The sequence below is a fragment of the Urocitellus parryii genome, chromosome 7, assembly GCF_045843805.1.
Source record: "Urocitellus parryii isolate mUroPar1 chromosome 7, mUroPar1.hap1, whole genome shotgun sequence".
Classification (NCBI taxonomy): Eukaryota; Metazoa; Chordata; class Mammalia; order Rodentia; family Sciuridae; genus Urocitellus; species Urocitellus parryii.
In genome coordinates, this window is record NC_135537.1 from 105,722 (window position 1) to 166,669 (window position 60,948).

Sequence of the window (60,948 nt, forward strand, 5' to 3'; positions counted from 1 at the left end):
TTTAGATGTTATATTTTGGACATTATATTAGCAATAAAAGTGAAGGAGCAGATATTATATTAGTTTTATGTATAGTACTATTATATTACATTAATATTGGTAATCACATGGCAGGTATTTATTAATTTTAGGTGCCATAAGATAGATATTCTATTAGTATTAAAAGCCACATGGCAGCTATTATATTAATATTAGATGGTACAATATGGATATCATAATAGTATTAAAGGTCATAGGACATATAGTAGTTATATGTGTTATAGTATAGATATTACATTAATTTTAAAATACACAGGGCACATTTTTTTTATTAGTTTTAGATGTTGTAGTATGGATGTCACAATAACATTAAAGTCCACTGGGTGGCTATTCTATTTAATTTGGATGCTGTATTATGAGTATCATATTAGTATTAACTGTCCCAGGGCAAGTATTTTATTAGTTTTAGATGCTATAGTTTTGAGATCTCATTAGTATTACAGGCCACATGGCACCTATTTATTTAAGAGATTATGCTATGGATATTATAATAGTTTTAAAGACCACAGTGCAGCTATTGTATTAGTTTTAGATGCTATATGTGAACATCATATTAGCATGAAAACTGAGATTAAAGCAATTACATTGGTTCTTAAAGCCACACTATGGATATTATATTAATTGTTAAAGCCCACAGGATAGGTATTTTATTAGTTTTACAGGCCACAGTATGGATATTATTTTAATAATAACAGGGCAGTTTTTATTAATTTTTGTCGTTATAATATCTATATCATATTAATATTAAAGGTCATAGGACATCAGTATTAGATGCTATACTAAAGATGTTATATCAGTGTAAAAGCCACAGGGCATTAATATATCAGGTTTTTTTGCTATTTTGTTAGTATTAAATGCTATAGGGCAGCTATTATATTTGTTTTAGATGCTGTAGTATGGATAGTATATTAAAATTAAAGGCCTCAAAGCCCTATCATATTAGTTATAAATTGTATAGTATGGATATTATAGTAGTGTTTAAGGATACAGGGCACAAATTTATTAATTTTAAAATCTATAATATGGGTAATATATTAATTATAATCACCAGAGTACAGCTATTATATTAACTTTAGACACTATATTATGAATGTCATATTAGTACTAAGGGCACAGAGCAACTATTATATTAGTTTTAGATGCTATAATGCAGATATTAGTTATAAAGGCCACTAGGCAGCTTTTTTGTTTTGTTTTGTTTTAGAGACTACAGTATTGATATGAATACTAGATACCATAGGGCAGCTATTATATCAGTTTCAGATGCTCTAGTATGAATATCAGATTAGTATGCAAGGTCATAGAGTACCTATTAGTTTTAGATGCAGAAGTGTTACTAGTAAAGGTCACAGGGCTGCTATTGTGTTAATTTTAGATGCTATAGAATGGCTACTATATTATTAATGAAGTCCACAGGCAGATATTAGTTTCAGATGCAATAATATGGATATTTCATTAGTATTCAGGGAAACAGGATTATATGCGTATTAGAACTTCACTGTAGATATTATGTTAGTATTAAAGACCACAGGGAAGTTATTAGTTTTAGATACTAATCTACGGATTATGGGTATTAAAGACACAGAACATCTCTTATATTAGTATTAGATACTACAGTATGGGATTCATATTAGTATTAAAGGCCAGACTGTAGCTATTTATCAGGAGCTGCCATGTAGGAACCAAGTGCCCCTTAACCTTGAGTGATGAGAATGTGGAGATGAGGCAAGCCAGCCACGGGCTGTGTGTGTGTGTGAACTATGAGCATCGAGCGCACAAAGTGGACTAACCAACATTGCCCCTCTGTCTGGGTGGGCCTCATTCTGGTCTTTTCACTCGCTCTACCTATGATTTCCACACAGCTCATGAGAAGAGCATGGTCTTCCTAGTCAATCTGCTGACAGCAGACATCATGAAGTTAGACTCAACCCCTGAAATCTGACCCCTTTGCCCTTTGGGGGATAGAATGTTCCATGGAACCTCCCCCTTGTGTGTTCCCTATATAAGAATAAAAAATTCCAGTGGCTTTCTCTCTCTTTCCAAGGACACAGAGCCATCTCTGGATTACTGAAAAGGTATTTCTGTGTGGTTGTGTGCTTTCTTTGTCATTTTCTTGAGTTATTGGAATAGTCAGATTTTGTGAACACAGCATTAGGTCATCAGCTAGAATAGATGGTGACAGCAAATTGTATTAGTTTCACATGTTATAATATGGATATTATGTTTGGGTTGAAAGGAAGCTTTATACTAGTGTTAGACACTATAGTATAGTTTAACACTAAAGGCTACAGGGCAGTTACTGTATTAATATAAGATGTTATGTATATTACATCAGTAATGAAGGCCAAGGTGCAGCTATTATTTTAGTTTTAGAAGCTATAGTATGATATACTATTAAAGTATGTATAATTACATACTTTAATTAAAAGCCATAGGACAGCTATTGTATTAGTATTAGATGCTATGCTAAGAATATAATATTAATATTAAAAGCCACAGGGAATTAATATGTCCATTTTCAATGCTATCATATGTATATCATGTTAGTTAAATGTCACAGGTCAACTATTATACTAATGTTAGGTGCAATAATATGGTATTGTGTTAAAAGCAAAGGCCACAGGGCAGATATTTCATTAGTTTTAGAATCTTCTTTTTTTGTACCAGAGATTGAACCCAGAGGTATCTAACCACTGAGTGACATCCCCAGCTCTTCTTTATATTTTACTTAGAGATGGGGTCTTGTTGAATTGCTAAGTGCCTCACCAAATTGCTGAGGCTGGCTTTGAACTCATGATTCCTCTGTCTCAGTCTCCTGAGTCACTAGGATTTTAGATATGTGCCACTGCACCTGGCTAAAATCTGTATTACTGATATTATATCAATTATAAATGCCACAGGGAAACCATTAGTATTGGATGCTGTAATATGGATATGTTAGTATTGGATGCTCTAATAGGGATATCATGTTAGTATTAAAAGTCACAGGGCACCTATTATATTAGTTTGATGCTATAATTTGGCTATTACTATAAATGGCCACAGGGCAGTTATTCTTTTAATTTTAGATGCTATTGAATGGATATTATATTAGTAATAAAGGATATAAGGAAACTATTATACTAGTTTCAGAGTATATAGTAGGGATATCATATTAATATTAAAGACCATAGAACAATATTATATTAGTTATAAATGGATATCATATTAGTATGAAATACCTCGGTACAGCTCTGATACCAGTTTTCAGTTCTATAGTCTAGAAATCATATTAATATTAAAGGCCACAGCTATTATCACATTTTAATGCTTTATCATGGATATCATATCAGTAATAAAGACCACAGGGGCCACTTTTATATTTTAGAGGTCACAGTATGGATGTTATAAGCTACCATATTAGGATTTGAGGCCAGAGTATGGATATTATATTAATATCAAAGGCCACAGGGAAGCGATTTCATTAATTTTAGGTGTTATAACATGTATATCTGATTAGTATTAAAATCCAGAAAGGGCTGGAGTTATGGCTCAGTGGTAGAGCACTTGCCTAGCATGTGTGAGGCACTGGGTTTGATCCTCAGCACCACAAAAAAATAAATAAATAAAATAAAGGTATTGTGTCCATCTAAAATTAAAAAAAAAAACAACTAAGAACAGCTATTATATTAGTTTGAGATGTTTGAGTATCAATTTTACATTAATAATAAAGATCACAAGGCAATTATCACATTATTTCTAGATGCTATAATGTGAATATTGTAATAATATTAAAGGCCACAGGGCAGCAATTATATTAACTTTAGATTGCTTATCATGAATATCTTATTAGTATTAGAGATCATAAGCCAAATATTATTTTATTTTTAGATGCTATTATTTGGATATCATAGTAGAATTAAACAGCCCCAGGGCCACTGTTATTTCAGTTTTGAAGGCCACAATATTGATATTATATTAATATTTAAGGATATAGAGCAATTGTTATAATAACTGTACATGCTACACTACAGATATCATAGAGTGTTAAGGCCAGGGACTTGTATTCCCAGCTGCCAACCCATGTAGCTGGCCCACTGATCCCTGTTGAGAAGCAGCAGCCAAGCAGCAGAGCAGAGAAGAGGAGCAAAAACCTGGACAAGCTGGAGCACAGGCGCCAAGCATGGGCCAGATCCTCAAAGAGCCTGCCACACTGGCATGGGCCAGAGGCATGAGGGGCCTGAAGTGGGGTAGATGCACCAAGCAAGCCATGGTGCATTGACCTGGCATCCCAAGATGATACTGACCTGCCTTTACTGACCTGCCATTCCAGAGGAACAGGGAGGTAAAGGAAGTAGGGCAAACCTGAATGGGATTCAGGGCTAAAGAATAGTGTCAGTGATTTTTCAATCCCCAATTAGCGTAATTGTGGACCAATGGCATTGGTACTTTTTTCAAATGCTGATTAGCAAAAGTTTGGACCAATAGTGTTGACCCAATTGCTATATAAACCTAGACTGGCACACTCAGATAGCAACACTGGTTGGGGCTCCTCTTGCACTACTTGCTCTGTGAGAGTACTGTTTCTATGCCCACGTGAATAAATCCTGCTCTCACACTCATGCATCCTGGCCTGTGGATTTCATTCTTCAAATTCACAAGACAAGAATCCAGAAAGAAGAAGAAACTGACAGTGAGCTGCTGGGGTCTGCTATGGCACTGGAGGGCATGGCCACCATTGAAAGCTGCAACCCTTCTCCGCTGTAGAGGCTGCAGCTTGTGCAGATCCCTCTGCCAGTAGAGGAAGAAACTCCAGTTTCTTTTCTTTTTTTTTTTTTTTCCTTTTTTTTTTTTTTGAGAGAGAGAGAGGAAAAATTTTTAATTTTTTTTTTTTCGGCGGACAAAACATCTTTGTTTGTATGTGGTGCTGAGGATAGAACCCAGGCCGCACGCATGCCGGGTGAGCACGCTACCGCCTGAGCCACATCCCAGCCCCTTTTTTTTTTAATATTTATTTTTTAGTTGTAGTTTAACATAATATCTTTATCTTATTTTTATGTGGTACTGAGGATCAAACCCAGAGCCTCGCACGTGCTGGGGAGTGCTCTACCACTGAGCCACAATCCCAGCCCCAAGAAACTCCAGTTTCAACAGGGCAGTAATTATATTAGTTTTAGTTGTGGATACAATATTAAATGCTGTAGTACAGCTATTATATAAGTTTTAGATGATATTCTATGGATATCATATTAAAATTAAAGTCCTCAGGTCTGGGGTTGTGGCTCAGTGGTAGAGTGCTTGCCTAACATGTGTGAGACATTGGCTTTGATCCTCAGCACCACATAAAAATAAATAAAAGGTATTTTGTCCATCTATAACTAAAAAATATATTTTAAAAAAATTAAAGTACTCATGGAAACTATGGTATTAGTCTTGGATGCTCTCATATGGATTTTACATTAGCGTTAAGGGTCACAAACCAAATACTGGGCTGGGATCATGGCTCAGTGGTAGAATGCTCACCTAGCATGGGCTGGACCCGGGTTCGATCCTCAGCACCACATAAAAATAAAGGCATTGTGTTGTGTCCATCTACACCAAAAAATAAATATTAAAAAATATTGGGCTGGGGATGTGGCTCAAGCGGTAGCACGCTCGCCTGGCATGCGTGTGGCCCGGGTTAGATCCTCAGCACCACATACAAACAAAGATGTTGTGTCCGCCGAAAACTAAAAAATAATAAATATTAAAAAAAATATATATTATGTCACTTTTATATGCTATAGAATGCATATGATATCAGTATTAATGGTATAATAGTACAACCATTACATAAATTTTCGATGCTATGGCATTGATTTCATATTACTATTAAATTTCACAGGTAACATATAAGTTTTAGAGGCTATAATATAGATATCATAACCAGTATCAATTACCACAGGACAGCTATTAGTTTCAGATGCTATAATGTTACTATTACTTAGTGTTAAGGGCCACAGGCACATGTTAATTTTAGATGTTATACTATGGATATTATATTAGTATTAAAGATCACAGGAGAGCTCTTTTATTATTTTTAGATGCTACTGAATAGATGTTATTTGCCATTAAATGTAACAAGGCGCGACTGGGGATGTGGCTCAAGCAGTAGCGCGCTCGCCTGGCATGCGTGGGGCCGGGTTCGATCCTCAGCACCACATACCAACAAAGATGTTGTGTCCGCCGAGAACTAAAAGAATAAATAAATAAATATTTTTTAAAAATTCTCTCTCTCTCTCCCTCTCTCTCTCTCCCTCTCTCTTTTAAAAAAAAAATAAAAATAAATGTGACAAGGCAGCTAATATGTTAATTTTTGATGCTATGATATATATATATCATGCTGTTATTAAAGGTCACAGGGCAGCTATTAGTTTACAGGTCACAGTATAGATAACATTAATATTTTAACTAATATATTAGTTTTATATGACATATATGGAAGTTATATTAGTATTAAAGACTATAAGGAAGCTATTGTGTTAGTTTTACATGTAATAGTATGGCTATCGTATTTTTATGAAAAACAAAAGGACAATTATTATATTAATTTTAGATACTATAGTATGGATATAATGTTAGTTTAAAGACCGCAAAGCAGATATTATACTAGTTTTAGATAATATAGTATGGATAGCGTACAAATATTAATGGCCATAGGGGAGCTATGTTATTAGTTTTATTGGTCATAGTGTGGTTATATTATTAATATTAAATTATACATTTCAGCAACTATATCAGCTTTAGATGCTATAATATGGAGATCATATTAGTTAGAAAGGCCACTGGACAGCTATTATGTCAGTTTTATAAGATACAGTATGGATTCATTAGTATTACTAGACCACATGGCAGCTATTATTTCCATTTCAGAGGCCACATTATTAATATTATACTAACATTAAACACACAAAGCAGCTATTTTATTACTTTCAGAAACTATAGTATTGATATATTAGATTAAATCTAATAGGCCATGGGATGCCTATTAATTTTGTTACACTATGAATATTTTATTACTATGAAAGGCTGTAGGTCATGTATTACATAAGTTTTAGAAGTTTTATGTGGCTATCAGAATGATATTAAAGGCAAGGTGCAATTATTTTGTTTTAGATGTAATATTATGGATATTGTATTATTATTAAAAACCACAGTGCAGGGCTGGGGATGTGGCTCAAGCGGTAGCTCGCTCGCCTGGCATGCGTGCGGCCCGGGTTCGATTCTCAGCACCACATACCAACAAAGATGTTGTATCCGCTGATAACTAAAAAATAAATATTAAAAAAAAAATGTGAACACTCTTGATTAAAAAAAAAAAAACCACAGTGCAGATGTTATATTCATATTGTATATAGAGTATGAATATTACATTAATATTTATGGCCACAGAGTAGGTATTATTTTAGTTTAGATATTATAACATGGCTATTATATTAGTATTAAAAGCCACATGCCAGCTAATAGATTAGTATTAGATGATGCAATATGCATATTAGTAGGACTTGGATGCAGGGAGGACAACAGAGAGGGAGGTCTCTCTGTCTGGGTCCTATTAGTCCCCCCAGAAGGTTTTTAAGACCTAGTTCAGTTGTGCTTGCAGCTGATAACTGGGTGAGTTCTGGGGTGTACGCCCAGGATGGAACTCTTACATTACTAACTGAAGAGGTTCTGTCTGAGTTCTGCAGTTGATCTAAGTTTTGCAGTTTATATTACATTATGGCCACATTGTTTATAGTCTATTATCTAACACACACACTAATTAATATAATAGTCAATAATCCTATAATATTTCTGGTACTCATATCACACTTCCCCCCAAGGATTCTGGGTAACATAGTTAAGTTCTCTGCCCTACTGCTCTCACCAGAGGATCCTTAGAGCTACAGCCCCTGAGAGTTGTGAGTAATGTAGCCTAGTGTTTTGCCCACTCACTGAAGAGGACTTTGGATGCTAAAGTCCCTCTGAGGATTGTGGATAATGCCATCCATTGGCTTGGCCGCTCACCACAGAGTGTTCTGGGAGCTGTAGCCCCTGAGGATTGTGGATAATGTAGTGCAGAGTTCTTGCTCAATTACCACAAAGGATCCTGGGAGCTGTGGACCCTCTGGGTTCTGGATAACATACTCTAATATTTTGCCTCCACAGCCCTGCTTGGGAGGATCACAGGAACTGCAAACTCGACTCCATGTGTTCCCTGGTACCCTGGAAATTCTAAGTAGTGTGCTCTACCAATAAAACCTTCACCTCTGGGAGTTAGGGTTACAGGATGTGCAGGTATCCCCAGGGATTCCAAGCACGGAAGTCTGGTATTCCGCCCTTGCAGCCCTCACCCCAGAGGATCCTGAGGACAGCAGGCACCCAAGGGTAATGGGTAGCATAGTTTGTTGTTTTTGACAGTCACAGTCCTCACTGAAGAGGTTTCTGCAAGCTGTAGATCCACAAGGGTAGTGCAGTCTGTCATTTGGCCCAAGCTGCCCTCACTCCAGAGAGCTCTGCAGGACCTGAAGGATTCTGTGTAGTGCAGGCCATCATCTCCTGGGTGCTGACAGCCGCATTCTCACAAGCCACCCTGAGGGCTCTGAGCAGTATAGTCCAGCATTCTGCCACTCAGCACTCATCATGAAGACCCCTGAAAGCTTTGGCCCATATGCTTGCCCTGGTACACTGAGGATTCTAAGTAGCATATCCTAGCAATTCCCTGCCCAGCCAAGAATTCTCCACAAAGGCTTCTGCTATACTGAGGATTTAGGGTAGAGTGATAGACCCAACCTGATCTTTTCTTAAAATTGAGAGCCATCTCGCCACAAAGCCATGAAAAGATAATTTTGGCTTTACTATAAATTACTGCAAATTCTGAACCTGCTGGGAATGCCTGCCCTTGCCTTGAACTCACCCATGCCTGGCTCTCTGACCAGATAGCAGCCCTCTCTGAAAGTTTCAGGTGGGAGAGGCAGCCGGGCTGGTCGAAATAATAAGCTTGCTTTGATTTGATTTTAATTGGAGTCAGTGGTCTTTTCTTGCGTCCTGGTCTAACATAGAGTATCCCAGGACTGTTTTCCCAAGGGTTCTCCACAAAGGCCTCTGGTAACTGCAGCTCACACAGGTGTCAAGAAGCCCCCATGAATTCCGAGCAGTACTTGTTCTGCCCATGCAATTCTTACCAAGGCTTCTGGAAACTGTGGGCAGTTTCTGAGGATTCTGGGTAGTGTAGTCCAGCATTCTTCCCACACAACCCTCAGTGTATGGCCCCTAGGAGCTGCAGGCCACATGCTAGCTCTGGTACCCCAAGGATTATGGGTACTGCAGCCAAGGAACTGCCCATGCAGCCATCACCACTGTGGGACTTGGCAGAGGGCCCACCCCACTGGGAACATTCTCACCAAGCAAATCTCAGCATCATCAGGGTTCTTCGAAAAAATTGTAGTCAGGCTAGGGTTGTGGCTCAGCGGTAGAACACTCGTCCAGTGCGAGGCTCTGGGTTCGATCCTCAGCACCACATAAAAATAAATAAATAGAATAAGTGTATTGTGTCCAAGTACAAGTAAAAAATAAAATATTTAAGAAAAATTTGTAGTGATGTAATGGAAAGAAGTCTTTAATACAGCTGCAATTGAAAATAATCGTAATTCTTTAATATCAACTACCCAATTAATACACAGATTTCTCCAGCTATTTTAAATAAATTTTAGACACAGACAAATCAGGTTCAAACAGGAGGATGCAGTATATGTGATTAATAAGTCTTAAGTCTTCCTTTACTTGTCACCTACTTATTGACAAAGGTAGTTTATTCATACTGTAGATCTTCACATCTGTTTTGCTTCTTTGTTTCATCTCAAGTACCTAAAATTGAGGCCCTCCACCCCTGATCTATAACCCTACCCACAAGATTTTTCTTGTAACTGACACAAATACAATATTTACACTTAAGGTAACTTTGAATTTTTTTATAGTTTTTTAACCTTTATTTATTTATTTATTTTTATATGGTGCTGAGGATTGAATTCAATGCCTCACACATGCAAGGCAAGCGCTCTACCACTGAGCTACACCCCCAGCCCCAATAACTTTGAATTTTAACACATCAACTTCTCAATATCTCTCAAGTACTTAAACATTATAAGAATAATTAGTCATTGAAACATGAATAAGGAGCTGGGCTATAGCTCAGTAGTGAAGCACTTGCCTCACAACTGTGAAGCACTGGGTTTGATCCTCAACACCACATAAAAATAAATAAAAAAGAAATTGTGTCCATCTACAACTAAAAAATATTAAAAAAAAAAAGCATGAGTAAGAGCAAGCAATGAGGTGAAAAACAGCCCTTCCCCTAAGGCCCTAGTGAGACTTCAGGCACTGGGCCCACCCTGTAACATCTTAAGAGGGCATCTGTGTTTCTCCCTTCTTTTTTCTTGGATTTCTCCCAAAAAATACACTCAAGACACACAAAACACATTGAAATGTTATAATGATGAGCAGCCAAAACCTCAGTAAGGAATACTGTTGTAAAATAAGTCCCTCTAAAATACCACCTGAGAAAGTAAAGAACAAGGCAGAACTTCTTCCTCAGCACACCAGGCAGTGCACAGGAAGCTTCTTCCCCATGTTTTCCTCACATGGACCTCTGTCATCCTGACTCCACAGTGAGTCTCCATGGGTAGGTGCCAAGGAGAAGAAAGCTGTGATCCTCACCATAGACACATCCCCTAGGCATCCCCAGGCCAAGAGGTCTCCCCAGGTGGATACCCAGGATAATGGAAGCTCTGACCCCCATTTTAGACAAGAGCCCTCAGACACCCTCAGGCCATGGTGTCTCTCTAAGTGAGTCCCCAAAATAAGAAAGCTCTGGTCACCATCTTAGGCAGATAGATCTTCAAGGTATCTCCAGGTCATGGTGTTTCCCCAGGTGGAACCCCAGGATAAAGAAGCTCTGCTCCTCAGAGCCCCCAGGCTTCCCCAAGTGTGGCATCTCCCAGGTGGGTCCCCAGGAGAAGGAAGCTTGCAGAGGACACAAAACACAACCCCCCCAAAAGCAGGTGGTCAGAGAAAAATGTGATGAGCACCCCTGCTGGCCACCATGGCCGTGCAGGACGCTAAGTGCTCACTGTTCAAGAGGGCCTCTGCACCCTCTAGGGCTAGTCACAGTGAAGCTCTGAAATTCATCGTTCTGATTACTTCAGGTCACAATTTGAGGAATCAAAAAGAAATAGAGCCAGGGGGACTGGGGTTGTGGCTCAGTGGTAGCATGCTTGCCTAGCACATGTGAGGCACTGGGTTTGATCCTCAACACAACATAAAAAATAAACAAATAAAGGTATTGTGTCCATTAAAAAATTAAGAATAAAGAAATAGAGCCAACCATCCTATGTCTTGATCAGAATAGATGGAGATAGCAAGCAGCAAAGTACGTGGCCCATAGACAAAATCTCATTGAGTTCCTATATGTCAGCAATCATGCAGAGGAAACAGTGGAATGTGTTAGTTGGAATGAGAAAATTTTAAAAGCATTAACATTTAAAATAGCACCCCCCAAAATTGAAGTACCTGCATGTAAGTCTTAAAGTCCAACCATACTTGCAGAAAATCTTGAAACAGTAGAAATAAATCAAATGAAATGCAAATAAATGCAGAGATAATCCTTGTTTAGGTCTCAATATAGTTAAGATGAAATTATCTCAAACCTGATCTGTAAATTTAGTGCATTCCCAGTGAAATTTCTAGCAAGTTGTTTCAAAACATAAACTAGACAGCACCAACTGCAAAAGGACAAACTTCAAAAAGGCACACATCTGGATCCCAGAACCTGTCAAAATACTCCATAGGCCTGCATTTAAAATGTGAAACTGTAAAACTGTAGAAGATGTTCATGACCACATGTTTCATGATGAGGCTTTAAATATAGCCCCTACACAAATCCATGAAAGAAAAAACTGATAATGTGGGTTGTATTAAATTACTCTGTAAAAATTATATTAAGGAAATGAAAAGACAAGTCAAAGGTTGGGCAAAACATTTGGAAAGTATATGTCTAAAATAAACTTGTGCCCAAAGTATAGTAAGACAATAAGACAACCCAATGGGTAAATATCTGAACAGACAACTCTCAAGAAAATTATGATATGGCAAAGTATTGGGGCCAATGGCCAGTGTCTCATTGAAGGGTTCTTCTTCCTGCCCAGGGGAATCTAAGCCACCCCTGTCATATCACATGACTAAACTAATCAGAGTCACTCCAAGTGAATTTGGGGAATAAATAAAGACACAGACACAGAAAGTACCTTTCCTTTGGGTTCAGTTACCACTCCTCAGCTTCAGCTCCCATAAAGGGGGCAAGGCAGGCAACAGCAAGAAAGAGAGCAAAGAGCACATGCTGAATCCTTTTTAAAAAAATACTTTTTAGTTATAGATGGATGCAATATCTTTATTTTGTTTATTCATTTTTCATGTGGTGCTGAGGATTGAACCCAGTGCCTCACATGTGAGGGGTAAGCGCTCTGCCACTGAGCCCCAACTCCAGGCCCTGCTAAACCTTTTTATTGGGGAGAAGCCATTCAAATGAGGCAAGGGGTCAGGTTTCAGGGAGTTGAGTCCAGCATCATGATGTTTTGCTGTCAGCAGGCTGACTGACATCTAGGAAGGCCATGCCCATCTCACCATGAGCTGTGTGGGGATCCTAGAGCAAGTGAAAAGACCAGAGCGAGGCCTGCCCAAACAGAGGAACAACATCGGTTCAGGCCATCCTGTGCACTCAGTGCTTACAGTTCACTCACACAGCCCATGGCTGGCTTGCCGCATCTCCACATTCTCTTCACTCAAGGCTAAGGGACACTCAGTTCCTATGTGGCAGCTCCCGACATACCCCAGAACTTAAAATCTCAAATAATTAGTGAATAACAAAACACAAATACTCAGAAATATATTTACAAAAGGTGAAGACTGTGATAGATCTAGTCCACATGAGTTCTGGAACTAGACAAAGCTCCCATCCTTTATTTAAGGGGGTACATCAAAGTCCACATGAGTTCTGGAACTAGACAAAGCTCTCATCCTTTTTTAAGGGGGTACATCAAAGTCCACATGAGTTCTGGAACTAGACAAAGCTCCCATCCTTTATTTAAGGGGGTACATCAAAGTCCACATGAGTTCTGGAACTAGACAAAGCTCCCATCCTTTATTTAAGGGGGTACATCAAAGTCCACATGAGTTCTGGAACTAGACAAAGCTCCCATCCTTTATTTAAGGGGGTACATCAAAGTCCACATGAGTTCTGGAACTAGACAAAGCTCCCATCCTTTATTTAAGGGGGTACATCAAAGGCAGGATAAGGTTTCAAGGGTGGGGTCTTGCTTCATGAAGTGTTACAGTCAGCAGGTTGACATCTTGGCAGGTCACACCTATCTCAGGTGCTGCGTGGGCCATGGCAGAGCGGGATAGAGATTCACATTGTCCCTGGGAAATTGACCAGATAAAATGTCCACTGGTCATTCCCTGACACCCAGATGTCTCTAGCCACTAGGCTTCCATGTGCAGTGACCCACATGCAACCCATGGATGGCTCCTGATGGCAAAGAGGCATAGAAATTATTCTTTCTTTTTTAATATTGATTTTTTTAGTTTTAGGTGGACTCAATATCTTTTTTAAATATTTATTTTTTAGTTTTCAGCAGACACAACATCTTTGTTTGTATGTGGTGCTGAGGGTCAAACCCGGGCTGCACGCATGCCAGGCAAGCGCACTACCACTTGAGCCACATCCCCAGCCCTGGACACAATATCTTTATTTTACATTTATGTGGTGCTGAGGATCGAATCCAGTGCCTTGTGCATGCTAGGCAAGCACTCAGCCACTGAGCCACAACCCCAGACCCTAGAAATGATTTTTAGTATCACTTATCATGAGAAAAGCACAAAGTAAAACCTTGAGATGCACTGCACACATACTAAGCCGCTAAAGCCTTTCCTTAAGTGCAGAATCCACCGTGAAGATGATGAGCAGCCATGGGCATTCTCATACAGTGCTGGTGAAGTACACAATAGTTCATCACTATCAAAAAGATAACCATTTTTTCCCAAAATTAGACAAGGTGTCACCATATGATCTTAAGAATATAGAGAATTGCCTCAAAAACACATATCTAAATAACAGCAAGCAATTACATATAGTATTTCTATTCACAATGGCCCAGTACCTTAAGGAACCTGGATATGCTTCAATGGTTGAACAAATAGCAGAATTGCCATGCATCCATGCCATGGAGGCCCTGGGGTCTCTGAGCTCCCTTACGTCTCCACACCTGGACCATGTTGTCTGACTTTACCTTTGCACACCTTGCAGAAGGAAAAGTGGGTTCTATATGAAAACACCTGTAAGATGCAGGCTCGGGATGCCTCCTGGACCCAGATGGCCATTTAAGGGAGTGAGTGTAGAACAGGCTGGGGGCTATACCCCTCTTCTCAGAGTGGCCCGAGACAAGGTCAGAAGGGTAAAGGGGAAGGGGGGCTGGCTGTCAGTAAACTGAGGGTGGAGGCCTCTCTCCACAGGGGTTGAGCACAGGTGCTAAGGAAGGGCCTCCTGCCTCTATCCAAAAGGGCCTCTGGCCACTGCACAGATGCCCTTTCCCAGGTGGTCCAATCCCAGTCAAGGGTCAGCTCAAGGGAGTTTAGTCCATTTCCCCCAAAATGGACATGATACAGCTAGATGAGTTTCAGGACTGAGCAGTTTCAGGACTGAGCCCACTGCCTGTCCAGCAAAATGACCTGGAGGTCCTCACCCAGTCTCTGTCTCTGACTGACCACCTCCTCACAGACTGCACCCTACTGAATTCTAGACCCGACTGTCTACAGGTAAGGCCACAGGCTGAGGGCTCTGCATGTTTCCTGGGAGGGCTGACAGTTGCCACACCCTGTAGCAGGCCAAAGCACAGTAGTCACTCCCTCTGCCCTGACTCTGGGGGAGCGTTCCTAGTGGGGGACACAGGGGCCCAGTCCTGGTGTTTGCTGGAAGTCTGTAGTGTTCCTAGTCTTGCAATATTTGGTATTCCTCCAACTCCACACATCCTGCTGAGTTCAGGGAACCTGGGAGGCCAGGACCAATGCCCAGTTTTGAGCTACAAATTCTATTTTTGGAAAAGTCTCAAAAACAGGGCTTCCTGTTGAGAGAGAAGAAAGAGCTTCTGCATGATACGCTGGAGATATCCTGAAGGGCCATCCACATTCTCAGCTCAGGACCCCACAGGAACTAACCCCTTGTAAGGCATAAGCCTGGAAAATCTATTCCTGACTCTGGAGAGAAATCCAGGGTTTGAGGCAGAGCTGAGTCAGGAAGGGGACACCCTGGTTTCCTAGGAAGTGACTGCTCCCTCCCCTCTGCTGCCAGGCTCCTCCCTTGGCCTCTCCTGGGTCCTCTCCTAGTTTCCTCCAAACTCTGCAGCCTCAGAGGTAAAAGCAAGACAGGGATGTGTGTGTGTGTGTGTATGTATGTACATGTGTGCTTCTTTGTGCACATATGTAGTATGCATGCATGCTCATGTGTCATGGGCATGTCATGGGCATGTGGAGGGATGGTTTTGAGGGCGTATGTATGTGTGTGTCTGCACATGTGTGCACACACATTTATGCGTGCATGAGGGATGCCAATCAGGAAAGAAATGCACTGCCTTCCTCCAGGGGAATACAAGATCCTTATCCTCCCTCTGCAGAAAAGACAAAAATGGAAAAACACTTTCTTCTTTTGAAAAGTTCGTGAAAAGAAATAAAGCAGTGACATATTTTTTATTACAATCCACACACTTGGTCAAAACGCAGCCCAGCTCAGGGTCTTCCTCCCCTGTCACTGTATGCTCTGTCCTGAGTTGTTGGAAGGGCTGGAATTAGGGCTCCCCCTGCCCAGCAGAAACAGGATTAAAATGAGCTGATGTTTCCCTCAGAAGAAGGAGTTGAGCAGCAGGAGGACTGGAGAAGAGGGCATTGCCCAGCCACTTGGAGCATGGAGAGCCCAGCCTCTGGTTTGGGTCTGACATTTTTCAAGAGGTTAGAACAGAGATCTCAGTCTGAAGTGTCCCAGGGCACAGTGATGGAGGCTGAGACTCAGAAGCCAGCAAGCTGCTCAACATCAACTTGGCTGTCACCGTGGAGACTGCTGTCCCCACCATCCTGACCTTACCTGAGCCCAGAGGCCCTGCAGTCTTCTAGCTCAACCCGCTTTCCAACCCCAGGCCCACTTTCCTTGATGCCCCCCGCCCATCAAAACCCATACTGCTCCACAATTTCTCTTCAGCTTCAAATTCAGAACAGTCTCAATGCTGGTGTGATTAGCAAGGTAGATCAAATGAAACAAAGGTTATCTTTAGTACAGGGGGAGCCAGTGTGTTTATTTCCCAGGGTTGCCATAATAAAGCACAGAAATGTGTATGACTTAAACCAAAAACTTACTATCTCACAGTTCTGGAGGCCAGAATTCTGAAATCAGGGTGTCAGCAGGATCATTCTTCCTCTGAAAGCTAGTGCAGAGGGTCCTTCCACACCTCTTTAGTTTCTGGTGTTTGCTGGAAGTCTGTAGTGTTCCTTGTCTTGCAATATTAGAGAAAAAACTATCCAATGATACTTATTAAAGCACAGGGAAAGACTTTATTCAGGATTATTGCAAGAAAAACAGAGATCCCAACCCCTATGCTTGACCATGCCAAACACTGTTGTTGCCCAGGGACCAGGTACAGCAGGGGTCACAGTTTACACAGAGCACATGGCATGTGACATAAGTGCCCAAAGACTTGGGTCACAGGCCAGAAACAGGAACCACCATAAAAGCCCCTGGGTAGTATAGTCTAGTGTTTTGCCTGCACAACCCTCATTCTGGGGGACCTTGGGGGTTGCAGGATACATTCACCTGGATAGCCCAGAGGGGATAATGACACTCTGTGAGGTGGCTGTGCAGGTCAGGTGAGCATATCTTCACAATAGTGGAGGTGGAAAGTCATAGCCTTCCCTCCTACTCTACAGTCTCTCCTTAAAGGGCTGCAGAGCATTCTGGTGCATTAGAGGCTCATTGACTTAACTGGTCCCCAGTAGGTCAGTCTGGCTGCTTCTGGTCTCTGGCCCCACGGGCATTTGCCCCAACACTAATGAGCAACTCCTGGAGTCATCTTCTTAAATAAAAGCCCAGCCAAGCGTGTGTGTTCACACCTCAAGTGATGTTCCCTTACTACCTCAAGAGTGGTTTCCACTGAACACCCTGCCTTTGCTGAGGGGGCTTGTGGCTCTACCCTGAAGGAGTCTGATTCCAGACCTACAAATAATCCACACTTATTCAGCTCACTGTTGCGTAATTAGAACTGCAACTTGGCAAGGAGAAAAACGATCCCATGTGCCAGAGCAAGACAACTGGTAGCCAACATCCAGGTGTAGATTTTTTCAGATTTTAAATATAGAAAGCCTCTGCTTTGAGAGAGAGAGAGAGAGAGAGAGAGAGAGAGAGAATTTTTAATATTTATTTTTTAGTTTTCGGTGGACACAACATCTTTATTTTTATGTGCGAACCCAGCACCCCACGCATGCCAGGCAAGGGCGCTACCGCTTGAGCCACATCCCCAGCCCAAGCCTCTGCTTTTTATAAACCACATGATTCTCTACAGGCCACATATTGATACAATGATGGAGCCACACCTTGCACAGCATCTCTTGCTTGCCTCCTCTTCTACAGAGCGCGTCCTCCTGCCCTATCAACATGGAAAGGAGGGAGGACAGAGTGCAGCAAGGTGGGGGTCAGGACCTTCGCCCTTCCTATGACAGCCTCTCAAACTCCTAGGGAGTTGCTCCCATGTTATGAGGAAACTGAGGAAGGGACACTTGACCGTTGGGGTAGTCAGAACTGGAAACCCTCCTGGCCCTGATGAGGACCTTCTATCAAAATTTTGGGAATCCAGAGGCTACACTGGCCCAGCGGTGGCGCTGTGCACTCGCCCCAAGCGGTCTGGGATAGACGTGGTGCCTGGCCTCTGACCACACACCCCCGCCCCCCCACCCCGTTAACCAGCCACGCCCAGACCACGCCCCCGTGGGCCAGGCTTCGCCCCCAGCCCAGGGCCCACACCTACACCTCACGTTTGTACTACTGACCGCAACCTCCACTGGGTATCCCTCCTGGTGGGCATTGCGGTGGAGGTGGAACAGAGACTCAGGGCTACCGACGGTGGGACAGGACGCGGGGGTGGAGGTGGGGGGCCCGGGTGGCCAGTGCCTCTGCCAGTGCCTCGCAGTACCGGGATGAGAGCTGCAGGTCAGGACCAGAGCTCCAGGGCAGCCCCGCGGCTGCTGACCTTACAGCGACATTTGAGCTGCCCCGAGGTAAGGGGCACAGGCCTGGACATCAGAGTTCCTGTCTCCTAGGGAGTCGTATGCTCCCGTGTTATAGATGAGGAGACAGGAAAGGATACTTGACCGTCGGGGTAGTCAGAACTGGAAACCCTCCTGGCCCTGATGAGGGCCTTCTAGCAAAATTTTGCCTGGGCTGTAAGCTCCTAGGGCACCCACGAACCAGAGTTGCAGGAGAGCTCTGGGTTCTGGGAAAACAAAGTCACAGACAGGTTGGAACTGAGGGGCTGGAGGGAAGAAAAGTGGGGGTCTTTAGTGGGTGACAATGGAAGACAGAGCAGCGTTGTTGGCAAACCTGGTACCTCCTCCTGCTACTCAGCAATTCTAGTGACCCTTGCACTGGGCCTGACTTCCAGGCATTTGGGCTGTTTACTCTCATCACAGAGATGTGGACAGACTGGGGCCTGTGTGCAGAGGCCCTCGGGAACTCACCCTGCCCCTCTTGTGATCCAGAGCAGTGGCCAGGAGCCTGAGGACAGCCCGTTGACCATACATGTGCTTGACACTGCCTCTGGGCTCCCCATCCCCAGCCTCTGCCTCCATTTGTCCCAGCTTGAAGACCTCAGCCAGCAGTGGACAGAGCTAAGAAAAAGGTAGGAGGTGGGCCCTGGGGATGGGAGGGAACCTAGAGCACCTGCTCCTCCAGCACCAGCACCAGCCCTTCCTGAGTCCCACCCTGGGACACATCCCAGACAGTCCAGGAGTGAGGGCACTGAGGCCTAGAGGACAGAGATGACTGCTGCTCAACTGCCCCCTCAGCCTGGGGGCCCACAGGTCCACAGCCTGGCCCCTCCCTACTGACTCTCTCAGCTTCACTTTCCTCACTAAACACAAGAGGACAGTGGAAGTAGACGTCTCGCCAGGTGTGAGCATCCTGGGACAATGCCATAGAAGGGGCTGAGCCTGCTGGGGGAGGGCAGTGTGTGTTTCCTTGCCACCATGCCCATGGCCTGAATTAATACCCGAGGTGGAGCTAAAAGGCCTTACTGTCCCCATGGTTAACAGCAGGCTGAACACCCAATTTCTGCTTTTATTCTCCGTAGACCCTCTGGGTAGGAAACAATAGTCACCATTTTACAGATGGGAAAACAGATAGGATGAAATAAAAGCTGGGCTTCCTCAGCCTGGTGTGCTCACAGAGCCCAGGCCTTGGGCCCCTGCTCCCTGCACAGGCTCTGCTGGAGAAAACCCTTGAGTTGGCTCTATGAGTGGGTTTCCCAGACCCTCCATCTTGAAGGAGGCAGGCTCCAAGCTTCAAGAGACTCTCTTTTAGCCTGGGAGTGGGTGGGCAGCGGGAGCAGGTTACAGAAAGGAGGATAGGCCTACAGGTTCAGGGTCAAGGATGGGGCTTGTTTTCTACCTGTTCAGCTTTTCACAAAAGTCAGGGGGTGCCATGCATAAGGATGCACATCTGTAATCCCAGCAATTGGGGAGGCTAACGCAGGAGGATAGCTAGTTCGAGGCCAGTAACAGCAATTTAGTGAAACCCTGCCTCAAAATAAAAATTAAAAGACTGGATATAGCTCAGTGGTAAAGCACCCCTGGGTTCAATCCCAGTAATAAAAAAAGAAATGAAAAGTTTGGGGATGAGGGACAAGATCTCATCTGAGCATTATTTCAAGTCAGCATGGCACTGCGCAGACCTGGAGTCCCACCCACCACAATGTGCACGTGCTTCCTCTGCCCCTCTCACCAGTGAGACACACTTTACAGTCCAGCTGGTCACATGATGTAGGGTTTTGAAGAGGAGACTTAGCCAAACCGCAGGCCTTTAGAACTCTCCATGAGGGATCAGCCCACTCCATGTGGACACTTTGTGCTGTTGGAAATGGGCCACCATATAGATAGGCAGTTATTGACCCAGAAAGCCACACACAACACACTACGTGAAAATACAGCTTATGAAACATGAATAATTTGTTTTGTAAAAATGTTTGTAAATACAGGCTGGGGTTATGGCTCAGGGGTAGAGCTCTCACCTAGCTATGTGTGAGGCACTGGATTCAATCCTCAGCACCACATAAAGATAAATAAAGGTATTGTGTCCATGTACAACTAAAAATATTTTTAAATATGTTTGTAAATAAACATAGTTAAGCTTAGAAAAAAATCTAAGAAAAACATGCCAAATTTGAAGTGATTATTGCTCATAGGTTAAACTGGGAGATTTTTCCCTTTTTGCTTCTTTATTGATTTCTTAAAGAGGCAATGCAACAGTGTCTCTAGAAACTGCCCCACAATCTCTGTTCAGCCATGTCTGCATCAGCCTGTACAGTGTCTGAGGCCAGGGGGTCAGACCCAGGGGGGATGGGGAAGGGTGGCTCCACCTCTGACCTCAGCAGCCCATCCTCTCCCCAGCTACACAGACCCAGATGGCCACTGCCCTGGGCTCCTGAGGACAGGCCAAATGAAGCCAGGCACCTATAAGCTGACCTTTGACACAGAGGGCTACTGGAAGGAGATGGGGCAGGAGAGCTTCTACCCATATGTAGAGGTGAGTGCTATGGCAGGTGGAGAGGGTGGAAGCCCTGACTCACTGACCTGCAGGCCAGGCTTCATGGGCAGACTGGTCCCACTTCTCTCAGGGAGGTGGCAGGCACATGAGCTTTGAGTTCCCACAAGAAAGGGGTCCTGGGACCTGGGGCATCAAGAGACTCCGTGTCAACATGCCCATCCATGAGTCAGGCTTGGGAAAGGCAGACTGGGGGTGATTCATCCCCTCTTCATAGACAGTTTCCATCTACACCAACTCTAGCTCCTGGGCCTTCCCTTACTGCTCCCCCCACCCCCTTCACCTGGCTTTTTCCACATCCAGCATGCCCAGAGGAGGACTCAGCCCTCAGGAAGCTTCTAATCCACCACTGGGTTTCAGCTAACCCTTCCCCACCATCCAGGCCCCTTTCCCAGGGAGTATTGAGGGCAGGTGGCTCCTGTGCTGTGGTCCCTCACTGTCTTCTGGTGCCTTTCTGCTTCTCTCAGATTGTTTTCATCATCATCAATGAAACCCAGAAGCTCCACCTGCCTCTGCTGCTGAGCCCATGGTCCTATACCACCTACAGAGGGAGCTAGAGCTAGAGAGCAGCTATGACTCCGGTGGATAAAGCCAGTGCTGCATCTAGAGACCTACTCCTGATGGGTTGCTGTGATTCAGGACAATAAACTCTGGTTGCATCTGCAGTGCTTGTGTCCCAGCCAGAGTGTGGGTAGGTTACCTTGGATCCTCCCAGCCTTTCCTCAATCATAAATGAGTCCTGTGGAGTTGGCTTCTTGATAGCTCTCAGACCTCTGTTCCTCACCCGTCCCAGCCTGGCCTGCTGTCTGGCCCTGTGTTCCCCATCTGATCTTCATACCAAGACCCCTTCATGGTTTCCATCCAGCCCTACACACTGGGGTTTGGCAGACGCCTTTTGCAATCACCCTCAGCCCTGCATCCCGACAGCTGGGTTTTCCCCAGGCAGCTCAGGGGTTGCTCTCCTCAAAGCCTAGTACGCAGCCTTGGTCAGGATGGTGAGAGTGGGTGGGCAGGTGGTACAGCAAACCCAGCTGGAGTGCTGTAAACAGGGATGAAGAACCTTTACACACAGCTAATCCTTTGGTCCTGGAATTTTTGTGTTGGGCAGAAGGCATTAATGGTCAGCCAAACTGGGTGCTGATGAATCACCTTGGAAAAGCTACCTGTGGTACTTCTCAGAATGAAAACACCTCCACAGATGGTGAGGGACCCTCAAGCCCATGCTGCACATCTGCCTCTCTGCAGCAAGCCTGGCACCAACAACAGAGATGCCTGTGGGTGGAGGCTCAGAGCCTGGGAAATACATTTAGGATCCCAGCAGTGAAGCAAGATGTAAGGCAGAGTTGGGATTGCAGACATTCTTTAAGCCAGGCACAGTGACGCACACCTGTAATCCCAGCAGCTCGGGAGGCTAAGGCAGGAGGATTGTGAGTTCACAGCCAGCCTCAGCAACTTAGCAAGGCCCTAAGTAACTCAGCAAGACCTTGTCTCAAAATATAATATAAAAAGGGGTGGGAGGACCTGGGGTTGTGGCTCAGCGGTAGAATGCTTGCCTAGCACGTGCAAGGCACTAGGCTCAATCCTCAGCACCACATAAAAAATAAAATAAAGGTATTGTACCCAACTATGACTAAAAAACAAACAAAAAGGGTTGGGGATGTGACTCAGTGGTTAGGCACCCCTGGGTTCAATCTCCAGTATCAGAAAATAATTATAACAAAATAAATATTCTTTATTCAGAGGCAGCAGCAGCCCCCAGCCTCCAGCACCACCCCCATTTTGCCCCGAGTCCTTCCATAGACCTTTTTTTTTTTTTTTAATGGAAGCTAGACAAAGAAGTCACATTGTCCACAGGTTACATAAGTGGGTGCAAGTTCACAGACAAACGTCTACAACCTTGAGTACATACACTGAATCAGGGTGCTCATGACCTTGGCTACATACTAAATACATAACCCAATGAAATCTCCACGAGGGAGCCTGACTATAGCCATCTTGGGTCTGCCCTACATGTCCTTGCCCTAGAAGCATCTACCCCTTGATGAGCTGGCCTCCCCTCAATGGGCCTGTCAAAGGCTCAGAACCAGCTGTTTCTAATTCAGGAGCAGCAGCCGTGTCTAGGAGATGACACTGTGTTTGTCTCCAAGGGCTCCAGTACAGCTGCACCTGGTAGGCTGCTGGATGCTAGCCACGGGCCTGGAAGCCACCAGTCAACCCAACTGGTGTCGTCAAAGACCCCTCACCCTGTGTCACCTGTTTCTTCTGTAGCTGCTCCAGACAGGTGAATGGAGCAGAAGGCCTGGCCAAGCACTAGAAGCTTGACAGGCAGGTGTCAGAGGAACCAGGAAGTTCTGTTGGAGGTTCCAGCTTCCTGATTCTTCAGCTGAGAACCTCCTGTCCTCAGCTGGCCCTTGGGGGTCAAGACCTCACCAATTTTGTTTTCTGCTATTCCCACCCATGCCCAGGACAGTCCTAGCAGAACAGTGCCACATGGAGGAGTGGATGTTTTGAGTTCTGCTCAGACCTCACTCCTCAAGAACTCAGGAAGGCAGTAAGGGACAGGTAAGTCCCTGGTACCCACAGTCTACATGTTTCCCATTGTTAACTGTATGCCTACCAAACCAAGCATCCTGGGGCCCCCCAGGCCTGTGTCTAAGTCCATCATCAAGTGACTGAGGGACTTGGGCCCACAGATTCCAAGAGCACCTTTTCTGCTCCCAGGACATCTTTGGGCTCTACTTGGTGACAGGAGCCTGGCATACCACAATGAGCCACTGGAGAACTGGAATTGCAAGGCTGAGAGGTTATGAGGTGCCATGAGGTTAAGGAGGGGTCAGCAAGACCCAAGAGCAACATAAGCAAAACCCCTGAAAGGGAACTGCTAGCACACGCAGGCCTGAGGCGCAGATACCTGCAGCACCTTTGCCCTGCTCTCAGGTTTCAGGAAACCCTCCCCCAGGGGTAACTGAGAGGTCACCTCTGTGCTTAGCTCAGGGGGCAGAACACAGGACCAAAGAGTCTCACCACAGGAGACAAGGCCATGCACTGTGGGTAGGAGGGGGGGCAGCCAGCAGCCCTGCCCCAGGAACCCCTGGGTCTACCTCAAGCTTGCGGGACATGAGCCTCAGTACTGCAGGATCTAGGTTGGAGGTCACCAGTCCCTTGGTGAACCACACCTCCCTCTTCTCCATGGCAGTATTCAGTGCCTGCAGTTGGCGCTCCAGCACCAGGTTCCAGAAGTCTGTCTTCTGCCTCACCTCTTAGATGGCCACTATGAACTTCCAGTAGAGCTCATCCTGCTTCTGCCACATCTGTGCAGACTAGGCTGTGAAGGGCCACAAGTTCCTCACCCAGGATGTCTCCCTGGGGAGAAGCCACTTCCCACCTCTGCCCCTATGTGGGGCACACTGCCTCTATAATGGCACACATTTTCTACTAGTGCCCCAGTCCGTGGCATATGGGTAAGTGTGCTCTTCACACTGCCTGCACTCCACCCTCTGTGCACGGAATTAAAGGTGTATAGCTGTCTGCACAGTGGGAGACAGGAGAAACGTTAACATGAGTGCTCCTTCAGGAAACAATGAGGTGTCCTAGTAGGAGCTGAGCAGCCCCACCCTGAAAGCTGCTCCACAAAAGTGGAAAGGCCAGCCTTGCCTGAGTTAAGGCTGTGGGCTTGGGTGAGATGTACCCCTGATCTCCCCGAAGTGAGAGCCAGGGCATCATACTACCAGCAGGCAATGTTTGCAAGAGGGTCCTCGGAAACTCTACCTGCCTTCAAAATGCCCCACAGGGCAGGTGTAGAGCAAGCCTCACAACAACCAACTGCTGACCAGTAGGACTGTCCCTTCTCACCTTCTACCCTTCTTTTTCTTAATAAGAATTATAAAACATTGAGACTTCATAGTGAAAGTAAACACCTCTCTAACCTCAATTCCTGGAGGCCACCATGTAATCATTCAGTGACCCTTTTCAGAATGTTCCCCACAGAAGTAAAAATATTTATTCTTACTAGGAAGGAAACAGGATTGTGCTGTCGCACTGCAGCTTTCCACACAGAAGTGTTCCTTAGAGCACAGCCTGGGCAGCACATGCATGATCCCATATCCCCAACTACTATACAGAGTCCCACAGACCTGCCCACAAATGCTGAGAGCCATAGCCAGTCGGAATGGCCCCTGGCATTTTGCCAGAAGTAATGGTTGAGAGGCCAGCCATTAAGATGATGATATTAAGTTAAGCTGTCTATAATTGCTGTGACTGGATGATGCTGGATTCAAACAGGCTGTGTATTCAATTGTATATTAGACCTTTACTGTCCACCTCGGGCACCCACTACTTTGGAGTTCCCGTTGAATTCTCGCGGGTTCCGAGAGAGTGCGCCGCAGCCCGGTGGTGTTCCGGGAGAGTGCCCCATGGGAGTTCCAGTTGGTGTGTGGTGTGTTCCTGGAGGAGCCGCGTGGGTGGCGTTCGGGAGAGTTCCCGGGGAGTGTGCTGGTGGAGTTCAGAAATAAAGTTTGTTCCTGCTTGAGTGGCTCGTGATTTGTGCCCAGCCAGACTGCGGCACACAACCAATCCCCTGCTGGCAGATTCAGCTGACAAATCTGAGTTCCATGCTTCATTCACCTTGAACCACTGCTGCAGCTACATACCTTTCAGTCTTTCTTTGGATCTTAAAATGTGATTTCATGTGCTGGAGAACAGAGAGTGGGGGATAGAAAGCATTCAGGATTTACATGCATGCATGTAAAAGCATTCAGGATTTATAGGCTTCTGGGAGACAGCAAGACCAGAAATAATGGCCAGAAGCAACTGGCTTGAAGACTCCAGGAGCTGGGCCCCACCCAGGCCATACAGTGGGATATGTGGAAGAACAAGGCCTCATCTCCCTCAGCACCCACCCACTGTTGAGCCTCAGAATAGTCAAAGGAAAGAGAGATCCAACATCCCCACCTCTCCCTTCCTGCCCTAAGGGCTGAGCCCTACTTACGAGAGATCCTCAGATATGCCTTCTTTCCTGAGCCCAGGAGAGCATGTGTCATGGAGAGAACAAATACATCAGGTCACTCATAATCATGATCTGCCTGTCCCTTTCATAGTTCCCAACCCTCCTCTGCCTTCCTCACTCATCTCCTGCACCTTCTGGAGAGGGTCTGCCATGTGCCTGTTCTGCATGGACACCTCTTCCATCTCCCAATCCAGAGCTCTTCCAATAATTGTTCCCCTGTTCTCAAGTCTGTTCCTCTCAGTACAAGTATAGGTGCAGGAGGGGCTAGTCCCTGACCACAAGCAGGTGCTGCCACCCACACCCATACTGAGGACCTGGGCTTGTTTTACACATATAAATAGTAGTTTGCATAAAATCCATTCCAAATTTGCCAGGAATACACAAACCTGGAGGTTGCATTTTGTTCAGGTCTCCACCAGGGCCATTCTCCATCCAGGAACCCCTGCTACTGCCGGCATCTGAGGAACAATGACAACTGCCCACTGGCCACACTGGCACTTAAGCTTGTGGGACATAAGGCTGCAGGGTCCAGGCTGTCAGGTGTCAGCACCTGGTTGACCTGCACCTCCTTCTGCCACAGCAATGTCTTCCCACCCCAGCCATCCTGTGGCCCCAGAGCAATTCCTTCAGCTCTGTCTGTGTGTTTGCCTGTCAGAGTACCCATTTTGTCATCACCCTTCCCACTCCACAGTTAGGGAAATACCCTATTTTCAATTACAGGATAGACAAGTTACTTCATTTATGGATTTCAACAGAGGGTAGCAGAGGGGCACTGCTCAGTTTTCACAGAAAGGCATGCTGGGAGCTGAGTCTGCAGCCCCACACTTTAGGACAGAGAGAGTATCTCCCAGCCCATCCTATGTCAGCACCTTAAGGGAGCTGGTGAGGCACAGGCTGTTAAGCACAATGTCATAGCAGTTCTCAATTCAGTGATGGCCTCCTCGTGACTTTTCCCTTAGTGTGCTGATCTGCCCAGCCCCTCCTCCACTTAGTTTATTTCAGTCCTTCCTAGAACACACAAGGTTCTGGGTTCCATCCCCAGAACCACACACCACATACACACACACATACACACACACACACATACACACACACACACAGGAATGTGTAAAACAGGGCCCAAGAGCACCCATCATAGTCAGCACAAATAAGCTCTACCAAAAAACAAACAGCAAGTCAAGCTCAGTGGAGTGTTTCTAGCTGATGCTCATGGTGACACTCAACACATGGGCCAGGCAGCCATTGATGGCCATGACAGGCACAACACATCAGCCCTTGCACTGGTGTTGTCCCTGTGAGCACTGACCACACAGATTTCTCAAATCTGAGCCTGCTCAAGCCAGAAGCTGTGGAGAAGACTGTTCTAGAAATGCCACCCCCAATACTGAGTAACTGCTGCCTGCTCTTAGCCACTGATTTTATGTACATATTGTCTACCACGCGGCCTGCGCAGTGGTTTCATTAATGAGGTTCTAGGCATAAAGTTAGTTAGACGAGATCGAAATAAAAACACACAGACTCAGTTACCTTAATTCTATTGCTAGGTCCGAGACGGCTCCCCTCTCTGGTCCGCTCCTCTAGCCGCCCAGCAGGGCAGCAAGGATTACTCAGGGCTAGCAGGAGAGAGAGAGCGAGCACGCCGGGGAGTAGCCTTTTATTAGGGAACCAGAGATTCAGGGGAGAATTCCATCCAATGAAGGTTGAGGGGGGGCTGCACTCCAAGGTCAGGGTCAGCGATTGGGTCCCCGGGGTCAGTGGTCAGGCACACCCCCACACGGATGGGCTCTCTCATCAGGAGAGGGACGGGAAAAACTTCGACATATGCCAAAGTGCCTCAGACCCTCAACGGGAGGCACCCGATCACGTGTGAGAATGGCTCCCAACAATATTGATTTTTTTCTGATGGTGCTAACAATTGAGCCCAAGGTCTTGCACATATAGGGAGGTGCTCTACCACTGAGCTACGTTTCTAGCCTTTTTTTTTTTTTTTTTTTTTGATACTGGGGATTTAACCAAGGGTGCTCTACTTTTGAGCTACACACCAAGCACCTTTTCTATTTTTATCTTGAGACAGGGTCAGCATTTCCCAGATTAGCCTCAAACTTACAGTCCTCCTGCCTCAGCCTCCCAAGCAGCTGGGACCACAGGCATGTGCCATGGTTGCTGGGCCTACAGGCACGTACCACGGCACCCAGCTCACCACTGACTTTAGACAAGAATGCAGAGTGTATGATAATCATGGTCCCCCAGACTAGCATAAGAAGTTGCTCTGGGATTCTGAGTGAGTCCATTGGTCTTAGAAACCCCATGTTTTCTCCCTGGCATGATAGACTGTTTTAATCTGCATTATGTGCTGAGTCAAGAAACACGAGAGGCAGATTACTTTCTGGCGGAGGGGCTCTAACACCTCCTTACACAATGTGCTTGTAAGAAACTGACCTCCAACAAGCCTCTTTTTTTTTTGGGGGGGGGGTTACCAGGGATTGAACTCAGGGGCACTAGGTCATCAAGCCACATCCCAACCCCATTTTGATTTTATTTAGAGACAGGGTCTCACTGAATTGCTTAGTGCCTCGCTTTTTTGCTGAGGCTGTCTTTGAACTCACAATCCTCCTGCCTTAGCCTCTGGGATCAGGAGTGTGCCACCACACCCAGCTCCAATGAGCCTCTTAAAGTCACTCCTTATCCTGGAGATCTTGGTGTGTCTTTGCACAGGTGAGAGTGGGATGTCACTTGACAGCCAGAGGAAGGTCCACTTCCTTTAGGCCAACCCTTTTCCTCTCCCCTGCAAAAGTCTACCAATAAACCCCATGCTGCTGCTGCTGCTTGTTGTGTTCCTCTCACCTCTAAGTTCATAAAGAATACCCAGAATAACAGGGTTCTGTGAACCTCCACATTTTCTATGTCACTCCTTTAGTGAGGTCATCTCTGAGTCTGAGATAATGGACATGAGTAGTAAACACCACTGTTTCCTCAGTGTCAGCTTTCAGTTGCTATGACAAAATACCTGAAGTAAATATACTTAAATGAGGATATGGAGATTATATATATATATATATATATATATATATATATGTGTGTGTGTGTGTGTGTATAAAAACAGCACACAGGTTCTTATCGCTGTATGACTCTGACACTATCGTTCTGTGCTTCTCAGGAAAGACCAGATGTTCTGGAAGCCCAAGAGCTCAGCACCCTCATGGTTGGCTGCAACCTGCTATGGCAGTTTTGTACAATATATTAATGCTAAACCACATCCAGGAATGAGGCAAATGTGTTGGAAAGTCTTCTCAACCCAGCATCCAGAAGAACCTACAAAAACTGAACTCAGACACATCCTTCCTCAGAGGCTCCTGAATGACACCAGGTCAAAGCCCCTAGCCTCATCATGGATTTCCAGGCAAACAAGCTCTGACACATCCCTCCAAACTCCTAACTCCTTGCTCTTACCCTAAACCTAACCCTAACTTATACCTCAGAATCATTACCCAAACCCTAACCCCCAATTCAAAACCTAACCCTTAACCCAAATTTTAACCACAAAGATAGCACAAAGGAAAAAAAGGAAAGATATGCCCTGGTACCTTCTTTCCCTATGCTCTCCAAGCTCCTAAAATTGGAGCTGAAGGTCAGGGTCAAACAGACTGTGAGGAACAGGTAAGAGAGTTAGCAAGTAATAATATGACCCAAAACTCAGGGCTACCCCGGTCCCTCATCCAAAGCCCACAGGGTCAGTTTATTGCCTTATTATAAGGGAAGCCTGCACAGGAGACCCATGGACATTTTACTCCACTACAGTGGGCATTATAGGGTTTGGTGGAAGGGTGGTAAAGTGAAAGCAACAAGAGGCATCTGGATGAACACAAAGCAAGACAGGGCTGTGTGGCAGGCCCACATCTGGTCTGAACTGCTAGGTGGATCAGGCTCCTACTTCCAGGAAACCATAGTTAGGACACAGTGCTAAAAGCTCTGCATCAGATAAATTGAGGCATCTTATTGAGATCTCAAATAAAAGAGTCATTAGGATGTTTTGTATCTGCATGGTGGGTGTGGGGTCCCCCCCCCACAACATTCTGGCTTTATCTGGATCTATCATTTTGGCCTGAGGTGTGACAGGTTGAATAGTGACTTTCCCATACAAATCTGATGTTTGCTTTCACAGAAGCCAATCATGCTAAGATCTATGAAAAAAAAAAAAAAAAAAAACCCAGGCAAAAAGAACAGCAACTGAGTCTGATTACTTTAGGAGCAGACAGGAAGTAATCAAGGCTAGAACAGCAGGAGAAAGACATCAGAGGCCATCTAAAGCAGGCTTGTGTAATCCCTACTTGGAACCTGTATTGCAGATACAAGGAAGTAACTGACTAGAAGTATGATCTGGAATATATGAACGGTCACTCCAGGGAAGGCAATGTGATGAGACGGGGGTAAGGGGGACTTACATCAGGAGTTTAACACAGCAGTCAGGGTCAGAACTACAGTGATAAAATGCAGATTTGAAAAGACAGAGATGACATAAACCACGAAAGCACTGAACATATGGTGTTGGCCAAGAGAACAATCAAGAATGACACAGGTTTTGTGACCTAATCAATTAGACAAGGTTATTTATACCACTGAAAAGCAGAAGACAGGGTAACGTGGTGTTTCAAACTTACGGAGTTTGAATTGCCCATGGAACACCCATGCAGAGACTGAGTAGACAGCTGGGTTTCAGACGCTATCTACTCTGGGATGCAAGTTCAGAAATATAAGCAAAGATCAAGCTCAGGTCTCCTAGGTCATCCAGAGATCCCAATTCAATAGTGCAGAGGAACTGAGGCTGATGCCTGGAATAGCCAACATTTAGACAGGTATTCTGCTAAGACTCAAATAAGGTATCTATCTGGGTCTATTTGGGGCAAGAAGCTCCTTGGTTCCTAAGAAAATGCACAGGTGGTTCTCTGCTCAGAAATGAAGCAACATGGACAAAGGACCACGCCCGGGGGTGAAAACCTGGATCCAGCAGTGTCAGGCCCTATCTCATCCATACCTCTTCTATACACAGCACACTTTCACTCATTGTCCAATTTTATCAAAAAAGGAGATTTATTAGGGTGATGTGACATAATACATAAAGCACAGGTCTGTGGCACAAACTAGATGAGGCCACTGGTAGGACATCTTTTCAAAAATGAGCCAAATGTACAATTACGTAGCTTCCCCACAAATCCTTATCACCAATGGCTACGGAATCAAATCAACTCAATATTCTTTTTTCTTTTTGGGTACTGGGGATTAAATCGGGGGCAGTCTTCTACTAAGCTATACCTCAGCCCCGACTCCTTTTCTTTTCTTTTTTCTTTTGAGGTAGAATCTTTTTTTTCTTTAGTATTTATTTTTTAGGTGTAGATGGGCACAACACAATGCCTTTATTTTTATGTGGTTCTGAGGATTGAACCCAGGTCCCGCCCGTGCTGGGCGAGGGCTCTACCGCTGAGCCACAATCCCAGCCCCGAGGCAGGATCTTTTTAAATTGCAGAAGCTGGCCTATTGCCTCAGTCTCCCAAGTAGCTGGGATTACAGGCATATGCCACCACACCCAGCAAGTTCATTGAACACTCACTTCAGCTTATCATAGAAGATCTCCTAAATGCAACTCTCTCTCTTCTAGCAGAAGAGATATTTCATTTAGAAAATCTACAAATGGAGTCTTATGCTCATCTGACAGTCTCACACCTGCCCAACAAACTCAGATGCATGGACCAGGCAAGAACTAACCAATCCCATACTTGCTGACAGAGAATTCCTAGAAAGGCTCTACAGTCACGACAAACCTTGACAGCACCATGAGGAAGAGAGGACTGTGCCAAGATAGGGGAGAAGCTAAAAGAAATTGAACCTAAATTCTTCATCAGGAGTGTCCAGAGTGGCCTTGGTTCTCCCTGCTGGACGAGGTCTGCAAAACCTTTGGCTCTTCTTTCTGAAGGCCTCACCTACAGGCTGCACTTGGGCTGAACGGGCAGCTGTCAATGAAAGGGGAAGCAGAGGGTCAGAACTGAGTAACAGCTCACATTATCTATGCAGTTATGAATCCCACACAATTCCAACTGTTATTAAAATTTACTAATCAGTTTCTCAAAATTATTATATTATCATCACCCCATGTTTAGAATCAGATTCAGTAATCTGACAAATATGTCAAGATCAAGTTGTAGAAACAGGGTTTGAACCAAGGTTACTCAGCCCTAGGAATCATACTCACAATGCTATGGGATCTGGCTTCATGGCCGATAGAGAAAGTCAAAGCAAAGGCAGGTGGGGACACCTTTCCCCACCAAAGGAACAGAACCAGGAGAAGCCAGCCACTTCACCTCCCCCCAACCCCCACAAGATGTACAGACTCCCTGCTCAGGCTTCCCTGAGCCCATCTCCATCCAGGACCAGCCTTTCTGTTCTAGACTTTTTTTTTTTTTTAAGTACTGGGGATTAAATCCAGAGGCTCTCAACTACTAAGCCATATCCCAATCATTTTTTTTAAATATATATATTTTTTATTTTGAAACAGTGTGTCACCAAGTTGAAATCCTCCTGCCTCAGCCTCCCAGGCAGCTGAGATTATATGCTTGTACCATTGCACCCAGCATGTTCTGGGGTTCTCCTTTCCACTCCCTAGATAGTTACTCCCTACCCTCTTGAACTAAGTATACTGAACTAACCACTTCCCAGATACTCACCAGCCCTGAGAGCCCGCAAGGACTCTTGCCACTCGGCCTCCATCTGGGCCCTGTAGTCCCCAAACAAGGAGTGCATCAGCTGCCTCTTCCGAGGCAGAGGAGTTCTTTGACTCCGTAGAGTTCGGATTGCACCAATGGCCTGCTCTTCTGCAGATAAAAACAAAGGACAAGGGAGTGGGGTTGTGGCTCAGTGATAGAGAGCTTGCCTTGCACATTTGAGGCACCGAGTTCTATCCCCAGCACCACATAAAAATAAAGGTATTGTGCCCATCTACAACCAAAAAAAATATTAAAAACACACAAACGACTAGTAACTCCTACTGTCCTATCGCAAAAACAATTACATCCCCTTGCAGAACCACTGTCACTATCACATCCCCCCAACTATATGTGAAGGACCCTCACTCTGTTTTGGGGTAGGTCTCTGCATCTTGAGGCCCAGCTCCAGCTGCTCCACACACCAGGCCAGTTCCCGGGCCAGCTGCTCCGCCTGTGATGAATCGTTACAAAAGGCACTGGGACAACCCCCACCAAGCCACACCCCATTTCCCGCCAGGCCTTAACCACCCTCGCCCCCAGATCTTCGACCACACCACTCGCAGACTCGCTCCCAGGTCACCGGAGAACCCATCCTTGCCTGGGCCTCGGAGCTTAGGGGAGACTCCTCTGCGGCAGGCTTCTGGGAGGTCTTCTCGCCTCCATTCGCCACAGAGACCCTGTTCTGGGTTTTCTTCTTCTTTTGCTTCTTGGAGACAGTCACACCTTCATCGCGGTCGGGGTGCGCTCCGGAGGCGGCCTCAACGCACGTGGGTTGTGCCCAGTGGAGACGGTCGGCGGAAGGACCCGGGGCATCGGGGCCCCGGCCCGGGAGCTGGGGTTTGCGGGACGCGCGAGCGGTACCAGGTTCCAGGGCTGCTGGCACCCTCCGAGCAGGACGTCCTGGAGCCTGGAGAAAGGGAGGCAGCAGGAGAGTCACGGGGCGCCGCCGACCGCCCCGAGCCCCGCCACCCAGGCGTCCCTTCCGCGCGCTCACCGCCATACGCCGAGCGGCCGCCGAAATTTACATCGGGCCGAGTCCCACGTCGATCTCCGTCCCGGAACCACGCTGGGGACGCAGAGTTCCGCGGCGCGCTCGGAGGTGGGGCGGAGAGTTGGGGAAGGGCGGGGCGAGGCGGACTCCCGGGAGGGGAGGGTTCCCGGGAGAGGCGGGGAGGCGCAGCCCAGGGAACCGGAGGCTCCGGCACCAGTGTCGGCCGGTCTTGCTCGTGTCCCAGGCACGGTTCTAGAGGGCAGCATAAAACTAAAGAGGGCCTGGGGCTGGGGCTCAGTGGCAGAGCTCTTGCCTGGCGTGTGTGAGGCACTGGGTTCGATTCTCAGCACCACATAGAAATAAATAAAATAAAGGTCCGTCAACAACTAAAAAAAAAAAAAAACTACAGGGAATGTCCTCACAAAGCACACCTGTCAGTGGTGAGGAAAAAAAGTAGGCAAACAAAGTTGGCACAGCGCTACCTCGTGGGTAGCTTCAGAGGGTCAATAGACCTTTGGTGGAGAAAAGCGCAGTACAGGACAAAGGCGTGGGCGCGTTGGTGTTGCAGGTGGCATAGTCAGATCAGGGGAGAGGGAGGGAAGGTCCAGCTCCTGTAGGGCCCTGTACACGAGTCAGGAGTTTGCTTTCATTCTAAGAATGGGACAGTCATTGTGAATCATGGGCGATGTGACCTTACTCAGGTGTGTGCCTGGGAGATGAAAGGGCCAGATGAGGTGGAGCAGCCTCAGGACAGAGGAAAGAGCCCAGAGCACTTGCTGGTGGGCTTGGTGTGGCCCTAAGGGAGGCTGGGGAGTAAGTGGAGGAGGCTAGCCCTATCCCACAACCTAACACTGGGCCACCATCTCCACGGGGCCTCACAATGGAGAGCAAATACCTAAGGGCTTTGGTGAGCTTATTCCAATTCTTTGCCATTATTAGCAATGTTCTTGTGTGTCTCCTATGTGAAAGAATTTTTTCTAAAATTTTTGTTAGAATTGTATTAGTTCTGTAGAGCATTCTGGGGAAAATTAAATGTCCTTAATTGTTGAGAGCCATAGTTTAGTCGGAATGACGCCTGGCATTTTGCTAGAGGGAATGGTTGAAAGGTGACCCTGCTCTGGGATTAGGGAGGATCCTCCAGGAATAGGGCGGTTCCCGGATTAGGGCGGATCCTGTTGCCTCGGTGCCCTATACTTTGGAGTCCCCAGTTGAGTCTCACCGGGTTCTGAGAGAATTGGCGCATGGAGCCCGGTGGAGCCAGTGTATTCCCGGGAAGTGTGTGTAGAGGGCCGATGAGAGTTCGGGAATAAAGGTTGCTGTTTGAACCTACAAGGCTGTGTGGTGGCTCCGTTATTTTGTGCCCAGCCAGACTGCGGCACTTAATTAGCTAATTAATTAAATGTCCTTTAATAAATAGTGATGATAACTTTATAAAGGTCTTTCACACATTGGGGGGGGGGGGTTGCTGGGGCTTGAACCCAGGGCCTTGTGCATGTAAGGCAAACACTCTACTAACTGAGCTATATCCCCAGCCCCCTCACACATTTTTTTGTTAATGATTCCTGAATTTGGTTGTTATTGTTTTGGGGGGGATACCAGGTATTGTACTCAGGGGCACTCAACCACTAAGCCACATCCCCAGCCCAATCTTTGTTTTTTGTTAGAGACAGGGTGCCACTGAGTTACTTAGTGCCTCACCTTTGCTGAGGCTGGCTTTGAACACATGATCCTCCTGCCTCAGCCTTCTGAGCTGCTGGGATTACAGGCTTGCGCCAATGAGCCCAGCCTGGATTTATTTTTCACTGTTACCAGTATTCAAATGTGGACACACATATCTCTATTACTGTGGTATAACAAGAAAAGAATCTGGTCTTTGTCCTGGGTTACTGGCCCACGTTTCCTCCCCAGCCTTCTGTGGTACCTGTCTGAGATTCCATCTCAGAGGAGGCTGGGCTCAGGCTCCCTTACCTCTGGGACTTGAGCTCTGGAGAGCCCATACTGGGCACCCACCCCACCACTCCTGGACACAAGAGAGCAGGTGGCCTCCCAGATCGGCTCCCAGATTGGAGGCTGAGGCAGTTTGAGGCCAGTCTGGGGATGGAGCTGAGTAGTAGAGTGCTCCTGCGTTCAATCCCTAAGACTGTGGGGAAAAAAGAAATGAGGATTTCATATAATTTGCATATAATTTAGACACAACCTCCTTTGATAATAATCTCTAGATTACTTAAAATACCTAATACAATGTAAATGCTACCTAAATAGTTATTATACAGTATTATTTAGAGAATAACAACAACAACAAAAGGCACATGTTCAATACGGAGGCAATTCTGAAAAAGTTTCAATCAATTTGAATTCACTGTGCAACCTACAGACATGGAAAGCCAATTCATTCCAATACATTTGCATTTCTAAGCATTTTATACCTTTTGTTTTTATTATGGAGGATATTTCAGTTTTTAATTATGTTATCTGGTTGATTATTGCTGGTGGAAAAAAATGATATTGATCATGTTTAACTTCAGAAGATAAATGACTTTGTCTTTAGTAATAATAAAATAAGGCTTTTAAACACACACACACACACACACACACACACACACACACACTTTATTCTGGCGCCCAGAGATTTAAGAATGAAGTGTTTACTTTTCATTGCTTATAGCCTGTAATCTTCCAGTTGATGTCTTTTTTATATTTAAAAAGTCAGAGTAAACTTCACAGCTCTTTTTTTTTTTTTTTTTTTTTTGGTGAGACTTTGTATTATTCACTCCCAATTTTGGTAGTTTAATATTCTGGAAAATGAACATGCTAAAATATTCATATTCTTTATGTGAATAATATGAATTCAACAGTATTTTAATCTTCGTAAATGTTTCACAAAAATGCTCATGAAAATGCATCATCTAACCTGGCTTGGTGGCTCACACGTGTAATCCCAGCGACAGGGAAAGAAGATGGCAAGTACAAGGTCAGCCTCAGCAATTTAGAGAAACCCTCAGTTTGGCGAGACCCTGTGGGAGGAAGAGTATATATCATCTACTGAACGAACTTGAGTCTCTCCGTGTATTTACATATTTCTTCCAGTGACGGCTTTGCTTGCGCGCTTTTTGGGTGTCGCCCCCGTACTGGGGATCGAACCGGGCCGTCGCGCAGGCTAGTCCCAACCCTCTTTACGTCAGGACACAGTCTGATCCAACTCTGGAGGCCTGTGTACGGGTTCTCTCTGGCTCGGCCCACCCGAACCGCCGAGGTCGGTGGCGGCCCGGGTTCACCCTGGCAGAGTTCCGGTCCCGCGCTGCGTCACCGAGTCTCCTCCCCCTCCCGCTGTCCGGAGCGGCTACGCCATCGGGGCGGGGCTTCCGAGGGAAGTTGAGGGCGGGACTTTGAGTCCTCAGAGCCCGGCTCCGGCGCTGGGTGCCGCACGATGCTACCCAGCTGGACGCGAACCCCGAGGGAGGTGAGTTCGCTGGGCGGAGCCTTTGCTTCGGTGTCCCCGGAGTCCCGTGACGGGCGTGGGGGTGGGGGGACCTAGCGGCGCTGGCAGAGGGACCCGGACCTCGGGAGGTGCGCGGCCGCGCGGGGGACTGTGGGAGTGCGGGCGCGGGGAAGGGTCGGCTCGGCCTAGTTTCGGGTCCTGGCCTCGGCGGGATCTGAGGGGCATCTTCAGGTGGGGTGTGCCGCGTCAGGCCCAGCGGAGACTGCCCGGGAGCCGAGGCGTTTTCGAGTGGCCAGGCGCGCGCGAGTGGGGCGGTGCGAGAGAAGGTGTGAGGCTGAGCGGTGCCCGGGACTCCCGGGTGGCGGGGGGACTGGGGGACTCTCGGTGACGTCAGAGGTGCGTAGGGCCCGGGCGGGGCGGGATTCGCTCCTCTCCCGGCGGCCTTCCCAGGTGGCCCCTCGGTAATGGGCGTCCTCTCCAGGTGGAGAGACCTCTGGGGAGGGAGGAGAATTTGGAACTGTTATTGTGGGAGAAGGGACTGGGGCATCGGCCAGGGCCCATCCTGCGGTTCCTGCTGCCAGAACGTCTCTGCTGTGTCTTCAAGTGTCAGATTCAGCCTTTAGCCAGGAGAACCCGCTGCCCAGCTCTTTCAGGTAGTTGGCAGAATCCGTTGCTTTGTGATTGTCATATACAGGTTCGTCGTTTCTGTGCTGCCTGACAGGCAGAGCAGCCCATGGCTCCTGGAACGAGCCGTGTACATCTGGCAGCTAGCTTTGGCTGTGGTTAGATTGGGTCCACCCTGGTAATCCATGCCGTAACCTTAGTTCTTTATGCAATAAAGTCCCTTGTGCTATTTAGTGCAGGATATCTACAGGGTCTTGGAAGTAGGATGTGAACATGGGGAAAGAGTGTTCTGCCTAACACGGATGAAGCGCATGTCTAGGGAACATCCCACTGAGAATAAACAGAGAAAAGCAACGTGTAAAATTAGTGCCAGACTAGTTTGGTACCATTTGTAATTTTTTTTAAACAGGAAAAAAAAGTGCATACGTGTATTTGCTTGTGTAAGCCTAGAATAATCTGGAAGGACATTTCAAAGTGGAAAGGAGAACCAAGTGACTGGGACATTTTTTAACTTTTTCTTTAAACCTTTTAAATTTTGAGCTATGTGACTCAAAACTCCTATTCAGAACAATGATGAGAATTCAAGGTAATTTAAAATAAAATGTACTGAATAAATGTTGGAGATGATTTAAATTCCCCCATGAATGGGAAGAGTGGAAATTCCTTCCAAGGAATCTGGGCATCTGCTCCCAGGGCAGGCAGACACACCATCACTGACAGTCTTATAACTCCCTCTCAAGTTTCCTGCTGTGCATCTACTACTGAATGGATGGGAACCTTAGTGTATTCCCTGCTCTGAGTCTCATCTTACACCATCCTTCTGCACACACTTCCAAGTTAATCTTTTGAGACATTTTGGTTTTTTGTCTCCTGATTTAGAAATGCAGCCAAGGCCTTACTGCATCAGCCAACCAGTGCCTCCTAACAGTCTGTCCCCAGTGACATCCCTTGAGCTCTGTCCTTACCTCCTTGTCTTCTCTCATAAGCTTTGTCTTTAAACTTGCTCTCTGGCCTCCTCACTCTGTTGTGCGTTCCTCTGTGATCTCAACCCAGCAGCCCTGGGTGATGTCTGCTGTCATCCCTACTCCTTGCACCTTTCTCCTGCCACCCTTCTTCAGAGAAGCCCTCTCTCAGATCCTCTCCAGGTCCCCTTGACTGCACCTCACCAATATCCCCTTGACTCTATCTAAATCCAATGTGGAACAGAATATCCCTTCTTCCAGGAAAGGCAGAAAAGAATACCATTGTCAAGGACAGAGTTTATGCTTTTTCACAGAATAGTGAGAGGCTGCTCCCCTGTTATCCTCTAAACACCTGCAGCCTTCAAAGGCCTGTATGCTGCATAGCCTCACTGAGTGCAGGCAGCAACCCAACTGCAAGGCCCATGGGACCCATTACAGTGCCTTTTCCCGGCTCCCTCATTTTTCTGTCTATACACTAGCTGCCCCACTGTTCCTCTGACGACATGCATGCCCCTGCCCTCTTCAGTCTTTGCATTCACATTGCCTCTGCCTGGGACTTCTCTTCCCCAGTGTCACAATACTCCATCTCTCACCTTTAGGTCACTTTCTTGGTGAGGATTTCCTGACAACCCTAGTTAAAATGTCCCTGTCTTCCCTGTTACCGCTAACCAGAGCAGTTGTTTTATTTCACTGATGCATTTGCTGTGATGATACCTTAGTGAGTTTTATGAGGGCATTGTTTGCTGTTGTGTTCCACATAAAACCCCAGAACAGATTCTAGCATATAGTGATGTTCAGAAATCCTGAAAAAGAGTATCCTAGAGGAGAAATCGAGGTCATATGTTGACATTTTCCAATTGAGTTTCTACCAACTTTTTCTGTCTGCCTTCTCTACTTCTGAGGGGCAGGGAATCAGCAGTATCTATTGGGAGTGCAGTGTCAGCAAGGAGATAGTTTGTCAAGCCCCACATCCTGGTGGGCCTCTAGGCCTGTTGGGGGCAGTGGGTGTGGTAATTTAGTAATTCAGTAATTTAGTCCATGTGAGAAGCCTGTGTGTCTCCAGGTGGGAGTGTCCCATCTCCTGCCCAGAGAGAGTGATTAGGACTGAAAATGAGCCCAAGTTTGAATATCTTCACAGAATAGGGGGTGTTACTGCCTCCTAACAGACTTGCTCAGGAAGTGAAGTGAACCTTGGAATGCCAACAGGGAAAGGGAACTGAGAGAATTGAGCAAGATCAGTGAGTGAAGTGGGAGGACATCCCAGGTAGATGGAGATGGGAATACCCCGTGGCTGTTGCTGAGTGCATCTGGGACAACCCAACCACTAGGATTTGTAGGCACTGGCACATAATGATCATATGTATGTCTATAGCACAGGCTGCCCCTGGCCACTCAATCTTGGGTCTGCTGCTTCCCTGAAATAGATAGGTCTTATGCATTCACCTTTATGGCATTGTGTCAGGAAGTAGGCTCTGTGACTATTGCTCTCCTCCTATAATGGTGGGCCTGAGCCCTGTAGGGAAATGCCTTCAGAGTACAAGGACTCATGCAACCCTGGCTCATGATTCTGTGTCCGTATGGCTGACTGTCTCTCCTCTTGGGTCTAGAATCAGGGAACATAGCATTAGTCTCTGATGCCTGGCAACCTCAGGCCCTTTTCAGGTCTCTGGCTGCAGGGGTAGAGTAAGAGACTTCTGCCTGGTGAGAGGGTGGATCCCTGTAGCTGACATCTTTGCACACTCACCTCTGTCCTTGCCGGTTTTCAGATTCCAGCTATTTCCAGCCTCAGAACTTGCCTCTAGGAGGCAGAAATGGAGCCCACAGCTTCAGGACCATCCCCTTGGACCCCTGTATCACAGACCTGTGTGAGTGATACTCCTCCTGTGACCCACCCTGGTTCTTTAGTCTTTGGGCTCCTCCACTTTGGCATTAATGAGCTGGAAGCCATACACCCTCACCATTAGCAACCAGGTACTGGGAACATATTTCCTACTGGTGTCCTCATTCTGGGGAGATGATGTCCATGTCATCCTATTCTCACCTCTAGGAGCATCATGCCTCATGGACTCAAGGGGCTGAGGCTGACCATCAGAAAGTAAGTTGACCTGGCCTGGCCCCTGGTGTCCTGAACAGGCTTCTGGCTTCTTTCTTGAGACAGAGGGCTATAACATGATGGTTATCAGAGTCCTTTGCTGTCTGCTGTAGCCCTGACCCCTTCCAAGCCCAGTGACCAGACTGGTGGCAGTCTCTGCCTCAGGATTCTTTCCTATACCTTCCTGGTGGTATTCACACTGCCCAGCTGCTCCTATTGCCCTAAGAACTCTTTTAGAGAGCACTTTGGGGGGAAAACTTTTTTTTGGGGGGGGGGGGAACAGCTCCCTCATGGATCTTTTGCTTCCTTTGTTTGGGTCAGTCAGTGGCTATGTTACTCTGGCAAGACCCTGGGTGGATGGGGATGGTTAGGCTAAGGGTATACGTGTGTAGGAGAGTCCTGCACATGTGGAAGAGAACAGATTCTAAAAAGAAGTGAAGAGCAGGTAGAGAATGGTCCCCAGAAGTGGCCCCAAGGAGCAGGCCTGCTCATCAGCCTGAGCAGAGGTAGAATGTTAAGCAGACTGCCAAGGATCCCTGCTGGGAGTGGTGAGAAGGGAGTGGTGAGAGAATCCCAGAGCCTTGCTCTGCACCTTGGTGGGGGAGAGATAGGCTAATGGGGGTTCATGTTTTAAAAGCCACTGTGGAGCCATCAGAATAGGCAACCCCAAACACTTGCTCCTCTACGTAAATATTCAAAAAGCAGAAACTGTCAGAAATCTAGAAAATTGTTAAACCTTGACAACAACCAAACAATGAATCAAGAAAAAGGCAACTTTAAGGGCTGGGGTATATAGCTCAGTTAGTAGAGTGCTTGCCTTGCATGCATAATGCCCTGGGTTTGATCTTCAGGACCACAAAAAAAGAAAAAAAAGAGAAAGGCAATTTTAAAATGGTAGGAAGTTTTTGTGGTACTCTTAGTTGCCTGTGTCTCAACCTGTTCCTGGCATTTTTAAAGAAGGCAGCTTGTGTTCTCATCTTGGGACCATGGTCTCTTGTTTCAGGGTGTGTGATAAATAGATCTTACTTAAGAATTGTTGTTTTTGGGCTGGGGATGTGGCTCAAGCAGTAGCGCACTCACTTGGCATGCGTGGGGCCCTGGGTTCAATCCTCAACACCATATAAAAATAAAATAAAGATATTGTATCCACCTAAAACTAAAAAATAAATATTAAAAAAAATTGTTTATTCTAACCTGTCTGGGACTCCCAAAAGGACCGATGCAAGGTGTACATACATCTCTGTTCTTCCTAACTCAGATATTAGAGCAGGAAAGCAGTAGGCTTAACAGCATTGTAAAGTGAACTGAGACCCTCCACAAGCACCTGGGGCATTGATCAGCCACCTGCAGCCCAGGAAGAAAAGCTGGTAAGAGACTTTCTTGGGGGAAAATCAGGATATTCTGAAGCACAGTTAGGGGATTTAGAAAGCCACATTAATGCCCAGGACAGGGTGTGAATGCAGAAAAGGCCTGTAAAGACCATAAGCTTTCATCTCTAGCTGGTCTCTAGGCTCAATGAAAGCAAGAAATGGAGAAGTGTTGTAAACAGTGTTTCAGAAGGGCCCTAGAACAGAACCAGTACACAGATGGTGAAAAGTGTTTTGTTTTTCTTTTGTTCTTAAGATTGGTGGTAATCTGTCAAAATAGTATAGTAGCCAAAGGGTTAGGGATATAACTCAGTGGTAGAACACTTGACAAGCATTCACAAGGCACTGAGTTCAATTCCCAGCATCACCAAAAAAACAAATAAAATCAACACAAAGGAAATAACCCACAGTGTATAAAAAATATAAATTGTGTACAAACCTGTAATCTCAGTGACTCAGGAGACTGAGACAGTCACAAGTTTGAGGCCAGCCTCAGCAAATTAACAAGGCCCTAAGCAACTTGTTGAGACCCTCTTTCAAAATTAAAATATAAAATAAGTAAATAAAATATAAATAAAATAAATAGGACTAGGATGTAACTCAGCAGTAAAGAACTAGATTAAATCCCGAATTCCAGGTCTGGTGCAGTGGCTCATTCCCTGCATAGGCCAGGAAATGGGTTTCCCTTTGGTGGGATGGGCTCGCTGAGAAATAAAAGCTAAGAAAAGTAGAACAGCGAAATGACCACAGAACACAGAAAGTATTTTTTTTTTTTTAGAGAGAGAGAATTTTAATATTTATTTTTTAGTTTTCAGCGGACACAACATCTTTGTTTGTATGTGGTGCTGAGGATCGAACCTGGGCCGCACGCATGCCAGGCGAGCATGCTACCGCTTGAGCCACATCCCCAGCCCCAGAAAGTAATTTCAAGAAGGATACTGAGACAAGCAAAGCTGACCAGACGGGTCCGGCTTCTAACAAAGAAAGGAGCCTATGTTTGCTTTATTTTTTTTTTTTTAATTTTAATATTTATTGTTTAGTTTTCGGCGGACACAACATCCTTGTTTGTATGTGGTGCTGAGGATCGAACCCGGGCCACACGCATGCCAGGCGAGCGCGCTACCGCTTGAGCCACATCCCCAGCCCTGTTTGCTTTATTTTTAACAGAAGACATCAAAGAAATTCTATGGAAAGTTCTTCACCAAAACAGGATAGAGATGGGGGCAGGTAGGCTACTCCGTTCCTAGCAGAGTCATGCCCATCTCCAGTGCTACGTGGGACCCTCTGGCAGAGCGGAGGGGAAGTTCACTTGCATCAGGCAGTCTATCCTGGTGGCACTGCCACAAGAAGTTCCCAGTGCTAGTCTATCCACTCCTTGGCTACGATGCTGAAAAGGTCCTCATGTATTTCACAGATGGCTTCCTGCATATTCCCTCTTTTTACTTTGTAAATGATGAGCTGTTAGTTCAAGCTCCCACATTTTTGTTCTAAGGGTACAACAACCTATTGATACAAAAGAGAATTAGTAGCAAACATATCATACCAATAACATACCATACAGAATGTTTCAGCGTATTTCCAGGATTAAAGTATTTGGTCAGCTAGAGGGTAGGGTTCTTAAGATTGATTTTGCTTTTTTGAATATCCTGGATGTGACAGTGTAACTCCATAAGATCCAGGCTACTATTATTGCTATGCCAAATACCCATTAGATGATTTTTAACCTTTCCATAATCCCATTGGGAAGTATTATATTTGGCCACAATAATAACAGACATATTTATAGTCAGCGTGGCATTTAAGCCTTTTCTTAAAGCAGAAAGCTCATTACCAATATTTATGACAGTAGCTTCCAAGGCATTCAAATTAGTTTCAATCTTTTCATCAATATTTATCTGATTGGGGATGGGGTTGTGGATCAGCAGTAGAGCACTCTTTCCTAGCACGTGTGAGGCCCTGGGTTCAATCCTCAGCATCACATAAAAATACATTTAAAAAAAAAAGGTACAATACCTTTTTGTCCAACTACAACTAAAAAATAAATATTAACAAAACTTATCTGATTATGGAGGGCTTTGGGAGTATTTTGAGCCAAATTATTAAGAAAATTTGCATGTTGAATGTTTTGAGATACAACCACTGAGGCTATTACAATAGAGGTGATGAATGAAATTAAAGCATCCCCTCCAAGAATTATGAAACCAAGAGCTCACTTGGGTCTGGTTAACTGAGCATGCATCTGTTGTAAGATCTGAACACCAGCATCAGCATACCATGGGTCTGAAATGTTGGCTGTAGTAAGACAAAGGATTGGTGAAGCATTAACATTCCTCTCCCTCTGTTAAATCTAGTGATGCAGTTAGTTAGATTGTACCTTTTACAGGCTACAAGATATTTATCACCTTTTTTCTTAACGCTTACATTTCCAGTAACTAAAACATACGGAGATTGAACACAGGCTCATAGGCCATAGCAGGAACCCTTTTTGCAATTCCTGCTATCTGTATAACATAGAAAGTCTGAGGCTACAATTAAGCACCAGAGAGCTTTTCAAATACCACCCTTGCCAAAGGTTAGAATATTACCAATGAAACCTCCAGGAGTCATGGCATCCTTACATAATTGTCTTTTTATCAATTCTTGCAGTCCAGTCCAAAATATATCCACTATTTCTAGAAACTTGTATTGGCAAGACGTTTGTACATTCCATCCATTTAGGAAAGATACCAAACAAATTCTGTTACAGAACAATTAGGACAGTAAGGTATTGGTGGACGTTCTGCCCAGAAGACTGGCTTGTTAGGAGAAAGTCCCATTTTAATAACTGTTAGACATATGTCCTTGAGTCACAGGGGTAGGTAGATTGACTGGTCTACTCATCCCTCCCCACATATGCTGTCTTTTCCTCAAAAGATACCCTTAAACAGCCAGCATGTTTTATCATGGAACCAACATATAAGTAGTTGTCCACAGTAACTAGTATAATTAAATCCAGTCACATGGATGGGTGTAATATGAGCGTCTGTAGAACCAATCAGCATATGAGTATCATTAGTAAATACTGGGATGGATTCTGCAGTTCACATAGCTGGGTGTACTAAAGGTGGATGTGGAAAATATGTCCAGTAGCTTTCTCCATGGACCCTCAGTAGAGCCATCATAGCCACAAACTTTGTAGCTGGAGACTTAGTTTCTCCTTGTTGTTGAACCATCTTTTCAGCCTTTTGCATCATATTCTTCAGTTATTTCCATGATGGCAATTTGGACATTTGGTTTCTCTGTGCCTTTTCTGTCCTTTTCCCTCCTTACTAGCTTCCTCTTCCTCTTGGGGGGTCAGGGCTGACATCTCTAAATGGATCTTTAGTCGTTTGAAACTTGAACATAATTTGTGGACCCAAGAAAGAGGAGAAAAGGGAAAGGGGTAACAAGAACATCTGAAAACAATGGTCAGAATGTCCCAAATTTAATGAAAGATATAAATCTACATGTCCAAGAAGCTCAACAGACCCAGTAGGATAAACTAAAAGATCCACACCAAGTCTTGTTTTAATTAAGTTGTTCAAAGACAACAATGTAACAAGAAAAAGGAGACTCCTCCAGTACAAGGGATCTCAATCAGTAAGGTTAATAGCTGATTTTTCTTCAGAATTCATGGAGGTCAAAATGCAGTGGGATGAATATTAAAGTGCTTAGAGATTCAACCAAGAATTTTAAATGTGGCAAAAATTATCTTTCAAACTAAAAGAGAAACTAAGACATTCCCAAATAGACAACAGCTTGAGGGGGTTTGTTATGGTCCTAAAGGTTAAATGAAAGGACAGTAGACAGAGACTCCAAGACATACAAGAAATAAAGACCTCGAATAAAGGTAATTACATATAAGCAAGTATAAAAATTAGTATTATTGTATTTTTGGTTTGTGAATACACTTTTTTATTTCCCACATGATTTAAAGAACAAGTGCATAAAAAGTAACAAGTCTGGGAACTGGGGTTGTGGCTCAGTGGTAGAGCACTTGCCTATGATCTGTGAGGCACTGGGTTCCATTCTCAGCACCACAGATAAATAAATGAAGGTCCATCAACAACTGGTAAAATATTTAAAAAAAAAAAAAAAGTAACAAGTCTGTGGTTTGGTTTGCTTTTTAGGGGCTGGAAATTGAACTCAGGGCCTCACACATTCTAAGAATGCATTCTACCACTGGTCTGCACCTCCAGCCCAATCAGCCTATAAAATATTTTGAGCCTATAATGAATAATTTTTGTTTGTACTAGGGATTGAACCCAGGGTCACTCAACCAGTGAGCCCCATCCCCAGTTCTTTTTTATATTTTTTAAATTTAGAGACAGGGTCTCAATAAGTTGGTGAGGCTGGCTGTGAACTCACAATCTTCCTGCCTAAGCCTCCCTAGCCACTGGCATGACAGGCATGCACCACCACACCTGGCCTAAAGTAATTTTTGATGACTGCAAATTATAAGAGCTATATAGGAGCAGAATTTTTGTGACTATTGAAGCTAAGTTGGTATTACTTGTTTTAGGATGTTCATGTAAACACTAAGAAAATATATGGCAAATGTATACAGAAGGAATTAAAGAGAAAATTACTTTTGCAAAAAATTAACTGAACCCAAAAGTAGGCAGCAATAGAGGAATTAAGGGATGCAATGTAAAAGATGTACCAAAAACAAATAGCAAAGCCAGGCAAGGTGACACATACCTGTAATCCTAGAGGCTCAGAAAGCTGAGGCAAGAGGATTTCAAGTTCAAAGCCAGCCTCAGCAACTTAATGAGGCCCTGTCTCAAAATAAAAGAGGGCTAGGAATGTGGCTGAGTGGTTAAGTATACCTGGTTTCAATCCCTGGTATCAACAACAACAAATAGCAAAATGTCCTTCCTTTTTACTAACTACTTTAAATGTAAATGGATTAAACTTTCCAGTCAGAAGGCAGGTATTGACAAAATTAATAGAAAAGCACAGTCCAACTGTATGCTGTCTACAGAAGGCTTACTTTAGATTCAAAGATATAAGCTTAAAGTGAAGTGAGATGTGAAAAAAGATGTTCCATGTAAATCATAACCCAAAGAGAACTGGGATGACTATGCTAATATCAGACAAAACAAACTAAGTCAAAATTTCTTACCAGAAAGGAAGGAGGTCATTATATGGAGACCTCAGTCCCCTTATCTCAAAGTATAGCTAGAACATCTAGATAGAATATCATTAAGGTAAGAGGGGACTTGAGCGACACTGAAAATAATTGGACTTGAATGCTTCTGTCCTTCTGAAATTCATTTCTGTTATGAATCTCTAATGTATTGATATTAAAATGAGGATATGGGGAGATGATTAGGATCATAAGTGTACAGCCCCTGTAGAAGAAGGCTGAGATATCTTGGTTGCCCTATGTCTTTCTCTTTTACTACATGAGAACATATAAAAGGTACCATCTATGAGAAACAAGCCTCACCAGACAGTGAATCTGCTGGCACCTTGATCTTGGACTTTCCAGCCTCCAAAATGATGAGCAATACATTTCTGTTGTTTATAAATTACCCAGTGTAAGACTTTGTTGTTTTGGGATGGGGAGTATGGTGGGGACTGAGCCCAGGATCTTGCATATTACTGAGCAGGTGCTCTACCATTGAGCTGTATTTTCAGTCCCTAAGTTATCTTGTTGTGGAAATCCAAACAACCTAAGAGATGGACAAAACATTCCACTCAAAAGAGCAGATAAACTGAGCTGGGGCTGTAGTTCAGTGGCAAAGCACTTGCCTAGCATGCGTGAAGCACTGGATTTGATCCTCAGCACCACATAAAAATTAACAAATGAAATAAAGACATTCTGCCCATCTACAACTACAAAAAATATTTTAAAAAAATAAAGAGCAGATACACATTCTTCTCAGCTCTACGTGGAACATACACTCTATATCAGGTCACAAAACAAATCAAGATTAAGGGCTGGGGTTGTGGCTCTTGTGGTTGAACACTTGCCTAGTATGTGTGGGGCATTGGGTTTGATCCTCAACACCACATTAAAAAAAATAAGTAAAATAAAGGTATTGTGTTCATCTACAACTAAAAGTGTATTTTTAAAAAACAAGATTAAAATCATACAAAGTATTTTTAACCAATAACAGCAGGAAAACTGGAAAATTTCAAAGATGTAGAAGTAAAGCTGCAGTGGCTCAAAGAAATCACAAGGAAAACTAAACAATATCTACAGATTAAATGATTGAGAACACTACCTACCAAAACATAAATGCAGCAAAGGCAATGCCAAAAGAAAGGTTTATTGAAATAAATATCTTCATTAAAAAGGAAGAAAGAGGGCTGAGATTGTAGCTCAGTGGTAGAGTGCTTGCCTCGCAAGCATGAGGCACTGGGTTCGATCCTCAGTACCACATAAAAATAAATAAAAATATTGTGTCCATCTACAACTAAAAAAAAAGAAATTTTTTTAATGGAAGAAAGATATCTAATCAGTAACCTAACTTTACATCTTGAGAAACTACAAAAAGAAGAGCAAACTAAACTCAAAGCTCACAGAAGGAAGCAAATAATAAAGATTAGATCAAAGATGAGTAAAATAGAAAAACCATAGAATCAACACAGACAAAAATTCTTGAAAAGATTAGCAGAAGTGGTAAAACCCTTAGATTTACACAGGACAAAAGATGATGTGACTGATGGGCTGTGGTTGTGGCTCAGTGGTAAAGTGCTCACCTAGCATACGTGAGGCACGGGGTTCAGTCCTCAGCACCACATAGAGATGAAGTGAAGATATTGTGTCCACATAAAACTAAAATAAATAAAAGACGATGTGTCTGAAAGTAGGAATATTATTACCAACCTTACCAAAAAAGGAAGATATAATACTGTGAATGGTTTTGTACCACAGGTTAGATAGCCTGTAAGAAAGCAACAAATTTATAGAAACACAAAAATTATGAAAATTGACTCTATCTAAACATACCAATAACAAATAACAAGTTTGAATTAGTAATTAAAACTCCCAGCATAGAAAAGTTAAGAATTAAACTACCTTCACTGCTAGCATTTAATGAATACCCAACTTTCTCAATTATTTCAGCATATTGAAGAGGAGGGAACATTAATTTATTCTGTAAGGCCAGCAATAAATACCCTGATACCCAAGCCAAACAAAGAACCTATAAAAAAAGAAAATTACAAATCTGTATCACTTATGGCTAAAGATGCAAATCTCTGAAAAGCATAATATCAAACTAAATCCAGGAACATCTTAAAAGTATTCTATCCTATGACCACATGGGGTTTAGCCCAGGAGTAGAAGAGTATTTCAGCTCCAAGAGAGCCAATCAGTGTGATCCACCAAAGGAACAGAAAGAAGTATGAAAACCATGATCACCTCAACTCATGCAGAAAAAAACTGGGCAAATTCCAACTTTCATGATTTTAAAAAAACCAAACTAACTGATAAAAGGCACATGGGGAAAAACCACAGCTGACATCATGGTCAGAAGTAAAAGACTGACATTTGCCCTAATATCAGGAACAGGAGAGAGATGGCCTGCATCACCACTGCTGCTCAGCATTGTACTGGAAGTACAGATTCCAGAGCAGTTAGACAAGAAAATGAAATAACCAATGTCCAAAGCAGAAAGAAAGATGTAAAATGATTTGCATAAGACAACTCCATATATATGAACCACAGAATCCACAGGAAAACTACTAGAGCTAATAAATTCAGCAAAATTTTGGGGCCCAGATCACTGTTTACACACACCAGCAATGAACCAATCTGAAGGGGAATTAAGAACACACTTCTGGGCTGGAGATGTGGCTCAAGCGGTAGCGCGCTCGCCTGGCATGCGTGCGGCCCGGGTTCGATCCTCAGCACCACATACCAACAAAGATGTTGTGTCCGCCAAGAACTAAAAAATAAATATTAAAAAAAAAAAAAAGAACACACTTATATTTACATTAGCATCAATGGTAGGGGGAAATCCCAGGAATAATTTTAACCAAGAAGATATAAAACTTATTCACCAAAGACTGCAAAACATTGTTAAAAGAGATCAAAGCAAGCAAAAAAACAGAAGACATCATGTGTTCACAACTCGGAGGACCTAATATTCTTAAGATGCCCAAACTATTCAAAATGGCATACAGATTCAGTGCAATTTCTATCAAAATTTCAGTGGCATTTTTTTTGCAGAACCTAAAAAGTTCATCCTTAAATTCATGTGGAATTACAAAGGGCCCTGAATGGCCAGTCTTGGAGAACAGAGTTGGAGGATTTACATGACTCAGTTTCAGGCTTACTACAAAGCTGCAGTAGTCAAAATTGTTTGGTCCTGTCACGAAGGTGGAATTGACTATCTAGAAATAAATCCATACATCTGTGACCAGTTGCTTTTTAGCAGGGATGATAAGATCTTCCAGTCAATGAGGAAAGATAGCCCTTCAACACATGGCACTGTAACAAGTAGACATCCCCACGCAACCCAACATCCCAGAGTTGGAACCAGGCACAGCAGTGCACACCTGTGATCCTGGCAACTCAGGAGGCTGAGGAGGAAGATCACAAGTTCAAGGCAAAGTTTTATTTTGTTTTGGTTTTATTAATTTTTTAGTTGTTGATGGATTTTTATTTATTTTTATTTATTTATATGTGGTGCTGAGACTCAAACCCATTGCCTCGCACATGCTAGGCAAGCACTGTACCACTGAGCTACAATCCCAGCCCAAGGCAAAGTTTGATCACTAGTTTTGAGTCTCAAGTTTTCAAAAAGGGTGGGGGGACTTGGGCTGTATCTCAATGGTAAAGCACCTCTGGGTTCAATCCCCAGTACAAAAAAAAAATGAAGCTGGATTCCTACCAGTGCTGTATACAGAAATTAATTGAAATGAATCAAAGATATTAAGAGCTTAGAAAGCATCAAAGTCTTGGAAGGAAATAGGAGCAAATCTTCATAACCCTGCATTTGGCAATGGATTCATTAGAACATCGAAGGCACAAGCAACAAAAGAAAAATAAATGAATTTGACTTGATCAATCAAAGGACATTATCAAGAAAGTGCAAAGACATCCTACATAATGGGGACAAATCTTTGTAAATCATGTTATGTGATAAAGGTCTAGTACTGGAATATATTAAAGAAGTCTTACAATCCAACAATAAAACAACCCACCTTAAAAATGGACAAGGAGCCAGGTGTGGTGGCACATGCCTGTAATCCCAGCAACTTGTGAAGTTGAGGCAGGTTTGCAAGTCCAAGACCAGCCTCAGCAACTTGCAAGATTCTGTCTCAAAATACATTTTGAAAAATGGGCTAGGGAAATAGCTCAGTAGTAGAGCAACCCTTGGTTCTATCCCCATTACCGGAGCAGGCAATGGGTTTGGAGGGCTGTGGGTGGGCAAAAGACTGACTACAAATAAATGACTAACAAATGAAAAGAGGCTTAACATCATTAGTCACTAAAGAACTGCAAATCAAAACCAGAATCAGATTGCCACTAGAGTGTCTGTCCACAATAAAAATAAAAAAAGAGAGACTGCTCCGTAATGAAGGGTGGGTGGTTGCATAGCACTGTGAATGTGCTAAATGCCACCAAGTTGCTTACTGTAGAATAGTTAACTTCCATAGTGTGAGTTCCACCCTAATAAATCCTGAAATGGAAACAGAATCCCCTGCAAGAGGTGGGCATAGTGGAGCCACCTGAATGTGAGGTGTTTCTTTGGGGTCTGCACCACAGGTGGGCTGGCCTTGCACTGAGATTGCTGCTACACCCCATGATCTGTGACAGGTGATAGTCATGTGGGATCCCAGGAGTGTGGTCATGGCTGACGGACTCGAAGCCATCTTGCACACATCTGAAAGCCATTATTCAAACACCATTCACAGAAAGGTATTGTCTCCCAAAGGAAATACTGTCAGATGATTTTGTGCTAGAAGGGCTGACTTCCAGTACATAGAGTGTAGTGCAGGCAACTGTTTACTGTCAGATCTTTTCCTTTGCCTTTAAACAAAAGTTTTAGTAATATTTCCTAGGTTTTCCTAAATGGAAACTATTTTTCTGATTTTTATATTTCCTTTCTAAAGAACTTTTTATCATTCTTTGCTACAGTTTGCAGGTTGCAGAGATGAAGTACATCAAATTTAATAAGTCCATAAAGTGATCTTCTACCATTCACAGAATTCATTTTTGATTCCTGTCTCAATAAATTTAAATTAAACAGTGACTCAGGCTAGAAAGCCCTATTGTCACACCAGTGACATTCAGTCAGGACACCAGATTCCGCTGGCAGACTGTATTTTATGGCTAGCAGGCTTATACTGGTTTTGAGGGGTTTTTAAGGGTTGTTTTTAAAAAAACAACAAAGATCATTTGACAAACCAAGCAACCAAAAAGCTTCAGATAGGTTGTCTTTGACCTGTACAGAAAATCATTACTGACTGCTGTGTCATTGCCACAGCCTTCATTGATCCCCATCCTGACCCTTTTCCATCCACACCGATGGAAGAGAGAAAGGACTCCCCGCAAGTCTTGGCAGGAGAGTGGAGGCACAGAAGCTCCAGGCTATCCATGGCAGGGCTGACTCCCCCCATGCAGACCGTGCTTGTCCTGCTAGTCCTCCTAGAAGCCCAACAGCATGTGGCCACAATGTTTCTAGACCCCATGGAGCCCGGGTTCCTGCAGTCTGTGTGGAGAATGACACAAAGGGCAACAGGAAGGAAAGAGGCACCACTGTCCCTGTAGGCATAGGTAGCAGTTCCATGGGTGTACTGCATCCTGCAGGGGCACTGTGGCTGAGAGTGCCTGTGAGAAGCATGAAGCCTCATCATATGAGTGCAGCAGGCAGCAGCTGGGCCTGTGAGGGCTGGCCATGTGGCCAGATCAGTCTGTAGTGATGCCATGGGCAGCTCCTGGGCACAGATATGTCCATGCTGGAAGCAAGTTCTGGATGTCACAGATAGAATAGGGAGAAGCAATGAGAGAACAGGACAAAGGTACCATCAGACCAAGGAGGCAGCACAGGGCACTGGAAGGGTACCCCTCACCACTAAGCATCAGTGACTGCAGCTGGCAGTCCTATGTCGGGGAGTGGTCAAGGCAGTATAGGAGACAGCAGGGACAGGTGATGAAGACAAGGGGGGTGGCATGCATACAGTGGTCAGAGAAAGGCTGTCTAGCAAGGTGTGTTTGAGCAGAGGCCAGCAGGAAGGCCACATGGAGAGTGTTCCAGGCAGGGTGAGCACCATAACTTGGAACTGGCTTTGCTTCTTATGAAGGAACAGGCTGCTGCTCATCTGAAGTAGGCTTTATCTCCCATGCTGGTGAATCCTGAGACCAAGCCTGAATGCCACAAGCTGGCACTGAGAGAACAAAAGATAGGCCTAAGAGGTTTTTGGTATAAAGAAAAAAGGGTAAAATGTGTAACAATGTAAGAAAGCATGTGATTTTCCTTGTATGATTGGGAGGGCACCTGAATTGGGGCATATTCTCAATTAGAGCTCACTGACCTTGCTGATGGCCTACTATGGGTGTGACAGGAAGTGGGAGCCAAAAGCCACCCCGAGTCTTGACCTGAGCCAGTGTGCAGGCTGGTGCATTCTTGAAATGTGGATCCTAGGGAGGGTGGGTTCCCTCCCTCCCTCCCTCCCTCCCTCCCTCCCTCCCTCCCTCCCTCCCTTCCTTCCTTCCTTCCTTCCTTTCTTTTTAATAATGTTATTGTATTATTTTTACCTTTATTTTATTTATTTATAAACCCAATGCCTCATACATGCTAGGCAAGCACTCTACCACTGAGCTATATCCACAGCCCCGAGGTTGGGATCTTGATCATCCTTAGCTCCCCTGCAACCTTGTCACCTCAGCTCTTACAGCCTTTCCCTGGGCTTTTTGCAAGACCAGGGGCTGCTACTGGCAGTGGGATCTCTGCTCTCTTCACCAGCTCCTCCATAGAGGTGAGGTCAGCAGCTCTGCAGACCCATCTGTGTCTGCTGTTCCTGTCACTGCGGTTCCTTATATAACTTTAGTGTTTGTTGTTTCAGATTGTGGTATTAGGACAGAGGACAAGGAGTTTCACCCAAAGGAAGACGTTTTGGAGGATTTGGAATCACAGGCAGAAATGTCAGAAGACTGTGCTGGTGATATTTCCCAGGTATCTGAGCTTGGAGAACTTTGTGATGACATATTAGCCAGAGACTGGGGTGTCCCTGAAGGCAAGAGCCTGGGGCAATCCACACACCGGGATGGAGATTTGATGTCAGTAACAGTACTCCTTAAGGGCCCTTTAGGGGAGAAAGGTCTGGACTGCAGTGGTGTTGACCAAAGCTTCAATCTGAGCCCCTGCCAGATGACACATCAGGAAGTCCCTACAAAAGAGAAGCTACATCCAGATGACACATATGGCCAGAGCTTTCAACACAGTGTGTACCTAAGTGGCCATGAGGGGCTTCCCATAGCTGAAAGCCCACTCATATGTAATGGGTGTGGAAAAACCTTCAGTGGCAACCTTGACCTTATTCAGCATCAGATAAACAGCACTGGAGAGAAGTCCTGTGAGTGCAGTGAATGTGGAACACCCTTCAGTCAGAACTCAGTTGTTAAAAAACCCCAGCGAGCTCACTTGAATATGAAAGCCTACCAGGGGCACACAGGCCCTGCTGGGCATCAGGGTCTCCCCAGCAATGAGAAGCTGTATGTGTGTAATGAATGTGGGAAAGCCTTCAGCCAGAACTCAAGCCTTAAAAAGCACCAAAAGTCTCACATGAATGAGAAGCCCTATGAATGCAACGAATGTGGGAAGGCTTTCAGGCGCAGCTCCAACCTCATTCAGCATCAAAGAATCCATTCAGGGGAGAAACCATATGTGTGTGAGGAATGTGGTAAGGCCTTCAGGCGGAGCTCAAATCTCATTAAACACCACAGGGTTCACACGGGTGAGAAGCCTTTCGAGTGTAAGGAGTGTGGGAAGGCCTTCAGCCAGAGCGCACACCTCAGGAAGCACCAGAGGGTTCACACTGGAGAAAAGCCCTATGAATGTAACGATTGTGGCAAACCCTTCAGTCGTGTCTCCAACCTCATTAAGCATCACAGGGTTCACACTGGAGAGAAGCCTTACAAGTGCAGCGACTGTGGGAAAGCCTTTAGTCAGAGTTCCAGCCTTATTCAGCACCGACGAGTTCACACTGGAGAGAAACCTCACGTGTGCAGCGTGTGTGGAAAAGCTTTCAGTTACAGCTCAGTGCTCAGGAAGCACCAGATAATCCACACAGGAGAGAAGCCGTATGGATGTGGTATCTGTGGAAAGGCCTTCAGCCACAGCTCAGCCCTCATCCAGCATCAGGGCGTGCACACTGGCGACAAGCCCTACGAGTGCCGCGAATGTGGGAAGACCTTTGGTCGCAGCTCCAACCTCATCCTTCACCAGCGAGTCCACACTGGAGAGAAACCCTATGAATGCACTGAGTGTGGAAAGACCTTTAGCCAGAGCTCAACCCTTATTCAGCACCAGAGGATTCATAATGGGTTGAAACCCCATGAATGTAACCAGTGTGGTAAGGCCTTCAACCGAAGCTCCAATCTCATTCACCACCAGAAAGTTCACACTGGAGAGAAGCCCTATACGTGTGTTGAGTGTGGTAAGGGCTTCAGCCAGAGCTCACACCTTATTCAGCATCAGATAATCCACACTGGTGAGAGGCCATATAAATGCAGTGAGTGTGGGAAGGCCTTCAGTCAGCGTTCAGTTCTGATCCAACACCAGAGGATTCACACTGGGGTGAAGCCCTACAACTGCGCTACTTGTGGGAAAGCCTTCAGCCAGCGGTCAAAGCTGATTAAACACCAGTTGATTCATACCAGGGAGTAACTTGTGGGCTAAAAGGAGTAAAACTGAACCATGGTTCCTTTCTGACACCTGTGGACCCTTGTTTCAGCCTCTCCCTTCCCAGGCCTGAGGCTCACTCACTGCCCTCCACTCCATACAAAGCCTGGAGCCCTCCTTGGAAACACTCTTTCCAAGACTCCCTCCCCTTCCATTGCTTTCAGATCCTGTGACCTCTCGTCTATGTTTTTTCTGTTTTATTTTTATTATGAGCAGACTGTCACATTGGTTAGGTGGCACAGAACATGAGGGCCACATATTCATGAATGAAGTTTATCATGATGATGAAAATTACCAAAAAGTAAAGTGATCTTTGATTGGAGATAACCACCGTAACTCTTTTGTTAGTCATGGGAGTGAGTTCTCTGTCAGTGACTCTATATATATGTATATATTTACATGTATACATATATATACACACACACGAATATATACATACATATATTTACACACACATATTTTTTTTTAATATGACATCAAGTGGAGGGAGTTTTCAGGTCTGATTGCTCTCTTATTGTCCCCAGAGGTGGTATGCCAAGTATTCATTCTTCTGTCCCTCCCTTTCTGCAACTTGTACCCAGACCCCCACTGCCTTGCTTCCCTGTGCATACCTGTGGTCAGTTAGTCATCCTTGCTGCTGTGCTATGACCCAGGTCCTAGCCTCTGGTTTCTGTGCCTCCAGTGCTGGACCCACAATGGCAGCTCTCTCTTTGTAACTCCTTTTCCAGTGAGGAAGCTTCCAGGATCAATCTTCTCCCAGATCAATCTTCATCACCAGACATCTTTTAAGCAAGTACCAGGTGCCCTGCCCTAGGGCCCACCTCCTCAGTGTCCCCTATGCCCTGAAAAGGAGAAAGGTTAGGTGCAACATAGATGTTACAAGAGAGGCCTCTGAACTCCAGCCAGCAAGTTGCAACAACAGAGTGTCGCAGGACCCAGACAGAATCTGACCTACCACCTGTCAGTAAATAAAAGTTCTGTTGGGGTACAGCCATGCCTATTTGCTTACACATATCTACAGCAGCTTCTGTGTGGCAGAGTTGAGTAGTTGTAGACATCATATGGCCCACCAAACCAGAGTATTTACTTTCTAGCCTTTAGAGAAGAAGTTTGCAACGTGGCTTTAGGCAGCTACCCTGTGGTAGGTGACTCTCAGGGCCAGGCTTTGCCAGGGGCTCACAGTTGTTGGAGGAATCAAGGTATGATGTCTTGATCAGGAGTATAGTTTGTGCTGTGTAGTGGTTTCCCGTGTACAGTGGATGGTTCCTGAGCAGTTGCCACAGCCTCTGAGGATCCCTCCCTTCTCACCTCTTCCTAGCACTATTCCTCAGGAGGAACATGCAGCCTGAGTTCTTGCTTCAGTCAGTTTTGTGAGAACTAAACATCCTGGTCGTGGCAGCCTTGGTTAGATATTACCATTCATAGAATATTAGAATCTCAGAATCACTAGGAGAGCTAAAGAAACAGGTTTGGGGCCAACTTCAGGAAAGATTCCAGAACCATCTGTGCAGCAGCCCTGCAACTTGTAGGTGTCTACAAGAATCCAAGTGGAGAAATAGAGAGCTGTTAAATGAATCTGAACCTTAAAGCAGATTTGGGATGGAGATGTAAACTTGAAAATCACTGGCATTTTTTTTTTAAGAGAGAATTTTTTTAAATATTTATTTTTAGTTTTTGGTGGACACAACATCTTTATTTTTATGTGGTGCTGAGGATCAAACCCAGAGCCCCGCGCATGCCAGGCGAGCGCGCTACCTCTTGAGCCACGTCCCCAGCCCCATCACTGGCATTTTTTAAGATGTGGGACTAGGAATGTAGCTTAGTGGTAGAGCTTTTGCTTAACATGTCTGGGGCCCTGAGTTCAGTTCCAAGCACTGCCAAAAATAATAATAAAATGGGATATGAATCTCTGGAAAAGCATGAGATAACTAGGGAGAGGACTAGGAAGGGAACTCGGGACAGAGGACTGATACTCCCATTGGCTAGTGAGAAGGTGGGTCTTGAGACACCCAGCATTAAATATTGTTGCAGGAGGAGCAACACAGTACCTGTGGGGAAGAGAGACGCAAGTGACCAGGAGTGGTTACCACATCAAACGCTGTGGTGAAGAGATGTGGCTGCCCAAAGACCTGCTTCGTTGAAGTAGGAGAGCAGGAAGGAGCCAGGCAGTGTGAGGCTGGTGGAAGTGGAAGGAAGAATGAATTAAGCCCTTCCAAAGCCAAGAGGGGTAAGTTTTGAACAGTCAGAGGCTTCTGCATTGCTCCAGGTACAGAGAAAATGGACAATATAGTTAGGTTTGTAGGTATGGTGGGAAGGTGAGGTTCCAAAATGGGGATAGGGAAGTTGTGGACAATGTGAAGAAAAGAAAAGGAAGAGTTGGCTAGGAGTAGGGAAGTTTGGACTTGAGCCGGATGGGCTGTGCCCCAAGTCTCAACCCAAAAGCAACATCTGCACTCTGCTCTAAAGTTTCACCTCCACCGCCACCGCCACACCCTTACCCAAGGCAAATCCCTGCAGAGAAACAGCTACCTCTGGAGTTTTGAGATCACTCCCTGCAGCATAGAAAGAAAAGGAAGGCCTACTGTTTTGTTTTGTTTTGTTTTTTAATCTTGGTATATTTTTCTCAGAAGACCCTAAATACTTAATTCCTGGAATATCATGGTAGGAAACAAGTTGGGGAAAGCCTTTCTCATAGCAGTTGACTGGAGGATCCCCGTCTTGCCGCTATCCTGCTCTCCCTGCCCTGGCTACTGCCTGTGTCCAGATGGCATTTACAAAAAGGGCTCAGCCCACTCTCTGCCCTTGGTCAGCTCCATGTGTGACCTGGGGATTCTGGCTGCTGCAGGGATAGCCAGCATCCCTGTCCACCTCATGCAGGGTGGGTCCACCAATGAGGACAGCACTAATGTGGCAGGAACACAAGAGCATGACAATCCTGATTTTAAAGGTGGTTCTCCAGGCTGGCACATGTGAGGCACTTGGTTCAATCCTCAGCACCACATAAAAAATAAATAAATAAAACAAAGGTATTGTGTCCATCTACAACTAAAAAAAAAAAAAAAAATTAAAAGTGGCTTCCCCAGTTTATTTTTTTTTAATTTTAAAATCGGCATCATTGTACAAAATGCAAATTGAGAAAAGCAGAAAAGATATCATACATAATTCCACCACTTAAATTCTCTAGCACTTCCAGAGCTAAGGAGGTATGATGTTTACTGAGCTCCCAAGACCATTTTGGCAAGAGCATGCAATGCCTAAGCAAGACTATGAACAGGAAAACATGCAGTGAGGAGGGAATACAGCAAAGTCCAGATGCCTCTCAAACCGTGTGACAAGCAATGTGGGTTCACTTATTGTTTGAATGGAATCAGTTTGAGCCTTACCCCTCCATATTCCCTGCAAAGAAGTTCAAATACCTCAAGCCCCTGCCTGCACATGGGGACTCGACCCCAACCCCTCTCTCTGACCATAATCAGATCCAAGTCAGTCCCCATTACACAAAATTTACATACCTCCTAGGTGTGAAAGCAGCATCCATCAGTCTCAAATTTTCCAGTGGGAGTCCATTTGCCTCTACAGGTAACCATGAGGACTGTCACTGAGAGCAGGGTATTAGACAACTCCCATCTGCTTCTCAGGTGACCGAAGGGTGAGCAGGGTGTTAGAGGAAAGCCACCACCTCCCCATGGGTGTCTGAGAGCTTGGCCACCCCTTCTCATAACAGGGGCTGGTGATGACTGATTCTTGCACTCTGAGCTCCAGGTAAGTGGTCCAGCTGAGATGCAGCTAGTTAGGTAGTGCCCCATGCTCTCACAGACCAGGATATACATTTATAACTGATTTTGAAGGTTACTTTTTTTTTTTTTGGTACTGCAGATTGAACCCTGGGGTGCTCAACCACCAAGCCACCTTGCCAGCCCTTTTATACATATATATATATGTGTGTGTGTGTACTTATACATATATATATATATATATATATATTTTTTTTTTTTTTTTTAGAGACAGGGTCTCACTAAGTTGCTCAGGGCCTTGCTAAGTTGCTGAGGCTGGCTTCGAACTTGCAATCCTCCTGCCTCAGCCTCCCAAGCCATTGGGATTACAGGCATTTGCTACCACACCTGGCTTGAAGGTTGCTCTTTAAAATCTCTCTGGGGTCTGGGGTTTTGGCTCAGTGGCAAAGTGCTTGCCTTAAACATGTCAGGCACTGGGTTCGATCCTCAGCACCATATAAAAATAAATAAACAACATAAAGATACTGTGTCCCTCTATAACTAAAATAATAAATAAATAAAAACATTTCTCTCTAGTGTCAAATTGATTACTTAAATATAAGTTCTCATTTTACACCCAAAAAAGACTATCAGAGAGTTTTTGTTTCAATTTTTAATCTTAAACAATTGGTAAGTTAGGGTGTTTAAAATAAGGGTTCTTTTTTTAGTACTGGAACTGAACTCAGGGTCAAGCATGTGCTGGGCAATTGCTCTACCACTGAACTATATCCCCAGTGCATATGAGTGTTTGTCTCTTTTTTTTTTTTAAACACTTTTTTTTTTTAGTTATAGTTGGACACAGTATCTTTTTTTTTTTTCAGAGAGAGAATTTTAATATTTATTTATTTATTTTAGTTTTCGGTGGACACACATCTTTGTATGTGGTGTTGAGGATCAAACCCGAGCCGCACGCATGCCAGGCGAGCACACTACCGCTTGAGCCACATCTCCAGCCCTGGACACAGTATCTTTATTTTATTTCTTTATTTTTATGTGGTGCTGAGGATCAAACTCAGGGCCTCACACATGCTAAGTGAGCACTCTACCACTGAGCCACAATCACAACCTCTCATTTTATTTTGAGACAGGATCTCACTAAGTTGCCAAGGATGGTCT

General features: G+C 44.9%; 3 protein-coding genes across 5 annotated transcripts; 2 read left to right on the top strand and 1 right to left on the bottom strand.

Moving 5' to 3' along the window:
* The first annotated feature begins 18,170 nt into the window (after nt 1–18,170).
* LOC113197538 (5-hydroxyisourate hydrolase-like) lies at nt 18,171–21,568 on the top strand. The gene is made up of 4 exons (XM_026409943.2): nt 18,171–18,402; nt 18,883–19,022; nt 20,788–20,923; nt 21,409–21,568. Exons 1-4 carry the CDS (start codon nt 18,322–18,324, stop codon nt 21,496–21,498), a joined length of 447 nt encoding a protein of 148 aa, XP_026265728.2. The 5' UTR covers nt 18,171–18,321; the 3' UTR covers nt 21,499–21,568.
* A 9,687-nt stretch (nt 21,569–31,255) lies between these two features.
* C7H8orf33 (chromosome 7 C8orf33 homolog) lies at nt 31,256–36,974 on the bottom strand. 2 transcript variants are annotated; one of them, XM_077800684.1, is made up of 7 exons: nt 36,604–36,974; nt 35,661–35,832; nt 33,696–34,034; nt 33,300–33,608; nt 33,068–33,152; nt 32,663–32,809; nt 31,256–31,951 (listed from the first exon to the last, which is right to left on the bottom strand). In XM_077800684.1, the coding sequence occupies exons 3-7, from the start codon at nt 33,699–33,701 to the stop codon at nt 31,812–31,814; spliced, it is 687 nt and encodes a 228-aa protein (XP_077656810.1). In that variant the 5' UTR covers nt 33,702–34,034; nt 35,661–35,832; nt 36,604–36,974; the 3' UTR covers nt 31,256–31,811. The 2 variants fall into 2 exon arrangements, with proteins under 2 accessions (XP_077656810.1, XP_077656811.1); XM_077800685.1 differs by lacking the exons at nt 35,661–35,832; nt 36,604–36,974 and having other exon boundaries at nt 33,696–35,336.
* A 98-nt stretch (nt 36,975–37,072) lies between these two features.
* Nucleotides 37,073–58,075, top strand: Znf16 (zinc finger protein 16). Of its 2 annotated transcripts, none has more exons than XM_077801082.1 (2): nt 37,073–37,152; nt 54,222–58,075. In XM_077801082.1, the coding sequence occupies exon 2, from the start codon at nt 54,299–54,301 to the stop codon at nt 56,042–56,044; it is 1,746 nt and encodes a 581-aa protein (XP_077657208.1). In that variant the 5' UTR covers nt 37,073–37,152; nt 54,222–54,298; the 3' UTR covers nt 56,045–58,075. The 2 variants fall into 2 exon arrangements, with proteins under 2 accessions (XP_077657208.1, XP_077657207.1); XM_077801081.1 differs by lacking the exon at nt 37,073–37,152 and adding an exon at nt 40,502–40,582.
* Nucleotides 58,076–60,948: the final 2,873 nt, after the last annotated feature.

Coding starts and splice junctions, on each gene's coding strand:
- LOC113197538 (XM_026409943.2), top strand. CDS start 18,322: ATGAGAGCTGCAGGTCAGGACCAGAGCTCCAGGGCAGCCCCGCGGCTG. Junction 18,403..18,882: donor GACATTTGAGCTGCCCCGAG/GTAAGGGGCACA, acceptor CTTGTGATCCAG/AGCAGTGGCCAGGAGCCTGA. Junction 20,924..21,408: donor GCTTCTACCCATATGTAGAG/GTGAGTGCTATG, acceptor TGCTTCTCTCAG/ATTGTTTTCATCATCATCAA.
- C7H8orf33 (XM_077800684.1), bottom strand. Junction 33,153..33,299: donor CCCTAAGCTCCGAGGCCCAG/GCAAGGATGGGT, acceptor GATTCATCACAG/GCGGAGCAGCTGGCCCGGGA. Junction 32,810..33,067: donor GAGACCTACCCCAAAACAGA/GTGAGGGTCCTT, acceptor TTTTATCTGCAG/AAGAGCAGGCCATTGGTGCA.
- Znf16 (XM_077801082.1), top strand. CDS start 54,299: ATGTCAGAAGACTGTGCTGGTGATATTTCCCAGGTATCTGAGCTTGGA.